General features: G+C 38.4%; 1 long non-coding RNA gene across 1 annotated transcript; it reads left to right on the top strand.

The window, feature by feature from the left end:
- The first annotated feature begins 24,505 nt into the window (after nt 1-24,505).
- On the top strand, nt 24,506-63,875 carry LOC148051557 (uncharacterized). The gene is made up of 3 exons (XR_015699871.1): nt 24,506-24,631; nt 31,080-31,159; nt 63,501-63,875. It is a non-coding gene; the product is annotated as an uncharacterized LOC148051557 (long non-coding RNA).
- The last annotated feature ends 8,214 nt before the right edge of the window (nt 63,876-72,089 follow it).

Here is a 72,089-nt window from a genome sequence, read left to right as displayed (position 1 = left end):
ACTGCTACAGACAGTTTGCACCTAGGAATATATACAAACATACATGTATATTTATTTCTGTATTCTCAGAAGAAAAAGAAAGGTCAATTGTTAGAGAACTCGGGTGGGGAGGACAGTTGGCATACTCTGTAAGCATTGGGGACTTTTCAAATCTAAAAGAAAGCAAGGCTTCAAGAAAAGCTACAGAAAAAGCATGTCTATAAATTAGCATACTGGTTTTGGTTTAGTATTTTAAACTGATTTTCTTTTGATGCTGATGCTTACTTTCAAGAATGCTGTTTCTTTTCTACTCGCTGCTGTCATTGTTTCAAGAAGGGAGGGAAAGGAAGTCTTAGATTAATTTATGCTTAGTGTTAGTACTGTAATCCTGCAATCTAGAGGCATATAGGGAAAGGTGAATCTGGTGTAAGGTTATTAATGCATGAGTATCTGGAAAAATGCGTGAAGATCTACAGGGAGCCACGCCTATTTCCAAATTTAGGGTAAATGTGGCAGACCCTGACTTAAATCATCTAAACGAATGTGAAGTGCTGATTTTTAGTGTTTGATACTGCCATGCTTTAGCTGGCTAACAGTTATTTCCTATCCAAAGATAGCATGTCTCAAAAAAGATATTTTTTTTTTTATCTTACTAAAGTCGGACATGGTATAATTTTGTTTCAGTACAGTCTTATCTACATTCAGGCAGAGCTCTGAGAATTTCTTCGTGCTGTGTTAGTGTGTTTCAGTACATTTTAATACCATCTTAATAAATGTACACCCCAGAATGACTTTTCAAGAACCATAACATTAATAATTTGTAAGCTTAAATCCTAAAAAAGAGTATGCGAAGTAGGGTGTATTTGATTTCTCAACGCAGACCTCTGAAAGTATGCTGGTGTCTTGTGTCACCAGGACATTAAAGCAGAAAAGCACAGGGATTTCTTTCCTCAAAAAAAGTCAGAAAGCAACTGATAAGGTTTTCTAAGCTGTGCACTCCGAGAATGTTGTAGGTACGTATACACAGTCAGGACCGACACAGCTGAGCGAGTACCCAGCATCAGTTCAGTGGTGTGTGTCAATTCTCAGGAGGTGCAAATGTCAACCTAGCGAAGTAGTTTGTGAGGAGGCTGAGGTCAACTGCAATGATCTGCGCTCAGGACAGCTGACGCCGGGGGCGGTTACTTCCTAGGCAGATTGCTGCTGTGAGAGTTTGAGGCTGAATCTTGTATTTTTTTTTTTCACGCTTCTGACTGGACATCAGAGTATTCTATATTCCCAGCTGCGTGGACCATTCAAGACTTAAAGAATTATGACTGAAATTCGTGGGACTTGGTACGCAAATGAATTGTTGTATCTTTATGGCCTTCTCTTCCACTCTGAAACCAGTTCAGGGATGACAATGTTAAATCAGTGTTTGGACGTGGTCTGTTGTTTCTTAAGCAATTTCTTTCGCATGGTTTTTGTCAAATAATGCAACAGTAAATACAGATTTTTTCCATTCCTATTTGATTTGAACAATTGTCATGCAAATGGATGAAAGTGTTCTTTCACCCATTAAGAGACAGTGGATGATGAAAAGGCCGAGCCTTTTGTGTCCCAGGTGATGCAGGCATTGACTTAGCTGGATATTGACATCTGAGATGCTGTTACACCAGGTTACATGACACGTAACAGCACAGGCTCAATCCACCAAACTCTCATAACATATCCAGGGTCAAGTGACAGCAATAATGGGCCAGGTAATAACAGAAGAAGGAGCTGCCTAGGAGGAGCCTAAGTTTGTAGAAGGTTCCTACTCAGAAATTGGATCAGGGCTTTTCCTTACCATTGTGATTTTACAGCCAGGTGCAGACCAAAATATTGAGAGTCAACCATAATTTAATACAGTTGGTGCTGTGAATGCATCACGTCAGAGACTGCGAGACAGGGCATAAATTGCATGCTGATGGAACACAACCGTAAACATCACTTATATGTAACCATGGCTTCATATAAATTATGTTTATGGATGTCTTCTTTAGTGACCTCTCTGTTTGAAGAAGCTCAGCTCCAGACTGGACTAGTGTCCTGTTGCTTGACACTGGGAGGCAGCTCTGCAGGGAAGTTATCTTCTGGTAAAGCATCACAGAGGTTGTCAACAGTCCTATAAATGACTATGTTTATTTTTGTAGACAGTTCTGTAACATCCACCTTCTTTTGAGTGTGACGGTGGTTCCTGCCTCTTTTCTCGTATTCTGCAACTTTTGGTTAATTATATTTGTTCTCAGGCTCATAGAATCAACAGGTGTAGTTCAACAGGCTGCTGAATTAAAAATTTAAAATAAAAAAGATGTTGACTGTGACCTTTGGAAAGATCACACACCTGTATTTAAAAGAGGAGAAAAGATACTATAGCAAGTAAACTCCCATTAAAAGTGGTTATTCTTTGAAACTCCATCCGTGAAAGTCCCACCTTTATTGCAGTGTACACTGTACTGATACAAAATTAAAGGTGCCCAGATAGCACTTGTTGGGAGTTTTGTGTCGTGAGTCCATCAGGCAGGAGTAACTGGCTGAGCAGCTGTGGGAATAAGTATTTTGTAGCACTGTACAATAAGCTATTTTTTTCCAGTCGGAGGTTTGAGTTTAGTATAGGTGTATACATCTATTACCAGTGTATATACACAGTAACAGAGTAAGTTGTGTATCAATATTTATTTTAAAAGTGAAAATCAGAGAAGAGAAAGTCTGCATTGTTGATCCGTGCCTTTGAGTTACGTTGATGAACTGTTGGCACTAGAAACACACTTTAGAGTTAGCTGGCTTTCCAGACAAAGCTTCATCTTTTTCTTTCCTGTGAGTTATTAGCAAAGCAGCGTCTGTGTGGAACTTGAGCACTGTGTGGATAAGGTAGATGCTTTACCCTGTGCTGATTTTTTTTACGGCCATCCACCTCCTTCCCTTTTTTCTTTTGGGAGATGATGTTTCCATAGCCAGCAGATGATTATTCTAAGATTATAAGACATGACATGCTATTGTTGGCAATTGCCTAATGCTGTTTTCAATGCTATTTTAAAAAGCGTAGGTGGTCAGAGGCAAAGGGCAAACTGCCTATTTCATGGTTAGGCAGGTACTGCTGTTTAGGATGAGGTCTAAAATGCTGGCCTTATCCCAGTTATTTTAATATACTTCTACAGGGGATGAAGCTGGTCCTGCATTTATTTTGTAACTGTTTCCCTGGAGACAATCTGTGTGAGCTGGCTAAATTCTCAAGAACACATGCTAATAAATAAATAAATAAATTCATAATTAATGGGGCTGAGTGATGTTGGCCTGGCTGCCACATGTGCCGTTCCCTGAAGTGATGATTTACAGTTCTTACAGACTGTGTTTGTTTTGGGGGCTCTTCAAGTGAGACTATATACTGTAAATGATTTATAATGCTGTAGCCGTGATTATTTACTGAGAATCCAAATGCACTGAGTAGGGATTACAACGTGGTTGGTATTACACAGACAACAATAAATTTTAAAATGAGAGATTGTTTTGGGATAAATACTGCAAAGTTTGTTGTTATTCATATGTGCCTGGTAGCTGATGCTACTGTAGTAGCATTACAGCTATTATTGTGTTGCAATACAAATAAAATAATGGTTTAGGACTGTCGTGGTTTAACCCCAGCCAGCAACTAAGCCCCACACAGCCACTCGCTCACTCCCCCCCGGTGGGATGGGGGAGAGAATCGGAAGGGTAGAAGTGATAAAACTCATGGGTTGAGATAAAGACAGTTGAATAGGTAAAGCAAAAGCCGCGCGCACAAGCAAAGCAAAACAAGGAACATACTTCTGGAAAATAGAAAATGTTATAATGAGAGAGGTTTCTATTAGGTTGTCTTTTCATGTGACTAACTATGTGCACGTTTATGCATACAGAAGCTCAGGTAGATGTAGGGGATTTATAGTGGGTGGTGTTCTTGGCGATTAAGACACTTACAGCGCCTAACTTCCATTACAATAGCCTGATCGCCCTAGGGTGTCTTCATAATCAACTGGGGGGGGGGACGGACACGGCACCACAACTATTCAGATCTGAACTTAACATCAAGCATTTGAAATCACTCTGAGGAAAAAGACCCTTATTCTTTTTTCACTGACTATAAAGAGTAAAAATGGGATTCTGTCTTCATCAGTAACTCTCCTGCGTGCCACTGTTCCACACATGCAGAATGGAGGTACTGCATCCACATCAGAAATTAAAACAGACTTACGGCTGTTCTGTGTTTTGCCTGTGATGAAACGAATGAACAACAAGTGATACCCACAATATAAATTTTAACTATGTTGTTAGGAAAGCAAGGAAGACTGTTGGTACTGGTATCTTTGACGGTTTTGTTTGTACTGAAGACTGTGCCTTAGGACGTGATTACAGATTTCCATTCCACTCCAGTTTTATGAATTAAACAAAACAGAGCAGAAACAAAACAAAGAGAAAACCTTGATAGACTGACACAGCAAGTGGGTAGAGCTGTAAATCACTGAGGACAGGATGGTAACTCTTTAAACTTACTGTGCACAATCTATTATATTTACATTTAAAGTGATTTTTTTAACTCCCCACTTCTTTCCTATAATGCACATTTATCACAAGGTAGAAGAAAAAGCAATCAAGCTTTATTTCATAGCGTTTGTTAGAAACATATTAATTTATATTGAAAGCAGAGATTCTATTCCATCTAGAATGGCTGCCTATTCATTAATTCTGTATCACTAGGCAGACACCTCAAACAACTTTATTCTTCAATTAGAAGTGGATCAATTTTTTTACAACATGATAGCAGGCAGGAAGGTTTCTATGATGGAGCACTTGCTGAGGTAGGAAGCCAGATCTACTGCAAATAATATTGTCATTGTAGCTAGAAAACTGTTTTAAATGCATCTTTTACAATACCTTCAATATATAAATCAATCAATGAATAAGGCATAATACATTATATATATATTTTTGATATTGCCTAATATAGCACGTCCATTAACCATAATCAAAATCTTTGTGACTGTCATATCATTTAACTATAAGTGCAATAAGAAATCATATATGCAGTGCTGTGTTTTTCATAGTAGAGGTATAGCTGCTAGCAATGTCTTTGGAACCTGTTTCTTGAGGTTATCAAGGTAATACACTTCAGTTTTGTTGTTTCGGTTGTTATTGTGATTTTAAACAACTTGAATTCTACAAATGTTGAAAATATTTTTAAAATCTTTTTCCATGCAGTTTATCTTGTGTCTCTGGTGATGTACTACTTCTCTGTCAATAGTGAAAGTTGTAATTATCTGATTAGCTTGTTATTGCAGGGCTGTTCTGCAAATAAGCTCAAGTAATTTTTTTACGATTAAAAAAAAGCCCAACTTTTGCTAAGTGCATATTATCTTTACTGATTATTCAAAAAATGTTAGTCTTAATTTTTATTGTCTGAAAAATTTATTATGCAGGAATTTATCTACAGGTATGTGACATCTGGTATTTTTAAGTGGTAGGCTTGCTTTCAAATCTAGGGCGTGTAAAATCTTAGCATTTACCGAGGCTTTATGTTTGAACCACGGTAAAAACAAAATGCTGAGCTGAACAAGATTGTTTTTCTTTTTTTTTTTTTTTTTTTCTGTACCAAGCTGTAGAAAACCTTGATACCTTGTTCTTTAAACAGAAAATAATAAATCAGTCAAACAAAATTTACAGATCGGTCCGGGTTTACTCATAAAAGTTCACAATATAACTTCACTGGATAGTAAAAATTATGGACCCGATAGAGATATCCATTTTATGACACGTGATAATTCCCCCCTCTCCCTCCCAAACTATCGTGTTATGTGCTACCAGCAATAAATCTTCTCTCACCCTTTACTGTAAGAGAAAACTATCTTATCACCTTTTCCCATTATAAATATTTCCTGAGTTCCAATAGTCCTAACCACCTTTTCTCTTAGGTATTTCCCAATTAACATTTCTGTTTAATCTCAGAGCTAGTGTTCTCTGCTTGCGTTACCTTTGAAAATTGTTCTTTTTTTTTCCAGACCAGGAGAATAATGCATATTGCTGAAAGACTGGCTATATGAGTTTGTCTAATATAACGTGTCTTTTTGAGGCACTGTGATGCCTGTAACATCCCTGTTAATAATAACATTACATTCTTACCTAGTACGTCAGTACTGCAAAAATTTCAGAGGGAAGTAATGTTTTGTTTAGGTCAGGGTTTCCTAGTGGAAACAAGTTTTTTAATGGATAATTCACTCATAGCGTCAAAATTGTTACATATTCTGAGATTAATGGGGAAAAGGATATTGTCGAGAAGATGATCTAAACTAGGGTCCAGCCTCTGGACGTTCCTGTAAACTGATTTGATACTGCTTCCAATTCTCGCCTTCATTTCTGGCTGTTAGATTGCATTCATCTAAAAATTTAATTCTAGTTGTCCAGGTAAGGTATTTTATATTACAGCCATTATATTCAGTTAGAGGGTCATGTTAGAGCAAGTAGAAGAATAAGCTTTTTATTTAATTGCAAGCATGAGAAAGTGTTTCTTGACGCGTTACCTCTCTTACAGTGGGGTCCGGACAATGAAAATTTGGATCATTTCAGATTAATTTCAAGCTTAGAAGCACGGTTAAGTTTATTCATATATTACGGCTAAGAATATATAGGAAAATAGTAGGGTTCTACAAGTTCCTAGAAACCCATGAGAAGGCTGTGGTGTGATACTGCCTGGGTAGGTGAGCACACTATGGTTGTTACAATCTATTTCTACTTTCAAAACCTGTTTGGCAATGTTCGTCCTCAAATGGTCTTTAAAACAATCCCCTAAACTTTCAAAGAACTAAAGATAAAGATGGTTACTTTGATGATGGCATGCCACCGCGTGTGATAAGAAAAAAAGGTGGTCGAAAATCATGCGTTACCATGACAGAGAGGGGTTGCTACTGGAGGCCTACAGTAGCTGAGCTGTACAGCCTGTCTGGAGAGGGAGTTACCAGCAACGCTACAGATGAAGCTCTGCAGATTGTGCTTAGGATTCTAAACACAAGATGTTGTTTTATTGTGAAGAGTCCCATTACTGAGTGATAGGGCAATAAAATGGCAGATGAAATTCAAAATTGATAAATGCAAAGCAATATTCTTGTGGAAAAGTAGTTTTAAGTTTATAAACAGTGGTGAGCTCTAAATTATCTATTCCTATCCAAGATGAAATGGCAGTATGTTTGGCAGCTCTGTGAAACCATCAGCTGAGAAGCAAACAGAATTTTAAGAACGTTAGCTGAGGAATAGGTATTGAAACAGAAACCATCAAACAGTTCCCCGATATACGCCCATGAGATAACAACACGTGAATATTGGGCATCTCTCTGGAGCCTCTATGTTGAAAAGTGAAAGTTAAAAGCGTACAGAAAGAATTATAAGGGTTATAAGTGTGGAGTCGCTTTCACACAAGGAGAGCTTATTTGGACTAAGGCTCTTCATCCTGGAAAAAAAAAAGTCAATCAAGGTAGGGCATGATATATGTTTCTGAAACATGAGTGTTAAAAAAAGAGTGACAATAAGGTGATCACTATCCAAGTACTAAGCACATCAAATTAAACAACAGATTTAAAGCAAACAACATGCTTATAAAATAACCAATTTGTTTAAAACAAATGAAGTATTTCTTCACACCAGAGTGGCGTGAAATTACACAATATATTTTGAATGCCAAAACTTTACATGGGTTCAAAAAAAACCCTGAACAAATTCACAAAAGAAAGCATTATCACCATCTATGGCATACAAAAGAAGTGCTGCCACAAAGGTTTTTGAAAGGTGGGCAGGCTTGTTGAAATATCATAATGTCATTGGTGTTTCTCCTTCTTTTTTTACACCTTGTTTAGGCATCGACTCTGGCCAGTCAGAGGTAGGACACAAGGCCACACGAACCTTTGCTCTAACCCTGTTTTATTGTTTACATCTGATGCAGTGCAAATAAATATTTTTTGCCATTGTACTTTGAAAGCCTCTCACAAAAAATAAAGATAAATGGTGATCCTGGACATCAAATATGAATAATGGCTAAGAAAATATGTGAAAATATTTGGCAATTTTCTGGTAAATACATCATATGAATCCTAATGTTTTCTCAGTTTCTAAACTTCCTCAAAGTACTTCCCAGTGTTCTGCCCCCTTTTTTTAGGATATGAGTATTCTGTGTCATGTTTCTGAATATAAATATATTTTGCCATTATTGCTGTCTGAAGTAAGCTTGGCTTATAGGCTTTTAGCATTAACTTCCAGAACAAAGGAATTTATAGGTAATTAGAACAGAGAATACTGTCGTCCCTGATACCTCTGACTTTTCATGTGCGCGTCATTCCATCTTCCTACCACAGCTGTCCATAATGTGATTTCAGAAGAGACGCAAAACTGAGACCCATTTTCCGCTGATAAAAATGAGCAATGCTACTTTCAGGATGGGAGAACAGCTAACTGGAGAACAGATCTGAAATAGTTTCATTGACCATCTCTTACCCAATTTTGGCAGATGATTGATTTTTTTCTTCTTCTATTTCACTTTAACTTTCACTGACTTTTATTATTTTTTTCTAAAGATTACTGACTTGTGTCTTAATACTCCATTACACTGTAGTCTCCGGAGTCAAAGAAGTCAATGACTGCTGGAGGTGTCCAGAGCTGCTTAAAAGTTAGTCAAAAAATGGCAAGATTAAATCCGTAAGGAGAAATAAAGATCATTTTTGCCATAAGACATTTTCTAAGCTTTCCCTACTTCAGTACATAACTCATTTGATTATCTTACGTGTTGAAATCTGTGAACTATGAATTTTTGAATCTTGCATGACAAAATAAGTTCTTGTTCAGACGCGTTTCTTTGAACTGAGCGTCTGAATTAGAACTTAAACATCTTTTTCATTAGGTGAAAATGTCACTTCTCAGTTCTTAGCTAGGAAGCACATTTGGGAGCAAATGTTAATGGGCAGGAAGCAGGTCCTGGGTTTTGTAGTTACGCTGCGTTTCTTCATATCAAAAGGTTATGGAGTTAGAGATGTTGCCTGCCAAAGCTCCTGGAGTAAGTATTCTTCAGTTGTCCTTTACTTTGATTGACATATGTTGGAAAGTCTATAAATAAATAATTGAGGTTCTTTGCAAGGTTCATTTACTGTTAAGACCAATATGTGCCTTGCCAGAATGTTTGAGTGGTGGGTTGCTTTCACTCTGAGTTATTCTGAGCGATTTAAATATATTGATAGGCACTTTCTCCCCACTGCTGTCCTCAAGCATAGCGCTTCTGTTCTGCATCTCAAAGAACAATAAACGATGGGAAAGGTGTCTTTTGCGCAAAATACTTAAACTATTCTTGATGCATTATTTATATAGGTTAATCTTTCTAAATCAAAATATTGAAGCATTTAGTGGCGCACTCTAAAATTTGTATCAACCGTTACCTTTATGGTAAGTTTCATGTTTTTAGCTTAAGACAGTTATGAACACAGAGACTGCTGATGAGGCAAAATTTGAGGTGTTTATTCTTCAAGATGCATGAATTGCTTACAAATCATATTTTTGATTATGCTACTAAGGGTCACACTTAGAAAGTTGTAAACGTGATTTAGACAGAAATGAGCAATCATGTTAATTCACTCCTTTAAAACTTGTTCAGCAAAAGACATGGTTTTCAGCAGGAAGATGAAACAGGAGAACTGTATACAGTGAGGCTAATTGCCATCTGCTTCTTAACCCTTTCAGTGCAATAACTAATGGAAGTCCACTCTTGGTTTTAGTGAATTTTATTATCCAGGTTTTCTGGTAGAATGAATTCAAATGATTAGTCGAGGAGGTCAGTCTTTTTGATTGACAGGAGCTGGAACTTGTCTCTTCATCTCCTATTATTAGTGGGTTGTGTGTCCCCTTTTGCCATTGATTGTCTGTCAGGTCTTTTTACAGTGTAGAAGCCTACATATCACTTAATAGATCTACAGATCTAAGAGGAATATATAAATATATGTTCAATGTCTTGTTTTTACTTTCTATTTCGTTATTTTACCTTTAATCTTTTGAGGACACAGTGAGCAGTGCCACACATACACAAGCTACATGTATAAAATAACTCTCATTTTCTCATAAAATTTTTCACAGGAGCCACACATTTTTCATTTGTTCTTAAAACAGTTTGCATCAGTGTATCTATACCCTGTCTGTTACTGAAGCAAAAGCTGAAATGAGTTTTGGATTGGGAGTTATTCTTTTAGGGCTATAAAAGGATATATATTTAATTAAGGGGAAAGAATGTGAAAGAGCACTTTGCAGGCATATGTTGACTTCACCGGGCAGATACCTACTGCAGCTGCTGCAGGTACATGGTGCAGGGTTTCCTCGGTCTCCCTTCACCACTCTTCATATCCATAGCCAGTTATGCTGGCTGATGCAACGGAGTAGGAGGAGAGCAGGAGCACGGCTCCATGCACTCCTCAACCATTATCCCTTTGCCTGGAGGGGACGGGGAATAGGAAAGACTCAGAAAACCCCACAATAATAAGCGTGCGTTTCGGGGCAACCATGAAAACAAGATACAGTTCTCTCTTCTCTTGACGCGGTAATCCTGTCAGCTTTCATTCGCTCTTTTCGAGTTGTAGCTCTAGGTACATATGTGCCAACATGTATTTAAATAAGCCATTCGTTTCCTGTCTTGTAGAACTTCTTCCCAGGTACAATTCTTACTGTCTTTTTACATTGTAAAATTTACACTTTAATTAAAACTGCTAAGAGAAATGCTACAGTGTCTCATAGATGAAGAAAGAATTATTCATAGGAACAAATTCATTTCTCAGCTACTAAAGCTGAATAGCCCCTATCTGTGTGTTCTGTCATCGTTTAAATATTGCTCCTTTCAGATGAACTCATTGATTGCAAGTGGTTTAGAATGTGCCAAAGTTGTTAAAATACATTTTCACTTGAGTATGAACTTTCCAAGAATAATCACTTTTGAAGAAAGAAAACATGAGAAGTGGAAACCACAAAAGAGTGAAAAATGACAGTAAATATATCTATCCCATCTTTTCTTCATTTATGCCTTCAGTTAGTCAGCTTTATTTTATGGTAGAAAACGATTTGCTGTCATGTAATCTTGTCACCATAACCTTGCTGAGCAAGCATCTGAACAGAGCAGAAAACAAGGTAGTCCTTATGCAGCCCGTGTTCAACATCTCACACGCAGGCGTTCCTGTTCCCAGAGCACACTTAAAACCAGGCAAGTGCTATGGCTGGACTGTGCTCTCCTCCAGCTTTTCTTTCTTCTGGGGACTCTGTGTATTTTCTTTTTATTGGTAAAACATTTTTTACATTAAATTTTAAGATTAAATAATGTAGGATTCAGAAGTGACCTGCATTTGTGACATTTTTGCCAACATTTTAAGACTGTGAGCTATTCCTGTAAAGTATAAAAAATATTCTTCCCTGACATCGCCTGTTTTGTTAAGTGCACAATGTTGTCCTGTAACTTAGCGTGTTGAATGAGTTTATCAGTAAACTCTGAACCATCGTTGTTAACATTCTCCATGAACAAAAGAGCAGCCTTGATAAGTGTCTGTGCTCCTCTGAATTTGCACACCAGTGTTCTTCAAACTGAAAACTCATTTGAGTAGGCTGTGTGTTCCTGATAAACACAGCACATTCTAACAATGTAATATGTCACGAGCAAATATTCTGTAGCTGGAAACAAATGAACAAACAAAAACCATCCAAGCAGCTCTCGCCACCACTCCTTCACCCAAAAGCTTATCTATGACAGGAACAAATGCTTTGAAAAAGGCGAGTCAGTAAGTTCTCCAGCTTTCTCCTCAGAAGTAAGTATAAAATGATAAATCTGGATGTTTAGTGATGGTCTAAAGATTATTTTATATTGGTATAAATACCAAGGTTAGTATAAAAATGGGAAATTTTTTATGACTGGTGTACTACTGTGGAGTTGTCTGCTCCTGTTGACACATCTAAACATGGTGAAGAAAGGAACACCATGTGCTCACCAGGAAGGGACAGTGAAACCTGTAATTCCTCTTCATCCTTCAGACACTCAGCCTGCTGACCTGGGAAGTCTTTAATGAATATTACAAGTGGCTCTGCCTTCTCCCCAGAGCAGACAGATTTATCTCATGGTGCTTCCCAGTGTTTCTACTTGGGCACTGTGTAATTGGGTATTGCTCTTTCTTTGGGTTTTGACCCAAAGGCAAAGGCACTACATTAAATCTATGTTCAGCATTAAGAATCCTTTAAATTTTGGCATAAATTACATATTTATTAGTGACATAAACATGAAACCGTAACAATTAGTACCTATTCTATCACTTTATTATCTGCTCAAGGCATGGAGTTACATTTGATGCTGTTGTTAGAGCTTTGTGTAATACAGTATGAGAAAAAAGATATATAATCAAGTGTTAGCTAAAGTGTATATGCTAGTAAATAGATAAACTGGCTGTTGAAATTTTGGAAATACTAGAAAACCTGAAGTTATTGTTCTCCTTCCATTAAAAATATATCAATTTACCTCTATCTTGCATAAGGTCTTCAATTTAAAGAAGAAAAAAAAAACCAACAAACTCTTAACACTTTTGGGTTTTTTTTCCTACTATATATGTGACTAAATATGAAAATAAAGTGATTAATAAAAACCTAGTTATTATTTAACACTTATAAAAAGCTCTGAACACCTGTATAAATCTCTAAAGGTATTTTAATCATTATTTTAAGGCGAACTATGATGAAATGAAAGTGAGTGAGTATTCAGTTTGATCTGCCCCTGCAGATCCAAGAAATACTATTACCAATCCCCATTCATTGTAAGAAGAAAGGAAAAAAAGCTGATTTAGGACTCTCAGATTTGATCTACAGGGAAAAAAAAAAATCAATGTACAGTAGATTAGTTTTTTTTAATACCAAATACTTTATTGCGGAAGGGTGTAAATAAATTAATAAATACACCATTTTGTCAGAGTTCTGATTACAAATAAGTGAAAAGTAGATGTCAGAGACACCTGTAAGAATTATTCTATTTAAGTCACTATAGAGGAGCACAATAAAATGGTTTCGTACACATACCTCCTGTGAAACTCAGAGCAGACATTTGTGCAAACAGATTTTCTCACATGGTAAGAAAGTCGCCTTCATTCCACAGTCCTGGGTCGGGGGGGAAGTCCCTTAAAAAGCCCAGAAAAGTTCTAATACATCAAAGCTGTTCATTTCTCAGCTCAGTTTTTCAGATAATTTAATGCCTTTGGAAATCACACAGAAGTTTTGACTGACGATGTGGCATTAAACTGCATTTTAAGTGCCAACAGAAGATGCAGCAACATCGTTACCTTGAATTAAAGAGCAAGAGGAGCATTCTACTGGGAGCATTATGGTACCTATAGGAAGGAAATAATTCACGAGTGCTCTTCATGAAATTAGCTTTTTACCTCGGTTCTAGAATAAATGATAGAATTGTCTACAGAATCTGTCCTAAATCAGTAAAAAGCTGCCCCCCCTAAATCTCAATAACTGTCTAGGGTAATTGTCAACAGCTGGGTGCCGTTAGAGTTTGTACTAATGGTTATAATGTGGAATTCTCTAACCCAGAGCTTATTGCTGCTTATCTAACATGGGCTTGAAATGAGGTGACATAGTAATGAGTTGATACAAATTACTTTTATAACTTTCACACCGCTTCTAGGCAGAGGCAAGCAACCTAAGGAAAGCTATTGTCTGCTTTTTTGAGATAATCTTAATGTGTTCCATTTGATTGAATACAGCTCTTTGTTAAAATATTAGAAGAAAATGTGTCGGTGGTTTCCATTCTCTACCTCCCTTTACTTGCTCTGGTTAGACAAAATTACTTACCTGGCTTCACCAAAATAATGATACTTATTTTGCTGATGACAGCAAAACAGACTTCTGGATGATGCATGAGCACTTCCTATTATAACACAGCCTAACTGTTAGAATAATTTGCAGCTCTGTGTGTTAGCTAATGCCAATTGGTGTGACTTTACTTATGGCACATCAATTCATAATTAAAGAGTATACCTGTGGACACAGGGATATGCTTCCTGACACAGCAAAGCGCTGTCATGAGCACAGTGATGACTGTGCGCTTGATTCCTCCCCGATTTAAATCGGTGGGAAAGAAGATTGGAATGGTGCAGTTGGATTATCTGAAAGCAGATGCTGTACATGACAAGCCCTTTAAACCGTCATTTTTGCAGAAAGAATTTGACAGACAAGCAAGTTTTACATATGCAAGGAGTCGCTGTGAAAGAAGCACCAGATACTCCTTCAATTTTGCGGACTTGTAAAAATTACTATTTGTGCGAGACTTCTGAATAATTTTCACAGAATGATTTATTCAGTGTATTTAGCTGCTTTCTCAGACGTCCACAGACGGTGGTTTCCCACTAAATTATTATTATTTGATGATTCTTTTTTTCTCTGAATGTGGTTTTAATTTGTATGAGTTGATCTCAAGAATGTTTCTTCTGCTATTTGATACTTTTCAGACTGTGTGAAGTATTGCATCAGATAAAATATGAGAAGAGACTGTGTTGAAGATGGAACTGACTGCGTGTGCAAGCACTTCCAGTGTGGATCTCCTGACCATCGGGTAATAATTTCACATCTGTGAAGAATCGTTCTTGTATAGAGTTGTGATCATGCAGTCTTTTTACTGTTTCCATACAGCGCCATAGAGCGCCCTGTGGATGAGCAATAACATCACTCTACATAAAAATGTATCACTGAAAGGTAGTTAGAACCTTAATTGATTGAGAACTTCTGAAAACACAGAAAGGATGGTTATTTGTTTGCTTTTTTCATAATGTAAGTGTCTTTAAGTGTTTTAGATATTCATCTCCGTATTGTTATCTTGTTATGAATTATGGACCGACCCAAGAACAAATTCATTGCTAAGTTGGAAGAGGCAGCACACAAAGTATAAGAGGCTGCAGTTTGTAATGTGTTTGATCAGCGTTTAAAGAATTGGCTCAGTCAAGTTTTATCCACACCATATGGGCTTTCATGGGGCTCTGAAGGATACTGGATCACTTTGGTGACTGTTCGTTTCAGGTTAATTTCCCAATTTCACGTGCTTGTGTCTGGCATCCAACCAGACAAGTTGAGGATGAGCACATATAGGATAGCAGTGGATTGGGCCCCTCTTCGCAGAGCACACAGAGCAACGCAAAGGCTCATACAGTTGCAGCCCTCCTCCTGTCACTCTTTCTGGACACTTTATAAAAGTCAATTTGCACTTTCTACGTGTGCCTGAAGTTGGGAAATGTGATTTGGAGGCAGAGCTTTGTGGCATGGAAGGATAGCAGATTTGGCAGTAGGCCTTGGGCTCTGTCAGGATGTCGTAAAATTAACAACGAAAATGTGTCTTCCAGTGCCCAAGATACACTTTTCTCAGTAATTTCAGAGTTGTGGGTGAACACATGCAAATTCCAGATCCTTTTTTACTTCTTACCAGGTTATATATTCCAACCTTGAATTCATTGGTCAGCATTTCTGGATATTCATTCAACACTGCTGTCTTAGCTTTAGCTGTGTTGTTTATTAAATCTATTAGTTTACATATTTAATCATTTTCCTAACCTTTTCCATCCTTGGCAATAAGATAGCCTTTCAGAGGAGGCAGGTATCTATCAGCTTCTCTGGACTGGTATTCCTATTAATAGCATTAACATCTCAGTATGATACTGTGGTAACCTACATGATCAGTATCTATGATGTTGAATTACAGATTTGGCTGTTGAAGATGATTGATTGCACGTTTAACTTTCTCATCCTCCAGAATGTGGCATCTTCCTGCCTGGTGCAGAAACTACACCCTCTCAATACTTTTCCCATTGTGTTGGGGGGCAGGAAGGAGGGGTTGTCATATATGAGTTCCGAACTACAAGGTTCCCGTATAGTTTGAAGCCACTTCTTCTCAAACAAAGTTAAGGAATTGTAATCATGTTGCTCAAACTCTACATATAAAAGGAAATTACTAAACCCCTATATATATAAAATTTTTCACGATGAGGGTGGTGAAACACTGGAATGGGTTGCCCAGAAAGGTGGTAAATGCCCCATCCTTGCAAACATTCAAGGACAGGCTAGATGGGGCTCTGAGCAAGCTGATCTCATTGAAGATGTCCCTGCCAATTTCAGGGGGAGTGATGACCTTTAAAGGTCCCTTCCATCCCAAAGCATTCTATTATTCTATGATATCTATAGAGTTTTTCAGTGATCTACGTGAGCCAAGGTAACACAAAGTATTGTTGCCATTATTTGGGAAACCAATTTTGTGAGAACTTTGAATTTATTAGAATTATTATCTTTAAGTTTGATTTCTTTTCCTTCAAGAACAGGCTTTCTAATGGAGTCCTATCTGCAGAGTGACAGACAAGTCAAGGCTAAGCTAATGTAATTTGGTATTATTTGTATGGAAAAGCAAACTAAACATGAGGGGGTTTATGCTATACCCTACTTAAAATCTGTGGTAGCAATTCCATTTTGTTGGGATTCCACAAATTTCTGAACTATGTCTTCTCAGAAAAATAGGGTTGTCATGTATCATCTGTAAGAATGTATTTCAGAGACTTCAGTTAAAACAAGTCTGACAGCTAACATTTGCTTTACAGTTATGATCAAATTGTCAAGTGTTGATGAGATTCACTGCTAATGCTCAGCAATGGGAGCCTGAAATGGAAAGTTATGTCAAGAGTAATCCACAAATGGTCAGGACACTCAAATTTCCTGACACCATGCTGGCCATCCTGCTTGGTGCTCCAGAAGTTTGGGAAATCATATTGCTTAGTTGGCCATCTGACAGGAAAACTAGGTGGGAACTCAGAAATCCCAGGCAATTTGTTCCATACTCAAGCCTCTGGAATGAAAAAGCTTCTTATGAAATTAGGAGGGGATTAGGACTGAGAAAAATCAATGTGATACATGCAGAAAAGATAAAGGATCTGTTCAAACATCACTGAAACTGAAATGTTTTTGTGAAACATTTTTTATGTTTCAGAATATTACAAGTAGTAACAAAAAAGCCACAGAATATTTTTTTTCTTAAATTCGATACTTGCTTTCCTTTCAGAAGGAATATTTTATTGAGGATTTTTTTCATTTCTAAGGTCCTAATTTAGTAGTTGCAGAATAAGGCCCTCTTTTGAAAATGGAATTTCTAGAATCCTTTATACAAAACCTCCATTCTGCCACATAAAGGAGGTGGTTTTTGCTGTTTGATATCTATTGCTAGTTGTTTGGAAATCTTATTTCCAAAGTGTCTTTCCTAAAGCTTGACTTGAAATACAATCCTAAATGCTAGGACTATCCAAGTTTGGACCTAATTACCTGAGTAAAAGTATATTATGTACCTAGAAGTGAGCCTGATGTGTTACCTGTTGAATCTGTCAATTACTTAGAATCATAGAATCGTTTAGGTTGTAAAATACCTTTAAGGTCATTGAGTCCAACCATAAACCTAACGTTGCCACGTCCGCCACTAAACCGTGTCCCTAAGCACGACATCTACCCGTCTTTTAAATACCTCCAGGGATGGGGACTCAACCACTTCTCTGGGCAGCCTGGTCCAGTGCTTGATAACCCTTCGGTAAATAAATTTTTCCTAATATCCAATTTAAACCTGAGGCCATTTCCTCTCATCCTATTGTTTGTTACTAGGGAGAAGAGGCTGACCCTCACCTCGCTACAGCCTCCTTTCAGGTAGTTGTAGAGAGCGAGAAGGTCTCCCCTCAGCCTCCTTTTCTCCAGGCTAAACAGCCCCATCTCCCTCAGCCGCTCCTTGTAAGACTTGTGCTCTAGACTCTTCACCAGCTTCGTTGCTCTTCTTTGAAGAGTGCGATTGTGTAGGCTGAAGCCTACCCAAAAGGACCTCTCAGATAACTGAGTCCTTGATCACATCTGCTCAGCTCTAAGTTACTAGATAATCTGGTAGGAGCCGGAAAAACAAAGAGGCAATAGGTAAATTAAGTTATAATGAGCTGTAGCCCTCCCTGGAAACAGTGGAGGAGGTGGAGCTGCTATGCGTAGAGGCCAAATTGCCATCCAGGACCTGAGGTCTTGACTGGTTCCTGGTGCCAGTAGCCTTGATTTGTGCGAGTGTCAAGTGTCCTAGAGCAGAAGTCTTGGAACAGAGGTTGCTATCCATACACTGTACCCACCCAGCCTGGCAAATAATTTCTAGATTTTAACCACTGCTGGTGCGAGCAGGACGAGCATGTATCGACACAGCTTTACAGCAGCTGGTAACCTCTACTGATTTATGCCAGCTTTATATTTACAGCTAATCTTAAGAACTAATAAGTGATACTAGGTTTATACTGACTCATTTCTTTGATGGTACAGAATATTGCAACTTAATAATAATAGTTTGAAATACCGTAGTTAATTTTAGTTCAAAGACTTTTTTTTTTTTTTTTTAATCTAGTATTTGATAGTTTTTTTACTCTTCAAAGGAGGAGGAAATAAGCTACTCCTTCTTTGAGAATAAAATAATGAAACAAGAAAATGGCTTACAGGAAGAGTTTTGAAGACACTTTTATCTAAACGGATACTGACTCTCATAAAACCATTAGCAAAACTGTCCTTTAGAAAGCAAAGGAAAAAAATCCCCGAAACAAAATAAAAAAGAAATCTCAAAACATTTTTCACTCTTTCTGCCTTTAATAGTTCACAGAGAGATACAAAAGTATTTTCCCCAGTTTGGTTTTTTTTTTGCTTTACATGGCATATGCGCCTTTTAGCTCTTTAATTTTCTTCTACAACATCTTTTTCCCTCTCTGCAATTTAATGACTCCCAATTTCCTTTGTCGTGCCATCTGGTTCACTCCATGTCTGTGAGACATTATTCCTTTCAGACACATGGTAAGTAACAACACCATGCCTAATTTTTTAACTGTATGTAGCATTTTACAGAACCAATTGTTCAACAGTTTTATCAGTAGAAAACAGGATGATTCTCCTGCAATGAGGACAATGGCTAATGAAATAGAGAAATAGTGTAACTCAGTTATTTTTACTACTTGAAAAGTTTTCCAAAATTTGGTCTTTGTGTATTGGTGTTAACAGTAAAAAATTTTAGGATCCGGTATCACTGATCAAATTCTTACAATTTATGTGTAAGAAACTTCCCAGATCCTATATTCCTGTCCTAAAGAATATTCAGAAAAGAGAATATTCCTTGTTTATGGCCTCCTATGACCATCACTCACCCAAGAAGCAAGAACTTTCCTTTAATGTTTTTTTGGAGACATGCTACTATACCTGTTGAGACAGTTTTGTGCTTGCTTACTATGTTTCATATTTCTCCTTTGTCCTTTAAAATAATTTACTAATTCTCCTCAAACAGTAGTTGAACTCATCCACATCCTTGGGCCTACCTAGCTCCCAAAGTTATGGTGTTGGGGGACGGGAAGAAGGACAGTATCTTGTGTCAAAGTTGTCCAGTAGTTATTGCTTCAGCTGCCTAATTGCATAAAGGAGCTTAATGGTTCTTTACATCTGTCCTAAATGACAAGTGACTGTTAACACCCACTGCTGTCAGCAATTCATAACAATTTCCATAACCTATCCATAGCATTAAATATTTAATCAGGGTTATAATAAATAAGTTATGCATGCAAGTCAAAGTGCAGTCACTCACACCTGCACTGAGAAATAAAGAGAGCAAATAGACTTTTAGAGTATCTCTATGTTAAAGGGAAACCAGTAAAATTAGGAATTCAGAAGCAATTCAAAAAGACCTGAAATGCAGTCATAATGACTCATAAGAAGAGACTTCTTAATTGAAAACTGATGATTTTTTTTTCACATTTTCTTTACACCTAAAAACTTTGCATTGCTTTTAGACCGATATTTTTCTGCTTCAATTACTAGGCATTAGACAACTCATTTACTTACAGTTTCCAGACAGCATATTAATGATCACTTGAGACCATTTATTCATACTCATCATACTAGATTTTATTTTTACCATTATTCACCTCTGTTTTCGTTTGCCAAATCAGAAAAATGTATTTCATTCCTTCCAACCTGCAGACCTGAAAAAGTTTCAAATTAAGTATGACATCCTCAGATGTAGGATTTCTGTATATTACAGCAGGAAGTCATCAGGATGACTCGTCAGCTTTGCTCTGCATGAGGCATTAAGTTGCATCTGCCTCTGGGAAGGGAAGAAAGCTGGGGAGGAGGTAAGCATTACAGGTCCTACTGACCTGGAAGAGAACAAGTCAGGCTTTGAACTGGAAACATTGGCCAGAAATGCATTCAAAAGGGCTCTGTTTGAGTCAGCTTGTGCCTGAAATCAGTGTAGTGTTAAGAATACAGAATCATGTCTGACATTATAAAACCCACAGATTTTGAACTGGACTTTCAGTCCAAAGCTGGTAGTCTCCATGATGCAGCAGCAGCCTATTCAGATTTATCAGCCAGCCTTGCTTTCACATCTACCTCCTGTATTTAATCTTAAGTTTCCTTAGCACTGCTGCCTACCTAAAGACGATTGTCAGTAAAGGGCTGAGGGTAATACAGATGGCCTCAAAGAAGAAAGTTACATTTATTTATAGGCAGTCTAGTCAATATGATATACCGGGCCTTTCTTGCAACCTGCAATGGACACTGATCATTATTTCCATGACATGTCTCATCTGTCAACTAATCTGACAAATCATTTTTATTGATTTAGGACCAAACGTTCCTGAGCACTAGTTCATCATAGCACGTAACCACTTGTTTAACTCTGAACTATGTAATGTAGAGCTACTGAGACAGCTGCCTAAGTGCAGCTTTAGCTTTGAGACTTTAAAAAAACCTTCCATATAACCTTAAAAGATATTGTGGCCCTGGGAGTCTTCCTTTAGTATGTTTTTAAGTGATTTCAGTACTGGATAATACAAACACCAACTCTGCAAGACGAGGGAATGAGCAGATTTCCAGTCCCTGGCTTTCGCTGAGCAAATGTAGTCAGAAAACATTTAAACTTCCTGGATTTCATGCCTAACTTACCTAACTTGGGACACAGATAACATTTCTGTAAACAGGGCCCATGTGCTCTGCCATTCATCGGCGCTGAATAGAAGATGCACCTAATAAGCTCACTGTTCAAATTCAGTATGTATCCTGTGAATATTATTTCCTGTTACTGATGCTGGTTACTGAAATCAAACAACAACAATTTCAGAAAAGTCATACAGAAGAAGAAATAATCAAGGGGATTTTGTATCTGCATGTAGTTAAATATATGTGAGTCATATATGGTAATGAATTAGAAGATTAATAATCATATTAGTCTTTCTAAATGACAGAGAAAGAAATTTCAGTATGTCATGTATTTACCAAAAAAACCCATTTAGTAATAAGTTAGCATATATATGTGGATATATGTATATTCCTAAAGTTTCAAGTTTTACATAACAAATAATGTGGCAGTTATGTTTTATGGGAAATATTGACCACTACTTTTTCAAGCATAGCTTGAGATTCTGACTTGAAAATGGGATTGACATCTGTTTCATCTATTGCTGAGTAACTGTAGCATTCACACTTGGTATAATCCTCTCTGCCATTTGTAGAAGATTGTTTTCTGTTGCTTCTGAAACAAACATTAGCAAAAGGTCAGTTGTGAAATTTTGTCATTTCCCTGTTCCTTTAACTACCGCCCACACATTCTGCAAACCCCATACTTAACTCTGCACGGATCCGTTCTGGCAACTAGTCCTAGGTGGTTATTAAAATTTAAAACAACATAGGAAAGCAGGCAGTTATTTTGAAACTGTCTCCTTGATTCACTGGGCTAGCTTTGGGCAAGTTTGCATCCAAGGGAGTAAACGTGGGTAAAATAACTGGTGTTACAGGTTGCAGAGAGCACTGTAGACCAGCCATTCGGTTTAGTGACTGAGTGTACTGAGCATCTTGCAGCTGCAAGTGAGGGAAGCCAAGGAGCCAGGAACAGACCTTTTTTTCCCCCCTCTCTCTTTTTTTTTATTCTGTGAGCTGTAAGTAATTTGTCAAAGCAGACACTCTTGGCCTGTGTTTTGCTCTCCCACCTCTTACAGTGCTGGGCTCCTGACAGACCTCTTGGGGCTACCAGTCAGTAGTAAGGGGTCCTCAAAAGACATTGCTGGTGAAAGGACTGGAAGGAATGTCCTATGAGGAGCAGGTAAGTACTCTGGGTTTGTCTAGTTTGGAGAAAAGGAGGCTGAGGGGCAACCTCATTGCTCTCTACAGCTTCCTGAGGAGCGGAAGTGGAAAGGGGGTGCTGATCTCTTCTCCATGGTATCCAGTGATAGGATCATAGAATTGTTAAGGTTGGAAAAGACCCTTAAGATCATCGAGTCCAACCATCAACCTATCACTGCCAAGTCCACCACTAAACCATGGCCTCAAGCACCACGTCTACCCATCCTTTAAATACCTCCAGGGATGGGGACTCAACCACTTCCCTGGGCAGCCTGGTCCAGGGCCTGGCTACCCTTTCAGTGAAGAAGTTTTTCCTAATATCCAACCTAAACCTCCCCTGGTGCAGCTTGAGGCCGTTTCCTCTCATCCTATCGCTTGTTACTAGGGAGAAGAGACTGACCCCTACCTCGCTACAACCTCCTTTCACACACTCCAGGAACCTCCAAGACTGCTTTCTCTCTGCTGTGTTGTATTTCCAGCAGATATCTGGTAAGTTGAAGTCTCCCATGAGAACAAGGGCTAGAGATTGTGAGACTTCAGCCAACCGCTTGTAGAATACTTCCTCTGTTTCCTCATCCTGGTTGGGTGGTCTGTAACAGACTCCCACCAGGATATCTGCCTTATTAGCCTTCCCTCTGATCTTTACCCATAAGCACTCAACCTTATCATTACCTTCGTTGAGCTCTAGACAATCAAAACTCTAATGTACAAGGCTACCCCGCCACCTCTCCTTTCTTGCCTGTCCCTTCTAAAGAGCTTGTAGCCATCCATTGCAGCACTCCAGTTGTGCGAGTCATCCCACCATGTTTCCATGATGGCGACCACATCAGTTTCCCTGTCACGCAATGGCTTCCAGCTCCTCCTGCTTATTGCCCATGCGGCGTGCATTGGTGTAAATGCACTTCAATTAGGCTATTGATCTCGTCTCCAACACAGGCGTGCCACCCCTAGGCTCATCCCTAGCAAGCCTGGTTTTATCCCCTTCACATCTAGTTTAAAGCTCTCTCAATGAGGCCTGCTAGCTCCTGAGCCAGGGTCCTTTTCCCCCTTTGCGACAGGTGAACCCCATCTGTCTCCAGCCGGCCTGGTGCCATGTAAACCGCTCCATGACTGAAAAACCCAAAATTGCACTGCTGGCACCAGCCTCTGAGCCACGCGTTAATGAGATGGGTCTTCCTGCTCCTTTCCGTATGCCTCCCGCCTACTGACGGGATGGAGGAAAACACTACCTGCGCTCCTGATCCTTCAAGTAATCGCCCCAGTTCTCTAAAGTCCCTTTTGATCGTCTTTGTGCCTCTATCGGCTACCTCATCACTGCCAACCTGAAGAACCAGTAGTGGATAATAATCGGACGATTTTACCAGCCTAGGGAGCTTCCTGGTAATGTCTCTTGTCCTTGCCCCAGGGAGGCAGCAGACTTCCCTATGGGATGGGTCCGGTCGGCATATCGGGCCCTCTGTTCCCCTCAAAAGGGAGTCACCTATGACAATTACCCTTCTTTTTTTCTTACCAGTGGCCGTTGTAATGCATGGAGCTGACTGGTTCCCCCTAGTCAACCCCCTGGATGGATCACTGTCCGTATCTTCTTCATCCTCCTGGCCCTCAAGTTCCAGAGCCTCGTACCTATTGTGCAAGGGCACCTGGGGGGGCGAGGTTGGCCAGGAGAGGTTTCGCCTGCTGCGCCGAGCAGGGATCTGTTTCCATCCTCCTTCTCTTAGGTCCCCTCTTTCTGCCTGGTGGCACGAGGGCAGGGAAGCCTCTCCTTCTCTTGATGCTTCCATCTCGCGTGCCCGTCTCAAGGATGGTGGGGAGTGGCTCCACCAGTCCATCTCCCTCTCGCACTCCCTGATACTCCTCAGTCTTGCTACGTCTTCTTTCAGCTCTGCCACCATGCTGAGCAGATCCTCCACCTGCTCACACCTCACGCGAGCGTTGTATCGGCAGCCCCCCGTCACCAGAGCGAGGCTCTGGCACTCCCTGCAGCCGGAGACCTGGCTGGCTGCCTGTTTGAGTGAGAGCTCCGTCTGCGTGGCCACATCCCTTCTGGCGACGGCTCTTGCCCGAGGGGAAACCGTGGCTAAGTCTCTTCCGGGAGGGCGCAGACCACAAGGAGAGCTCGCCGGCTGCCCGCTCGCCCTACCGTGCAAACTGCCGCGCCGCGCCGCGCCCTCCTGAGGCGCCACGCCCTGGTCGCCCGCGCTCCCTAGGGGCCCGTTTAAATCTCCCGCCGTTGCCCCGGCAACGCCCCAGCCCCGCCTGCCTCGCTCGCGAGAGCAACCGTTTTCCCTCGGCGCGAGGGCCCCGCCAGGCTCGTGACCGGGTTCCCGGGCGCAGGAAAGCCCCTGTTCCGCCCCAATCCAGCGCCCCGTCGCAGGACTTAGCGCTGCTGCCGCCGCCTGCCTCGCCGACCGAGCCGTAGGTGCGTGGGGATGGTTCAAAGGTGCGCCAGGGGCGGCTTAGACTGGGCATTAGGAAGCATTGCTTTACTGGGAGGGTGGTCAAACAGTGGAACGGGCTTCCCAGAGAGGGGGTCGATGCCCCAAGCCTGGCAGTGTTTAAGCAGCAGTTGGGCAATGCCCTTAATAACGTGGTTTAACTTTTGGTCGGCCCTGAAGTGGTCAGGCAGTTGGACTAGATGATCATTGTGGGTCCCTTCCGACTGAAATATTTATTCTCGTCTAGTCTATTCGAGAGTTGAAATGAGAGAAATTAATAGAATAAGTTCTTTATTTAACAGGTTTGAAAGAAAGATGGCTAAGTAAGTTCAAAACTCCTGTTATCAAAAGCTGGTGAGTGGAAACTGCCATTCCTCTTTGCCTGCAATGTATATTTAAGAGGAACTTGAAAGGCCGCTATCAAAATACTACCAGCTTTTAATTGTTTTTATTATTCCATCCGTGAGTTTCTTATGTCAGCTCCCTGGTGTTTGAACAAATTTGTAAATTGAGCTTTATCTTTACGGTTGTATCAGACTCTTTTCTAAGGGACCTAATGAGAGACCTATTTTGACCTTCTTTTGGGAGAGCTAGAAGATGACGCTTCCTCAAAGGACCTTTTGGCATTAAATATTTAGAAGACAAAGAGATGATCTAAATCTCTAACAAACTAATGTCACAGCTTTACTTTCAGTCAGATTTCTACCATCAATATCATTAAAGGGTATTTGCAGATCCTTAGAGTTGTAGGTCTAATTAGCCAAGTTAAATTAAAATATGAATCTCTGTGGGATAATAGATTATTAGATTATCTTTTCAATATTGACAACTAGACTTACTCCTAGAAGGATTTTTCCCTAAGCAACTCACTTAGCTCTTGTTATCCTGTACCCTCTGGTACAGGAGCCGATGAATCCCAATAATGAAAGAATACCAGAGGCTGTGAGGTTTTCATTAAGTAAAAGATTTGTCTTAGCTCAACTGCTTTTGGTTGTCCACATTATAAGCAGGAAAAGGAGAGGAAAAAAAGCCTACCTATGTTTTAACTTGGGTGGAAAACTGTGGTCATTGCAAATGCATGATGTTTTTTTAAAGAATAAAAGCAAGGAGATCTAGATGGATAAGCATCAGAAAAAATGAGGTAAAACCAGAAGAAAGAGAAGCCAATTTCCATGATCAAATAAAACTCCTTGCTCAATAGCAGGAAGAAGCAATTTCTGGGGTTTCTGTACCATTGTATTTGTTGGATTTCTTCCGTCTCTGCCTAATGTTAAGAAACAAACAAACAAGCAAAAAAGACACTTTGAAAGGGGTAGTATATCTCACACAGAGGACTGGAGATTCAAGATAATTTCCTTTATATAACTGGCAATATTTCATCCCTCTGTTGTGAAAATTATATTCAAGATAAAGGAAACTTAGAATTTAGACACTCTTCTTTATGTGACCACAAACTTTTGTTTCATATACTGTCTAATAGCATGACTCTACACATACTCAAAAACGTGTATACCTTTCTTTGGTTTTCACATTGCTGGACCTTATGATCAAGTTCCAGCTTCCTTGAATTGCCTATAGAAATACTGTTTTGACATCATAATTTCTACATTGTCTTAATTCCTTTACATTGTGTTCAGCTTCCGAGAAAAACTCTGATGTGTGAGTTAAAACTTGTTTATATTTGGATTTTGTAAAAGGATTAGAGATACTTCAGCCACAATTAGGGCTCCAAAAGAAAAAGTCATTATGTTATTGCTGTATGATTAATATTTGTATTTCTGGTAATAAAAATCAACTGGATGGATAGAAAAAAATCAGTCTTCATGAGAAAGAACAATGCATCCGTTAACTTTAAACATATTAAAGCAGCTCTGAAGCCATTGTTGTTTGATAGCTGCATCCACCACAGTGTACTTTCAAGAATGTGGCTAAAATTTTTTCAATCTGTTTGTTTTTCTGAGTACCAACTCTTATAGTAAAATTCCCAAAGGACTACTTGTGCTGGATGTATGCTTTTCACAGGAATAACATTGTTTCGTGAATTTTTATTGGGTATTGTAGAAAAAAGAAATTCTCAACATAAAAAGGGCCTTTCATCTTACATGAAAATATTTTGAAAATTTGTTTTTCTTGTTTAAACAACTCAAAAGGAAGAAAATTAAATACTACAGTCTCTCTGTTAGTATTTGCCAAGCCTCAAAATCGTATTTCACTTTTACAGAGATTCATGAGCAGGAAACTAAGAGTGACCCAAAGCTGAGAATAATTATGTTCCATGAGTTCCAAAATGAGACAGAAAAATCTCGTCTCCACCTATAAAAGATGTACCCTTAAAATATGAATAGGCGTTTACAGATGACTCTAGACTTGATATAAAGTATTAATGGTCTTTATTTAAACTTTTCCAGTGTTGAAATTAGCGTGATGATTTCATTCATCCGTTTGCCATAATAGGTGAAATAACTCTTTTTTAATATACACAAATGCCTTATCTGTGAACCTAAGAGAAATATGACTGTACTGCAATTACCTGGAAAAGTTATAATTTCGTGTTAGAAACATAAACCCATGCAGTGCCTTGTGTCAGCATAGTACTGAATTGCAACTGTAACATTTATGGTAGAATAGTAGCAAATGTCATTCTTTAGTTCACACAATACCCTGTGTGTTTTGAGGCAGCTGCACAACTGCCACTATTCTCCTGTTCTTTACCTTGAAGCCATTATCATGTCCTATTTGGTGTATTATATTTAGCATATATCAAGCAGCAAGTATTTTAATTTGATCTGCTTCCTTCTGTGTGTTAAAAATGCTGTGAAGTTGAAAAAAATTAAATGAGCAAGATTTCAAAACATTAAAAGTGAGATTTTTTTAATGCTTCACCAAAACTCTTTGCAAATTCTTTCATTGCCTGAGGGAGATACTTAAAAGAGTGCTTTAAAAATAGGGCTAAAATGAGTCAAACTTAGTTCTTTTGCTGTGACTTAATGGGGAGAATATTGCTTTTTCTGTGGGGCATTTACATTTGAAAAATTGATTATTGCAATGCACAGCATTGCTAGTAGAGACTGCTGTTCAGGGGCCTCGTGCTATGATGACCGCTCATGCTTAAGTTAATGTTCTTCTTGAAATCTGTAGATGTAATGAGAGAATTTAAAATTATGTACATGTGCTCAAACTTTGAAGAGTTACATATCTGTTCAACTTCTGAACACTGTCCTTTTTCTCAGTAGAAATACCTTTAGAAATGGAAAATTGACTGAACCTCAGTATTTAAGGAATAAAAAAGAACAGTTTCTTTTGACCACAGAAACATTATTCATATCACAGGTGTTCTAAAACAGATTCAAATTTACGTGGAATAGAGCCCAGTGTGCTTCTGCTGGTAAGAGAGAGAGCAAGATGTTTTTAAAGAAAATCTTGTTTATCCTCAAATATTTTAACATTAGGCTAACTAAGACCTGATGGCCCAAGAGAACGTTTGAAGTTGTAGGAGGACGCACTGATCTTAAACAAGATCTGCTCATGTCTGTTTTCTGTTCATGCACACATCTTTCAATGCGTGTACGTTTAGCTTTTAGTACCCTGGAATTAATTCATTGGCATCCTGTGCTCAAGACCAAATGCATTTTGATGTCTGAATAATAAAATCTGAGGCTCCATGTTCATTATGTTGATCTATGTGGCTGACTTGAAAATATAATTCTTCCATAGGAACTGTTAGGACTTTATGCTTATAAAGGGGAAGCAGTGGGAAAAGTAAGAAATGAAAATCAAATAAAATAAACTCAATGAAATGTAAGAATGAGGGTGACGAGGAGTCATTCATTATGAGGACATGCAACAGGACAGCTTCTCTTACCAGGTGTATGATTTCATGATTTGCATGATTATCATGATTTCCATGCTGACATTTGGGATCGAGGAATTAACTAAAGAGAACAGGATGCTGTTGTGCCTAGAAAGTCTCGCTACCAGCTGCCCTCCCGGGATGGGGTTTAAGTACACCCTAGCACCTGGATAGACCATAAAGACAGCTAACTGGATGTGTAAAGCAAGCAGCGTCTTTAGCATAGGCTAAGTAACGTCTGCAAGTTGTTGCAGTGTAGGATTCCCTGTCTCTTTCTCAGCTGCTGTAAGCCCCCTTCACACAGTTTCCTGCACCAAATCTGTTCCTTTGTCGGGGCGATGACATGGCTTTCTTCCCGTCCTCTGTGTGCCCGCCCGTGTTTGTGCGTGCCTGCCTTTCCTTGTATCAGAAACTCTCTCTTTTCCTTCAGCATTGGGTCCATGCATCGTAAAATCCTCCTCTGGGGTTGTTGTGAACTTACTTTTTTACGCTGGAGGCATCCTGGGAACGACTGCCTTCTCTCAGTCAGGTGCATTCTCAGAAGCCTGGCTTTACCCTCTGGTCAGAGTTAACATGTACACCGGAGAGTGTTCGTATTCTGGGGGGGTGTTAAAAAACCCCACCTGCTGTAGTCCTGTCATGTTGTTTAGTATCAGTGGTAGTAAATTAGAGGGTTTTATTCCCCTTTGTTTCTTCTTTTTCTTGGTGTGAGGGCATGAAGGGAGTTTGTTGTTGTGTTTTTGGAGTGCTTTTTTGTTTGTTTCCATGACAGGGGTTTATGTATTGCTGTTTTTAGAGTGTCTTCCCTGAAGACAGAAAATCCTTTTTTCACTTTTCATCCTGTTTGCCCACAGAGCTGATAGATGTGGTCTTTATGCTGTTTTGCTGCTGCACTGCATTACGTTTATCATTAAGGAGGCTGCATGAGGCCAGATATCTAATTAATGACATTAGAAGGGCACAGGTTGAGGGAGAAAGGGAATACAGTTTCTGCTGAGGTCAGGTTGGTGATTACATCTAATGTTCTTCAGGCAGCCTTGCACTAATCCAAATCCCATATACCTATAGGAGAAGGGCAAGTAGAGTCCCGTAAGGTACATATTCATGATATTCACTAAAATAACAGGTTTTTTTCTTACTTGTCTAGAAAACCATAACTGCCTACTCAAGAAACAGCAAAATGATACCATGGCTAGTACACTTTCTGTCTCTGAAATTCCACTTCATGTTGCCAGCAACATGTTTAGACATCATTGTGTCATATTGTGTTGTGCAGAACGTTTCAGGCTTTTAAGGGGAAAAGGGTGATGGTTTCCTGGTAATTTTCATTTGCAGCTTGCTGCCTGTTTATGCTTTGGAAATTACTATCGTACGGCTTGGTCTAAATGAGAAATGATGTTGATAAAAGCTTTACTGCAGAAAGGGAAAAATAAAAAAAAACTTGTAAAAGTTATGCTTACATTAAAAAAGCTTTTTAAATATATGTATTGGTCCTAAACAAACAAAAAAAACCCAAACAATTTTCTAGGATTTGTTTTACAAAAGAATTTCACAGTTTTACTTTTATAAAATTGAAGACGTTTTAACAATGTCATTGTACATGCCGGAAATGTTTGCTGATTTTTGTCTTTAATTCCCTACCTTATCCTAGTTTTGCTTGTCTTTTTTTATCATATTACCAAGTGCTCAAAACCCACGTTCTGTATAATGTTTTCTGTCTTCTGTGTGTGTGTGTGTCTGCGTGCTGTTTGTAAGAAGTAGGGGATGTGGCAAGGCAGATAATGAAGGCAACATTGAGGGTAGCAAAAGTGGCCTGACTTTGCCATATGAACAGTCACTGGAGCAAGATTCCTACATTGGTCATGCAAAGTGTGTGTGTGTGGTCCTGCTGGCAGAGGTGGGGGGGCACAGGGGGCTTCATTTTAACCAGGCAAATGGTAGAGGGAAGGAGGCGTCTTTATTCAAAGCACTGGTTACAATTTTGGGCACTTGGAAAGCAGCATGTGGAAATTGAAGTCAGAACAGAGTCTAGTTCGTACCCCACCCCTTAGGAAAACCGGCAGAGCTGGTCTGCAGCTGCACGTGTATGGTTTGACTTGCACCAGGAAAACAAGGTAGCAGTTATTTAGCATTCTCTGCCCTTGTGGCGCTGGGAAACTTCCTGCTCTCTAGCAGTCAGTGGCGGTGGAAGAGGGTTAAAGGAGTCTGAATGATTTATGTACTGCCTGAACAGATTTCCAGCAAACGGAAGAGTTTCTCATGCCAGGTCCATACTTCAAAAAGAATCATTAGTCCCAGTATTGATATTTTTATGACTGTTGCCCATGTTGACATGAAATTAAGTTGTATTCTGGCATGCTGTCCAGCTCTTTGTGGTTTGGGAGCTGGAGTCTGGTTAGACATGTGTTTTCTGTCTTAAAAGTATGGTCCTCCTTCTTGCACTCCTGCTTCAAATTCCTTCATCCCAATTGCAGCTCTACAGCACTTGCATTTTGGCCCAGCTCAGACAGTACCGTAGTCACTATGTTCTTTTCTGTGCTTTATCTTGCAAAATTTGTAAACTTTTTTTTTTTTCCCCATAGACTAAGAATGTCTGAGCTGTGCCTGTGTTTTGGAAGCAGTGCAGCAGGCAAGCGGGAAGGAGGAGTTCGCTTCCCTTCAGGTAAGATATTCAAGGTACTACCAAAGTGTTGTGGATTGTTGCAGTGGAAAGCAAACCAGACATACAAACAAGGGATAATGCCCAGCAGGCAGTAGAGACTATGGGAGTGACTTACTGAAATAGGATGAGGTGCTGTAAAAAATGTCAGATGGACCACCAAAGTGCTTTGGTGTGAAAAGGCAGGCACAAGAACACAGCTGCAGTTTAATTTTCTCAAGCAGAAAATGATTTATAGGTAAGACAGGAGTAAAACATCTGGATTTCTTCCCATTAACCAGGTTGTGTGGTATTCACACAGATGTTTTTAGATTTATGCAGCTGACTTTCTCCAGAATGAATTGTATGTGTAGACCTGTCTTTGGTGACTTACACAGCCAAAATATGATTTGGAAAATGGTGTGAGTACCTGTGACAGCTTAAAGTGCCTAAACAGACAGCTTATACAGTTTGCTGTTTGGAACTGTTTGTACAGCACAGGAACCAAAGGCCATTCTGAACAGGAAGATTGTTTGTGTCCATTCTTGTTTTCCCTATACTTCAAGTGGAAGCCTGCAGGAGCTGGCAGTTTGCTACTTACCCCTTCATCCTCTCACTGCATTACAGACACAGAAACTCTATAGCAAACCAGTCTTTAGTGCAAAAACCCTACAAAAGCTATGGAGTGGCAGTGAAAAAGATGAAGGGGATCACTGATGTTCTAGGTTGATATAGCAGCAAGAAGGAATTTGTCAGACAAAACTGTCAGGAGAACCTGTGAAGTGAGCAACTAACTCTTCAAACTATGAGAAAAAGCAAAAATATTTTTAAATTCCTGCAGCTTAGCCCCGGAGAAAATTCTTTTGTAGCCACAACCCAGTTAAACCTGAATGCATGAACAATCTTGGACATACTCAGCTCTGCTTCCTACCATACACACTTTGTGTTCTCTACAACTGTATTTAAATAGGAACAAACAAAAAAAACCCTCATGTTTTACAGTAAACAAAGGCTACTGTAATTCTGTTGTGCAGCTGTATGACAGATAAGTTAGCTATTCATGTGTCCTGTTGCTTTGTATTAAGTTAATAGATACTCTATGTATAAAATGAACGATAAAATAGATATTTTATCATGCAAAATAGATATTTTAGGTCTTTTTTATCAACTCATGTCTACTTTTGCAAGTTACAGGATATGCTTCTGAAACAAAAATTAACTGTAAGCATTGTCATGGCCAACAATACTATTATAACTTTCCTGTATTAAAAGTTGTTGAGATGAAAACTTCTAGGTTTTTCGCTGTATATTTTTATATGTTGTTCAGATTATGTAAAGTCAAGAGGAGACTTAATTTAGTACAGAAGCCAAGAGGTACTGATAAGATGATTAGCTAAACAAAATGACAAGGCTTGAACAATGGACAAGGGAAAAAATATTAGCTGTTTATTCTGAGTTTAACTGAGGACGATACGGAGAAAACAGGGATGATGAAAAGGAAGAGTTTGCAGATACAAAGTATGAACAAAAGATACTCTCTTCTAGCAGCAGAAGGGTAGAAAGCTAGGCTAGGAAGTAGGGAAGGTCTAGGTACTTCTTTTGCATTAGGAGAAAAGGAGTTTTTAATGAGTTCTGTTTGACAAGCTTTACTGATCCAAGCTAGGACAATTTAAGAGGTTATACCTCCAGCTGTCCATCACATCCATTGAGTGGTGCTTACAAGTCCCAAAACCATCTGAAGAGCAGTGGGTCTGGTCCTAAGGTGCTGCAATTCAAAATCTAGCACATTAATGCAAACTGTCATTGATTTTAGTCTGTGTTAATATATTGATCTATGAACTACTGTGGCTAAGAGCTCTGATTCATGATCGCTGTGGGATTTAGCAGCATTTAGGGGCAGAAGCCAATTCAGCCATCTTAGCTGAGAGCAAGGAGAGGCCATGAGACTAGAGAATGCCACTAAGAGGTAAAATTGGTTTATCTGACCAGCCAGAGTCATGGCAGTGATAGGCCCTGGGTGCGTATAGAAGTGCTTTGCTTATACTCCTGGGAGGTTTTGCAATGACAGTTCATATAACAAATTTGGAGTGGTGGGGAAAGTTATTGGCTTAGCTCTGCACAGCACACGGGTGTAAGGCCAGCGCGGTATCAGCTTTCAGTAGCTCACTCGCTGTATTGGTCCTGTATATGTGAATTCATTGAACACCTCCTTTTCCTTTTCCATTCTATCCAATTATGTTGAATTATCTTCTGGACAGATTAGTGGCACGTTGGTGAGTGTTGCGGTGGCTGGCTCGCATGTTTTGCTGGGTGCCAACAAAGTAAAAAACTATGTTTGGTTTGGACGTTCCTTACGTTGCCAGTTGATGAGCTGCTGGTTTTCAGGCTCAGGCTGGCACAGCATTCTTGGGGATAAGCTATACTATATAACAGGCAGAGCAAGGTCTCAAAATCATAACTTAGCCACTTTGTTCCAGACTTAGGTGTCCTGAACATGTTTCATACAGTATATGCAGCTAGCACTTCTGTACTTACAGGCTTTTGGGGTTTCTGTGTGTTTGTGGGCTTTAATAAAACCCAATGTTATGAAAGGTAATACATTTCACTGGAACATTCCCAAAGTCAAGAAATGCAAAAGTTTACATTCCAACAGAAATGACAATATACTGCCTCCTCCCTATAATAACTTTAAATGGATGGCATATGTCTTTTTGTAAGGAATAATTTTAAGTAAAAAAGAGATCAGATTCAAATTGCTGAAATCTTAGCAAATGATTCACATTTTACATTTAGTTCGTTTTTTGAAGATTGAAATTAAGTAGATAACTGTGAATTGAAAATAGTAAATGCTTACCTTACTGTAATACTGACATTGGTAGATTTTTTTCTATTATTTTGATAGAAAGGTGCATCACAGGTAACCTGAAAGTGCGGGGAGGAATATCGCTTTTTAAATTTTGTTACGTTTAAAGATGGACTAAAAATACTGTTAGTATATCACTATCTGTTTACAATACAAAGCTAAATATATTTGTCTCACCCACCTGAAGTATTCCAGAGAATATGAGGGGTTTTATTGCTGACAGCTTCAGAAATATTTGGGAAGTGGACATGAGAACAGGCGAACATTCAGGTTGAAGTAAATGAAATAACTCAGTAAGGATGTTCTCATTACCCTCTGTGTGGTGGTGCATTCCCCCCTGCTTCTCTTCTTGTGCACCTGGCAGAGCATGGGAAGAGAAGCTGCTTTACAATCTCAGTAACTCCCATCAAAACTTGTCCTTTGTGTAACGAGTTTGGCGGTTAAGCATCCCTTGACTATATCAAAACTCTTACATGGCTGAGGTGGGAGCAGCCCTGTCTGTCCCAGGGAGGCAGCCCTCACAAACAGGGAACATATTTTTTGTCTGTACCAGTAGCCAGCTGGCAGCCTTGGGGCCTGTCTTATCTAGGCTGTAACTCAGGAGGATCTGTACCAGCATCACTGGAATTTTTGAGAACTTTAGTAATTTTCAACGCGGGCTGTGAAAGTGGAATGGAAATTTACTGATGCCTAAAGTCAATCATCTCATGGCTCTATAAACAGCGGTACCAAGTGAGACCCTTTGAGCTCTCCTGGACCACAGCGGGCTGCACCAGAATCTCCCTGAGTGGGACGCCTCTCAGAGCTGCGAACTCTTAAGTTTGCATGAGCTGATCTCTGGTGTTCCTAGGATTCGATCCAGCCACACCTAGGCTCCTCTCTGTGGAAGGAGTTTAGAAAGCAAGGGGGTCCATTCTGAACTTCGTGACTCAACAGGAGGGCTCCCCTTTTCCTCCTTGTATTTTCTTTGGGCTCGATTTCCTCTTTCTTTCTCTTTATATATATATATATATATATATATATTCCATTCATTTAATAAGTAATAGAGTGAACCTTGCCATCGAACTCTGTTAAATCACACTTTCATAGATTTCTATTAAAATTACTATTTGCAAATATCTTTAACGGTGATTTCTTAAGCGGCCTAACTACTCATCCATGACACTCTGTAGGCCATGAGGCTTCTTCGTGAGGCTTGAACTCCCACCGTGCATCATCATCATGAAGCTATCATAATCTTCAAAGGGAAATGGTGAGAACACCACTTACAATCTTAACAATGAACGCTGGCACATAGAAGGGGGTGGAAGTACTCGGAATTATAATTGCAACGTACATGATGCAGCACTCTATTAATTGAGTACCATAACAGTCTATTTTTTATCCAAAGGTCAAAGGGAATTGTCGTTGTTCTTGTTTTTTGTTTATTCCCCAGAAAACTCTTAACTTTGTAGAGAAATTATTCCTTGAAATGACTTGCCTTTCATTTTCTGATCAGCTTTTGGTATATCATTATTCTCTAAGTTTTTTGTTCATCTCAGCAACCAAACCATAGTGACAAAGGACAAGCTGTTTCACACCTTTGCTCTTACTATTGATTTTTCCAAATACTCTTTCCTGTTGCTATCTATCACAGCAATTCTACTCTACATTTCATAATGTGGAAAAAACTGAAGAAACACGGGACTAATAGGATCGTATTCAGTGAAAAAGGCACTCTCAGGTCGCTGAGATTTCTTCTTGAGGGCATTCTTTGCACGTACTGAAACATTTACAGTTTTTGCCCTGCATGGCATGTGACTTTTAATCAGAATTATCACTACACTTGCAATTAAATTGGAGCTATATGAGCACATACTTATTTCAGAATTCATATAGTGAAAATCTCCTGTCTTTCTTGATTATGAAAGATGATCATGAAAAGCCCTGCAAGGCTCAGAACTCAGAGACAAATAATAAAAAGAAACTTTTAAATATTAGCTTTTAATTTTTGGTAGTGGGATGTTAGTGAAGGCTTTTTAAAGGGATTGTTTTTTCCTAATGAGAAGTTTTTCCTACAGATTTTGAAATTAATGGTCTGCACTTTTTTCTTTTCTAATATAAAAAAGAACATATTAATAATACCACAAGTCGGGCGTCATTATTTGTTGCATAATACTTTACATATACTTTTTCCAAATCAGGCATAAAGCCAAGAAAATCCAGATTCTGACAATGCGGTGTAAATGTGAATGTATCTTTGTGAATATAAGGTAAAATAACTTCAATTACCTCTGAGAAAGAGCATATATATAGAGAGGCTTTTAACAGAATGCCCAAAAATACAGTAAATCTACCTCTCAATCATTCATTTGTGTAATTACACCCTTAGGCTTCTTAATTTATGGCAGAGACTCATTCAGGAATTGTTATGAGCTTAGAATGAAGAGGCATGCGTTTTTTTGTTCCCCGGAGAAATTCTGATTCATAGTCCAGAGAACAGGGTAAAGAAATTTCTTGGGGAATTTTGAAGAGAAAGAGGGAATTCACTAAACCTGGGAAACGTGACGTATGCTGCATATTTGCTTTAATAAGAATTCTTGGGGTTCTGGAAATAAAGGTGATTTCAATGTATTAAGAAACATACGTCTTCCACCTTCTGATGTAAAATTTGCTGTTGCTTCTTCTTTTTTAATTCAACTGAAGTATTTGTATACTAAATAAAAAATTGTATACCATTTTTGAATATGAAAATATGTTTTTCTGCTGGGGTATAGAAACAGAACATAGGGATTTTGAGAGAAAGTAGAGATTTTAACAGATCTGCTGTGGAACGTGCTGAAGCACAGCTACAATATTTTCTGTTTTCGGCAGCGGGTGTAAAATAATTCAGTATAGAAGCTGCATGTTTAGCTCCTCAGATGCAGTGCGAATGTTCTGTTTTTAGCTTTTATTCACTGTTTTGCTTTCTAACTTTTGTGGTTATCATTTAATACAACAATTCGATTTATGTAAGAACTCAGAAGAGCTAAGCAAGATTTTAAAAGTTACTGAAGGAATAATGCATTTCAGCAGGTCAGATATTTGGTTTTGGGATTTCCTTCTAATTCAGTTTTTGAATGTTTGTCTGTACCAAAACCTGGGCATTTTTTTGTTTACATATAGGTAATATGAACATGATAGAATACATTACTCTGGCTTCAATGTATGCAACTTCTGTGGGACTGAATGAAATGTGAGCCAGTCTGCCCTGCGGCTAAATTTGGCTGGATGTCTCCAGATAGCCACTGCTGGTCTGTGAAAGAGTTGAACATTTATGCATATATTCATATTCTTCTTTCACAATCACACTTTTCTACCCCAACTATAAAGGAAATAGGCTATTTTGCTATTCTGTTTCCTTTCTAATTCATCCAGCAGAACAGTTTACTTTATTAATTATTCATTACAGGGAAATCAACCATGATTTTGAAGCTTAAAAAGAAGGAGTAGGAAAAATGTAATGTTAACTAACTCATGAGCAGAAGGTTCAGGGCCTGTCAAATCAAACTTTATACAGTAAATTAACTCTCAAAACATAAAACTTTTTCAAACGGAAAGGGCAATGATGAATTGTTTTAAGCAAGAACATAAGACCAGGGTCTTCTAATAAAAAGTCCTGACCCATGAATGTTCAACAATCTGCTGATCTCAATTGAGCAGAAAGATTGCCAAATTTAAAATGCACTGGCCAGATGATTGAGTCTTATTTCCAGCATATACACAAGGTGGAAATAACTCTATTAGCATTCATATGCATCAAAACTTCTGTGTTTTACAAGACTCTTCTTCAAGGATCTGGAGCAAAACAGTTACCATGAGATGCTGTTAAGAAGCACATTAACACAATTGCAAAATGGGTGCAGCAAAAGTATTGAGACTCAGTAAGGAGGAAAGGAGATATTTAATTATGGTACAGCAAATGCATATTACAGCACTTTGGCTGGAAAGATGATGTATAGTTGACTTGTTTTGCTAAAATACAGTAACACTATTGTAAACAAATGGAATAGATTACAGCATTTTTAAAAGGAGGGAACTTATGGAAAAGTAATAGAAACTTCAGCTGGCAGTTGATAATATAAAGATATTTTTTACATGTGAAAGTTAAATTTATATTTTTAGTTGCTTTGAGTGAAGTCTGATGAAATGAAATGTAATGTAATGAAATGAGCCCAGACTCAGTGGGTTTTTTCATAGCCTGAAGGTATTCTTAGCATTTATGTTGACATTTGGAATAGGTTTAGACTTTTGCAAGCCGTGTAACAATAACCTGTAAAGATGCTGTACTAGCATATTTTCAGTTAACCATGAAGTTATGCCGGTTAGTGTTTATGAAGAGCTTTCTTCCAAAATCAAAATCTGCTGAACCTCTAATGGTCTTATCTTTTTTAAAACAAATAGTAGCCATCTGCGTTCCTTTATCTATGTGGGCAAAATGGAGAATATTGCAGGAGATGGTATGATTGAGGCCAATCAGCATACAGAAGTAGTGTCATACATGTCCTGTTCTGGCTCCTCCAAATAACATTAAAGCTTATTTTCTTTCTCCTTACTTTCTTAATAATTAAAAGTAACTGAACCAATATAGTATTTCATAGAAACTAACTGTTGTTGGACTAGAACAGTGCAAATTGTCCATGGAGAAAGACAGCTGCAGTGATATCTAGGTTATTGCATGTAAAATAGCAAGTCGAGAAGAGAAAATTTGAAACAACATGAAGAGTAGAGTATTCTGAACCGCACTTCATGGGGAAATCCACGAAAGAATTCCTCATTAGATGTGGAAAACAAAATGGAAAATAAATGCTGAGTGCTGCTTAAACATCTATAAAGGATCAACAGCATACCAGCATGTAATTTTCCCTGGTGACCTAGAAAATCTTTGAATATTTAATTTTAAATATGAGGGTGTGCACATTGTCTAAACGAAAACCTCCAACACCATATCTGAAATAGAATAAGAGTAGAAAAAAGAATGCTTTTTTGAAATCCTGAAAATTACGGAGGTAGCAGACCATAAAATTAGATATTTTTCATTGACCTTGTGGCTTTTATCATGGTATCTCCTAACATTCATATGATGGGGTGGAGAAAATGTCATCTTCTTACTTTTAATGGAGATGAAGTCTATTAGTCCACAGCAACAAGTGTCACGTTCTCATGGTCCAAAGAAGAGCGGGACTCCATCCATCATTCAGCTCCTTCTTACTGAGGAAAAACAACAACATAAGTAGTGCACAGCATACTTAGCTTTAATCGTTACCTTGCTCAGATCACTCTTTGGCTAGTTACGGCTAATTTAATCTTGTTTTATTTTTATGCCTTTTATTCCCCCCGCCATTGCTTCGCACTGATCTTTTGGCTCCTAGCTCCTAACTTTACATTTCCTTCAATGAACTTTTTGCAGAAGTCTGTGCATTTTCAACTAGATAAGAAAACCTAGTGATGCTGAACTAAAACTGTGTCTTCTGCAATGTTCTTAGGTGCCTAACGAATAAGAACTTCTGCCTCGAGCAGAACAGTGTGTAACAGGAAAACTAAACAGTACTGGTGGGAAGGATTTGTTAACACAATACCAGGTAAATGAACAGTCACGTGCGGGAGGAGGATGTCACCATGGGAGTTACCAATGTGCTCACCAGTGATCCGTGGCTGTTTCAGATCCCTTGAAAAGCCAGTTCCCTTTACAAGTTTTTGGACACTTTACACTGTTTAAATCCTGAGGATGGAAAGAGAGTGTTTAGATCCATGCTGCTAAATTTGGATGCATGAGCCGTAACGTTACCTGGTTAGATTCTGGGACCCAAAAATATGCATTTCAGCTTTCAGCTTGACCCGTTCACCTACCACTTCGTTTTCTAGGGCCTGAATCTGCTGACCTGCATGACCAACAGGACATGCTGCAAAATGAACTTGATATTTTTTAGGTTTTTCAGCTTTGGAGGATTAGTGGGATTAAGTCCTGGAGTTTGTTCTAGGTTTGAGAAGGCTTTTACAAAACCTATTCTTTATCAGTGACGAGCAAATGAATTGTCAGTCAAATATTTGTACCGTTCAGCAAATTTAATGTTTTGATTTTATCTAATTCAAACAGCCACTGTATTTGATCATTCTGCAGAAGCTAATAAGTTGTGTTTGTATTGGAAACTGAATTAGGGGTAGCAATGTCTCTATAAAAGCCTGAATAAACCAGCCATGATACCTGAAAGCACTTTTTACCAGAAGCGTAAAGTTCACATACTCAAAACTGACTGAACAATCAAACCAAAAAGTATTGTGTGAGTGTGTGTGTAGAAAAGCTGTGTGCTGCAATTTTCCCATATGCAAAACGAATAAGCAAATGTTCACATAGGTCCATGGTTTGAATACTTATCCTGAAATACGATGTGCACTGGCGAAGTTTAGAGGAACAGTGTAGCTCAGTTAAGAGGAAGATGACTGAACAAAATGGAAGTTGGTTTTATTTTTCCCCCTGAAATAAGATAATCTCAAGTGTTCTTCCAGTTAAAAATCAACAGGCACCTTGGAAAAAGTTGAAGGACACAGCTGTAAGTTTTTCATTTCCAGTTACGCAACTTTTATTTGGTAGAGCAAGTGTGTTTCACTGATAAGAATGACTTCTAAAATATAATTGAATATTTAACTTTTAGTATATGCATAAGTTGGTTTATTATTCCTCCTCAGCCATAATATATAACATTTTACATCAGGATTATATTTTTTCAGACCAGGTCTTTTATAATCAAACCTGTTTCACAGTTTAATCTTATCATTATATTACAGTCCAATATTCTTAACATTTTTATTGTTAATTGGAAGTTGCCAAGATTCCGTATCATGTAGATCTTCCTTGCTTTAAAAATACAATATCCTGAACCAAAAAAATGAAAAAAACCCCAAAACAACCAAACCTTTCTGAGATTAACAATAATTCTAATAAAAAAATAAGACCAGGTGAAAAATAACACTCTGGTAATCTGACTCAAAGTTATGAAATTCAGTGATTTTTGAGAAATACTATTTGTAGTTCGTTATTTTATTGGATAACTAAGTTTATGTATTAGATTCGCCTGAAATTATAATCTTTCTTTCGTATATGCTTTTTGCTGCATTTGATTTTATGACTCACTATTAGAAGTGGTAATACTGAAAACTAAACTAACAAACACTTTTGCAAAAATTTTCCTGTTGTGTGAATTTTCTTTTGACATTCTTCATGCTTACTTTCTCTGTTGCTGTTTGTACTGGTTTTCAAGTTTACAGGCAAATTTGCAGGCAGGAGTTTGTAATGGGCTTCTGGGCTGACTTCTTCCTTAAATAAGTTCTTTCCCACACATTACTTATTTAGTTCTGATGGCTAACAACTTTTTCAATGTATTAGAGCCTCCTTAATACAGTTAAGCAGTTTTGTTAATACTTGGGAATACTTAGGGATAAGAGTTAATAGCTTTTTTCTTAGTCTGTCCCAAATTGCTTTAAAAAGGTCAAAATAAAATCAATGTGGATGACAGTATCTTTTTGGCCCTAAATGGTTATGACATTTGAGGTTACAGATGGATGATGCAATGCTGATATCAGCTATAAGTACAGATGTTTCTAGCATGCTTCTGAACTTTTTAGGTGCAAGATTAAAACTCTCAGATCACAATTAAAGCTGTTCTGCAACTGAAATGGTGGCACTGCTTCAGACACATAAAGAATCAGTGCTATTGCAATAAATAAAAACCAGATCATTGCTGCAACCATTCTGAGACTCCTAAAACTATAGATCTCCCATGGGTATCACCTCCTCAATTGATTATATGTGGTGCTTAAAATCAATATCAAAACCATATAAATCTACTGTTATTGTCTACCTTAAGGCTATAAAAAGAAGTCTCTGATGTAGCCTTGATAATTTGAGACTCGATAACCTTCTTTTAACTCCACATTATCAGATATAGCAAAGGTTAGTAGGTAAGATACTGTCTTAATTAACTGTTAGAGAAGTTATTCCATGCTTTATGTTTAAGTGAAAATACAGATATATTTACTATTATAATGCCATAGCTGTTACAGATTGTACACTTGATACCTAGGACAACCTCCATAATCAGTTGTAGCCTTCTGGTGCATTAAATCATGAACGTTTTGGAACAGCCTAAAATGTAATTTCTGATTTATCTATGACATTATAAAGGTAAATGCAGTCTAAACCTTTCATTATAAGTGTATACTTTCTTCCTTGGAAAAGCAGTATGTCGCTTTCAGTATTACTGCTCTATAGGTTTCTGTACCATAAGTTTCAGTATAAGATTTTAAAAGATTCAAAGTGACTGAGAAAACACAGTTGTTTTTTGGTTGACTAAAAGGATGATTTTGGCAAAAAAGGGTAACTTTTGACAACTGTAAGTTTGCCCAAACTAAATGCTGTAAAAGTTTTATAGACTATTAAAGAAACATTTGCTGCTGCAAGAAACCTCACGTCTGGAATATAATTGGTAGTCATAATCTGACTACCCACTGCATCTTCTGATATGAGAATATACATTTGCATTTTTTTTCAAGTGTAAAATTGAAAGCTGTAAGTTAAAAGAGAATTTAATATGTCATGCTACAGCTGTGCCATCTAATTGTCGTCTTTGTTTCATTTGCCCAGAGACGCGGTGTTTGTGAAACACCCTGGTGTGTCACATGTCAAAGTTTTGTACAGGAAACAAGAAAGCAAAGTTGGGGGTAAACACAGATACACACACCCACACACATATATATTTATTAATGTCTGAGAAAAACAACACTTACCAATGACAAACAGATCAGACTTTTTTTTCATTTTTAATGATGGTTTGAAGAGGCGCTCTCTTGATATCAGTGACTCTGTAGAACTCTTCAAACTAGACATCTGCAGCAGCCTTACTGTCTTAAAGCTAAAAGAAGTTTATTTCTATCCAGCCTTCTCAAATTACAGTAGCTCTGATAATACTTTTGCTTCTTATATACTATTTATTAGTTACCGGAGATTAATTACCAAAAATATCACACAGAGATTATATTGGCCTAGAGAAAGCTGACTTCAGGCTTTTAAACATGAATTTACCTGCAGCCTTGATTTTCTGTTCAGGACCCGTAACGGGGAACACCCTGGACACCCTTATTTAGGCTGACCGGGATGAAACAGAGCGGGGCTTTTTCTCCCTTCTCATAACAGGATGGACTGTTTCTGTATCTGTTTATGTATGACTGTAATTAATGTATGTGACATATGCATATAGAATTGTCAAATACAGTAGTAATTTTGTATTCAGTAAAAAATGTGAACAATAAAATATTTTAATCAAAATCTGTATTTAGATATAGGAAGTATTTATGTATATTATGACCGTACCATTTTAAGTGAACTGGTAAAATTAGATGTATTTACACTATAAAGATAATAGGCTGACGTGTCTGAACGGAGTACTTTTACTTATTAAAGGTGAGTGATACTACTGAGTGATCTCATCACTTACAAATATTAATAAGAAAGATCAAATTTCTTCCATTTAACAACTCAGAATTCCAATGACTTCTGTTGTGTTGAATAAACATGGAGCTCGCTGATACTTTGTGAGTGATGAGAATGTTCTAGTGGACCTCATTATTCACCAAATATCAATAAACCAAACATTGATTCAGTTCAGCAAACCAGAAGGAAAACTCAACTGTGAATTTAAATGATATGAAAATAAAAGGATATAAAATAATTTGTAAGTAACTGCACATAATCAAGAAGAATAATCTCAGCTTTATTCCTTTAAACATGAGATTAGCTAATGTTATATTGAATTCCCATTGATTTAAATATTACTCAAGTATGTAAAGTTAACCATGCTCCAGGTTCAGCAGGGGTTCTTAGCTCCTATTTACATTCCTAACCTCCTGCTGAAATCATGTGATTAGACATTTGCAGTATCAGACTCTTTCACATGGTTTTCTATACACATCATTTATTTACCATTTTGATTTCAGACATAAAATTGGCTTATTATCAACTCCAGGTTTTCAGAAACAATGAAGTGTTTAGAAGCACAAGTCCTCTGCTGAAATATTCTTCTCAGTTCTTCATATTTTTGTAGTTCCTTTTTGTTACAATCGCACATACAGCAAGAGAGCCCTTAAGAAAACAGGTTTGTCTCAAAGGAACTGAAATAATCCTATATCTCTTTTCTTACCAACCACTATGCAGTTCAAAATGTATTACATACTAACCTGCATACAGAAATGCTGGAAGAGATTAACTTGAAAAAAAGTTCTGATGGAAAGATAATTATTTACCCTGAAATAGCTAATTTCCTACTTACTATTGCAATATATTTTGGGAAAGAGCTCAGGATGTCTACTTATACTTTAAAAAAATCTTTGCACAGAACACTGATGCTTATCAATTTCTCCTTCCACCCTCTTGATTTGTATTTTCAATACTTAAAAAGGGAAGAACTGCAAGGCTTAAGGGTTGAGTCTGACCGCTGAGTCTGGTGGGACTTTTGATCTTCCCTTCTCTCGGTGCTCCTGACCTGTTTGCATTTCAATGGCAGGTAATAATACTTTTTGTTTCCCACAATTGCTGGTTATGCCCACTTCACCATCTCTGTCCAAGTCCTACCTTCTTTAATAATAACACTAATAAAGCTCTCCATCTTGGATGCTGTTGTTGCTGTTACATGGCTACAAACACAATCTTCAAATGCATTTCTGTCTGATGAGAAGTGGCTTGCTTGCTGGTTTCAAAATAAAAGGTCCTTTAACTAGCAATAAGGAGAGAAATGAAAAACTATTTGGAGAAATGGGGTTTTTTTGCAACCCACAGGGTAAAGCTGCCTCAATTACATTTTGCTCTTCTTGTCTTTTACCAATATTGCAAACCCCTATATCATTTATGGTTTAGATATTTCTAAAGTATTGATGCTTCTACCTAAGTATAACAAGCTTTTTTTTTGATTTTGCAATTTTAGCTTGACCTAGTCTAACCATAGCTTAGGAGGAGGAGATGACCTCACATCTCTTAAGTCCTTAAGACTGTTTTTTTCTAATTGTCTTTATACTTACGCTGCAGATTGAATCTCTTCTGTGTACTTAAGTTGTGTCTTCAGCTGTTTACACATAATTCAGTCTTATAGCTCTATTCACATATTTCCATAAAGCTATCCTTTAATGTATTAAGGATATGAATCATCCTGTTTAAGAAAACTCAAAAGAAGAAAAAATCATTTAATAATAAAACAACAATAACATCAACAAAATAACATAAAATGACTTTGTAATGCTTCAGCAGCCCCATCTCTGCGCTATCAATATAACAAGATAAAGGAAAATTAGAGTCATGAATTATTCTCTTTTTCAAATACATCCTACAAAAAACTAACCCTGGAACCTGATTATAAGCTTTAAAAAAAAATAAATTAGTTTGTAACACATTAATGTGTATTACATTTTGCTGTTAGGTCAAGAGCAAGAAAGAGCGAACTGGTTTTTATTTTTTTTTTCTATATCTCAAACATTCCTCTTAGATTTTTCTCTGTATGCTTATTGGATAAATCTTTTCATCCACAGTTTTGCAGATGTAAGAATAACTACAGATCTGGAAAATAAGGACTATATGGAAAAAATAAATACATTTTGGTTTTTAGCTTACATTTAGATGAATGAGCACACAGAAAATATAAAGTTTGCAACCTAAGTTTAAATAAGAAAAACAAAGGCATACGTGAAACACAATTCACAAGAGATGCCAGGATTAACAACAAGCATCATATATTGTTATTAGAAGAAAGTAAAAGACAATCTTGGTCCGGTACTTGAAAAAATTATCAGCAAGCAATGCCAATGAAAGGTGATTATTTAATTTTCATCTCCCACTAAAAAAGGATCTAGTTAGTGCAGTTACTATTGATTATAAGAAGAAAGGTCTCAAGCCTGTAATTACAAAGAAACAAGTTACAGAAAATTTGTTAGATGCTGTCAAACTCACTGGGCCTCATCAGCTTCATCCTAGAGTGCTTGGAGGTTTTCAGGGCCTGAGTGGACACAGCCCTGGGTTATTCAGCCTTGATTTGGTGCAGGTGGGACTGGAGACCTCCCAAGGTCCCTCCTAGCCCAGGGTATCCAAGATCCTGTCCAGCGCCTGTGATTTTACCGTGCTGCCTTTGGAGAACTGGAATGATACAGGTTAACTGAACAGAGCCTATAGACTAGCTGAAAAGAAAGAAATGGCTAAAAGAAGGATCTAGAAGGTAAGATTCAATAAATGGTTTGCTGCTTTTTTCCACTCATTGGCAGATTCTGTAGATACTCCAAACTTTGACAAACGTGCCTCCCCGTTTCTTAGTAATTTGTGTATTAATTAATTTCTCATCTGAATGTTTATTGCATGTGCGTTCTAAACCAAGGAATTATAATATTGCTTGGAATAAAATGTACACTGTCTTGATTAGCCACAAAACTAGTTTTCATTTGTTTCAGTGAGAGACGGTATGTTAAAGGTCTCCTTGGGTTTTGAGGAGCAAGGGATGAAGTTCTTGTAGAGGAAAGTCAAGTGATTCGAGTAGCAATGTTTGATGGCCATAAATACTCCTGAGCAGACAGCTCCGCGGTCAGCCTGTGAGGAAACAAGCCAGTGATGGATTTGCAGAGAACAGGCAGGGAAAGGAGCAACAGATGGGCAGCAGCATCTGTGGGTTCACTGGAGACCATTGCTTTCCTTTTCTTCATTGTCTGATGATCACGCAATCATAAGGATGCTAAGATGGAGATGTTATTATATTCTTTTAAGCTAAAGGTCTGCAATCGTTGCTAGCTGTCCTGTGGCCACTAAAAGAGTCTCTGTGGCTCTTCCTATTTCAGTGCACGGCTGATGGTGTCACTCAAGTTCTACTCACAAGTTAAAACTGAAATATTGTGAGCCATCACTCAAATCAATTTGCCTTCATAAGATAATCCTCTTGAACACAAGATGTTTGAGTCTCAACGGTCACCACTGAAGCTGGGTGAAAATTATAATTCTCTGAGAAATGCTGTGTATTATCAGTTTGGTGTAGAATTAGGCTCTTTACTCAGCCTGTAAAATTATGCTGCTGGAAAGTAACCATAAGTGTTTCTGATGGAAAGCTAGAATTAAAAAGTGACAGGCACGTAGCTGCAAATGTGCTAGCATGACAAAGTTAAAGTGATGTTTGACATCTTGAGTTTACCAATACCTAAGAGAATGACTAAAAAAAGGGGGAGGTAAACCAGCTGAAAGAAATGGGGTGACAAGGAGAATAGGTGCTCCTTCCATGAAGGAACAAAATGTGAAGAAAATGTTTTTTCTTTTTTTTTTTTTTTTTCTTCTTTTCCATAGGTGTCTAGCATAAGTTCATAAGTTATAGAAAATAGTGCAAGGGGATTTTATATTCCCCCATACAGTGATGGTCTAGACCCTGGCAAGCTCTCAGTGGAAGGCAAAGATTAAGTTAAATTTTTGCAAGACTCTCAGGATTTGACCGAGACCCCTTAATATGCTCAGTTTGCTGTTAGAATTAATTGCTGGCAACCTTGAATCTCTTATGTACTGATTAGTCTTTTCTACTAGACTGTCAGCTTTACTACAGCCGCAGAGTGGAAACTTTACATTCTATTTTCTGTTCCTTCTTCCTTAATATTGTCTTCTATTAAATAATAGCCAGTGACTGCTGTTCGTGTAAATCACTGCCTCAACATTAAAAAAACAGTCTCTTAAAATGAGAAATGTTACCATGTAAAAGGTTTTGCTAGTTAAAGAGGACAACTAGACTATATGTGAATTACATCTTTAAAGAGTGGGATTCAGTGTCTGACTCTTAGGAAATAAGAGAAACGAAGAGCTACTTACTTAGGGCTAGTGCGGTGAAACATACTCACTCCGCTGCCTTACAGCATTACATATATAAGTGCTCGTGAATAAGTGGTATCTCTGCGTGCAAGGCTTGTGCTCCGCTTTAATCTTTGGTTAAAGTTCCTATCGTCTTCTGAGTCTCCACAGAGAGGCATTTAAATTCCAGAGACTGGTCACTTAAAACAGCAACGGTGCTGAAACACGCGTACAGAGACTGGTTTTCTAGATGTATGTGTCGGCATATTGCACAGATTGCATATGTATATATGTATGATGCATGTACACACATACTTAAAGCCCCCTCTCTACGTTGCTGTGTATGAATTTCTATACATAGGCAATAACCAATCCCAATAAGCAGTAAATTTTGATATTTCTGGGAAATGTCTGCTGAGGCTTTTCTGGTTCTGCCTGAGTACAAGCAGAATGCTGAGAGCTCATATGGATTATACATACAAATGGCTTTGAGCACATTGTGTTATTTTTGCTTATATTCATATACAATTTATTTAATCCTGTAGATTATGGGAAAAATGCATAATTGTATTCAGCTATATAAAGTGATTATCATTTGACAGTTTCTAGAGATCACTGCAGAATTATGTGGCAGTGGGTGTAAATTTAAATCTTAAGATTTTTTTAAATAGGCTTGCCCTGCTCCTTGAGAATCGTGGGTACTGAATGCAATACAGTATATACAACTGTAACAGTGTAGGAATATGTGTTACACTGCTTAATGCTCTAAACCCACTCTAAGAAGGAAATCTGAGCATCGGTCATCTGTTACCAGGTTCACACTGTATTTTGATGAAACAGTGACTAGGCCATTGTATGTGATGGTAGAGGAACTATAGGCAGAACAAGAAGTAAAAAAAACCCACATCAGTACTCAAAGATGAAGGAAGATTTGGATAAAAATATAAAATCATTGGAGAAGATGAAGTAGATATCTGTCATTGTCATTGCTATTTCTTTGGCACTCATGATGCAGTAAGTTTCAAACTAATACTGTGCTTATAGAGACGGAGAGGAAACTTCAGGAACTGGCCTCTGTTTCTTCATAATTCCCCTATTCTGTTTAATTTACATGTGTAGGGATTGTTTGTTTGTTTGTTTTATTTTCCATGTTTGCATTGAGATGGATATTTAAATCACTAAAAGGGAATGAAGGCCATATAAAGGCCGCATAAAAGAAATTACCTATGAAAACAAGAAAGAAATACTTGGTTTTTTCCAAGATATTATCACCCAGAATAAAGATACGAAATTAAAGGATGGAAAAATTGGGCGAATGTCAGGAAGTCTTTACCAGTGTGAGAAGACCCAGTGTCTGAATAATTGCTTTTGACCAGTGTGCTACAAGGGCCACACAGGCAAGATCTTCCAAACTGTTTGTAATCTTCTCTTGCCATTTTTTACAACAAGAAGAAAAAAAGACTGAAGTGGGAAATTTATGTGTGTTTTGAGGTTATGAGGAAAGTTACCAAAGGCCCCAATTTAAAGATTTCAGAGCTGTGAACAAGAAATGAAATGTTACAAGATTTATGAGGGGTTGGAGTTCAGTGAACGTGTGTCGAAAGAAATGACTTGCATTTTAATGAAGTGTATTACACTTGAGAGGCAATAGCTTGGTTATCCTTTCTGAACAGTGACTTTGACTGTGTGTGGCTGTCAAAGAGAGCTCATTATACCAAAGAAGTTATAATTCAGCTCTATAGATTGATATGATGGCCTCCAATTCATGGTATGCTTCTAAAGGCAATGGAACCAGCAGTGAGGGGCATCCAAAATGGTAATTACTTGTGGGAAATAGCTTCGTGGTTTCAACTTAAAATTCAAAGGGCTTTTTTCAAGAGAGAGAACTTTTAACTCAGTCTGTGACCTAAACCTCAAGGCTACTCTACAACCTTGCACAGCAGCTAAAAAATTCTGAGTCTGTCGTAGTGTACAGATTGAGAGAAAGCATTTAACATATATTGCCTCTGAAGCAGCAGTCAGTAATTTACATTATCTTTGTAAATATTGTGGGTTTGTTTCTTTGCATGTTTTCCCCGGCTTGTAAAATTTATGACTACTTTCTTTGCTTGCTAGTTTCACCAGTAAATGTTGATTTGCTAAACCTTAGTCTTAAAATGAAGTTCACAGTTTTGTTTGGTTTTGTTTTTTTTAAAGAAGGTTCCTATAAAAAATCTTTTTCCCTCTGTTGATGCTGTTGTCAGCCAGGAGACTTTGCTTGCTTGATATTTTTTTTTTTTATTTGTGCTCTGATTGAACACCAACTATTTCTGCTTTCCGAGAAGACACCTACAGCTGCGTAGTGTATGAAAATAGGAACATGGGTGAGAAGATCTCCCCATTGATACCTCTATTTCATGTGCATATATGTTTCCAAAGAAGAGCTATCCTCCAAGCCTTAGGCTAGCAAACAAATTTGTTACAGCGATATTCCATGTAAAACAAAACTTGTGGCAAAAGTGTATATACAAGCTTAAATGCAACGCTACTTGAAATTCTGATACATATTCATAGTTCTGAGGTTTTGTTTATTCATTCAGATTTATTCTTTTTATAGCAACATCCTGCCAGGATTTTTTTTTACCTCCTACATCAAGGAGTTAAATGAAAATCCTACAACCACAGAACAAACCCAGGCTTAGTTCATATGTTAATGACTCAGGATAATTGCCGCTTTCCCTAGGTAATCTCAGTGTCAATTATTCATGAACCGTTGACAGCAGACATGACATTTCCAACTGACAGCTTTCAGTCGTTTTGTTTACAAGTATGAAATGCTTAAGTATGAAACATAAGATAGGAGTTAAGAATTGTGATTTTTTTTTTTCTGGGAAAGACAGAAAAATAGGAAAAGAAAAAAAAAAATGGAGATACAGTGAATTTTCTTCCTGAAGTACAAAAGAGGAGCCTATTCCTGCCAGTAACTTTTGCAGCATTGTTGGCATGAAGCTATTGCTCAGGTATTAGGATCCGTTGAGCTCCAAAATCTGTGCTGAGCCGAGGTAACAATATTGTGTCCCATCCTGGCACACGGTGCTATGGCATTATAAGGGGAGGAACCATGATTTGCTTCCCATCCCCTCAGTGCTCGTTCCCACCTAACGCCCCAGCGAATATCACATATAACGCATGTCTGGAGAATCCCACCGGGCTCCCTGCTTCAGCTCTGCCCTTCTGCTCTGTATACCCCTTTATACTTCCAAAAAACCTAACGACAATCATAGGCATATTCTTGACTTTCCCTTTTGTGAAACCGGATTCCCCCAACTTAAAAAGCTGCACAGATATGAAATGCAAGCATTGCAACTTGCAATATATAGGTTATCTCACTAAAAGTTAAGTTTTACCCACTAAAAGTTAAATTCCTGTGTATCTTTAAGTGCCTTTGAAACAGTCTTATTTTATGACTGCTGTTCTTATATCTGTGAAGACATTAGAATATTTTCCAATACTAGCACCCTAATTGAAATTAATTGACAGTCAGACAATAGGGAACAAGTTTTTAAAGGCATTTAAGTGCCTAAAGATGCAGATAGGTACTTAGTGAGGTTTTTCAAAAGATTTTACACACCTGACTCCCATTATGAAAAAGTTTAAGGAGTCTCAGTCCATTAATAAGCTATTTTAGTTTTTCAGCCTTCATACTGATTTTGAGATAATGACTATTTAAGAAAATGCTCACCCAGGCTGAGCATTTACATTTTTTTCTAACCAAGTTATTTTTCATTTGAATACATGTATTTCTTAGCATAGCATTACGGATACTTTTTAATTCTTTTTTTGAAATAAAAGGACTGGCAAGGCATAGTGGAAGAAGTGGGTTTTAATAATGATTAGGGTTCCTTGAGTAATTAAAGTGGTTGATTTTTAGGGTGCATCAAAACTCAATGTACAGTACCGTATTTCCAGAAATCCAGTCTCGACTAAAGGGCAGCACCCAAGACATGGACCCCGTTCTCCATACTCTTTTAGCCCATCTCCCCATATTACCTCTCACCTTGCAGCTTGCATTCGTCATTCACTCAGCTGTTCCTTCATGGCTGACAGACTCTGGTAGCCCACCTTAACGCTGGTCCGTCTGGACTCTTGCTGCTTCTACAGTTCCAAGACATATTACTCTTCTACTTCATTATTGAATCGACAATGTTCAGTTGTCAGATTGAAAAGACCTATGTGGAATTTACCAAAAGCAATGCTATTTTAATACTGTTGATTATTATTGTCAACTTGTCCATGTTCATACAGTCTTGTGTAGTATGGTCTTTCATCAGTCCTTTAAAAATGTGTTATTTGTCACATCTTTTTTTGTTTTTAATTCAAAGTAGGAGGTAGATTTGGGGTTCTGTTTTATGGGGGAGTTTTTAGCATAATTACTTCCATGAAAACAACCTTTTTTTTACTAGACAATAAGTTGCAGACAGCAACAAATTTTTAAAATTGTTTAAATTAATGCCTTTAAATTCAAATAATTCATACGGACTATACAGTAAAATAATGTGAAAACGTCTGTCTCAAAACCTCAGACGCTTCTTTCTTTTAACCATCTCTGTTTTATATGAAACCGTTTGTGGTGTTTAGCAAACACGGATGCACTGGAGGACTTCTTCTCGCCTTGCAGTGTGCACCCAAAAGTCCCTTTTCTGTTAATGGAACGTGCAGCAAGAAAATCAAAACTGATCATACCTATGGATTAAATAGCTATCCCTCAGCACCCTCTTGCTATTCTTACGTGTATGTGGAGGTGTTCATAGTCTCAGCTTTCGTGCTGATTCGCCTTTTGAAGGTAGAAGGGGCGAGAGGAGGGGAAGGGGCCTCTTGTGGGTTTTGCAGGTTTTTAAATCCTTTGTGTCTCTAGCTGTTGTTGCAGTAGAGTGCAACTTAAAATGCCATTGCCAATACACTAAAACAGCAATTTTATGAAATCTCAATTAAAATGCCAAGGGAAATAACGTTCCATCTTAGAAATCTCAAAATATATTAATGTTGATAAAACGAACTGTTTTCCTTGACTTCTGGTATTGATTGATTGACTTCTAAACCACTTGATAGTCTAGAAGTATTTCAAATAAAAGGCAAACATGACCTTTTGCCATGATTATGTTCCCCAGATAGTTATTCCTGTTTGCATGCACAGACAAGCAGATACTGTACTGACTTCTAAAGATCTTCCATAGATGTTGCCAAAACGGTACAATTTCCTATTCTAAAATAGGTAATAACATTAAAAGCATCCCAAAAGACAAGTGAGCAACAAAATTTTTACTTGGAAAAGTTTCATCTCTCAAGTATTAAAGCAAAACAGAGTAGTATGAAAAATAGTCCAAAGGAAACTGTTTATTTTGCTTCATATTCTGAGCAAACCATCTGTGATTAATTCTGCCATATAAATATCTATCATCACCTTCCCAAAACTGGGACAAAAGTTGGCCTTTTTTTACAAGATTCCCTGTTTTTTAAATAAACTGTGCAGTGGAAATGCTAGTATCCAATAGCAACTGCTGTCAACTCTTCAAGACGCACGTGTTTAAAAGTTTTTCCCGTTTCTCTTTAACTATTATGAAGTACTGCTGCGTAATAGGTAACTCCCTTTTGTTAGATTACTGTCCAGGCACGCATCTATGTTATATTTCTGATGACGACCTATTGCTAAATTTCCTCAGAATGTCAGTTCAAGGCTAAGGTACCACAGAAGATTTCTACAGCTGACTTACTTTCTGTGTCGATCCTTACCTTTCACTTTACAGAGTGTCAGTAAGGCGACTGAGCTTTGCACCAGAGGCTGTGTTCACCTCCACGGATAAAACCCTTACGTATGCACACAGTACTCCTCCAACTTGTCCACAGTTCAAACAAAGGTATTGAAAAAGATATATGGGACTTCTGAGATTTTCTTCGCTAGCACATTTTCTCATGCCCTCCAAAATGAGGTCAGATTATTGTTATTGACCGAGTAAATTATTATACAGACACTGCTAGTGTCCAGAAGAAAAGGTGAAATTTATCTCCCAGCCTCTTAAATAAAAAGGAAAAAATAAATCTAACGTTAATTTTGAAAAGCAAAAATGCGTTTTGCAAATCAAACTGATTGATTTGTCATTCTCTTGGAAAAAGCTCTAATCGGTCAGAGTAAGGGACTCAAAATGCATGCTAAATAAAGCCGAGAATGCCACAAAATAGCTTAAGCTAAAATAACCTTTCAAAATATCCCTTTTGGATTATTTTTTATAACAACAATAAATGACTGGCTTGATCTTAAAAAGAAGCATTATTATTTAACAGCAAATATTGATAGTGTAGAAAATTGCAAATCAGTTTGAAAAACCTTGACACTGCTCCATTGACATTTTCTGTTTCCTAATATGAGCTGAAAAGTAGCTTTTCCATTCTAGATGTCTGACGGCAGTTTTATCCTGGTAGGTTTCATCTTTGCGTCTAAGTATAATGGTGTTGAGCACTTCGCAAAATCAAAACACCTTTCCTCAGGTGGGCTGTGACAGGTTTTCTATGAGCTGTCGTTTGGAAATCGGGGCCTTGTGGGGCAGTCCTAGTCTCGCCAGGCACCGGTGCATAAAGCTGAAGAACTTTTTCAGGTGTTGTGTGCTTCAGTGGAGATGAGTAGCAGATACATTGCTTTTATAGGGTGGTAGCTGTTCAGGAACAAACGTTAAGGATCCCTCTAAGCAGAGCGATTAACATTACAAACGTTCTTTGAGCCCTAAGGAACAGACTTGAGACGGAGAAGGAGAGTGGGAGAGGGATCCCCGCGCAGGCTGGGCACTGAGCACCAGCAGTACCTGGGAGCTGTTTCTTGGCATTTACACAGCCCTGAATCTGTACGTGCAGCCAGCCCCAGAATCACTTTCCTTTCCATCCCTTTTGAGGAAACATACGCTCATTTCAACTGGGTGTTCACTTTTTGTATTAGAAGAATGAATCCGTGCTATCAGTTATGAATATCACATTTAGCCTCTACTCGTATTGAGTCTGTAGCAGATGCCAGATCTGATACTGAAAATATATGTACCTATGTTAATTTTACAACGTTAGTATCAACATTTAATATTGTGGTTGAGACCAACGCAGAAATTCCTTATTAGACAAAGGGGATGATGGCTGGAAGAGTGGGATCAGGCAACCCAGAAAACAAAGAGTGTGTTAGCAGTGTTATTGGTTTTACCCACAGGTAGGGGGTGATACGGAGACTTGGCATGGACTTGGCAAGGCAGGCTACAATCCATTATATATATATACACGTATATATGTATATATACACACATATACACACACACACATCTGTATTATAATATAATACATATATATATATATGCATTGTAAACACGAAGAAGATACATATATATATATACACACACATATATATTTATACGCGCATTGTAAACACAAAGACGACACATGCCAGAAGCCAGCATCCTTCAACTCTGAATACAAGTCTGACAGCCAGCGAGGCCGTGCAGCAAAGCGCTTTTCTTTGGAAGAGGAGGCTGTAGGGATGGCCCCCATCCATCTTCTACACGGGTCAGGTAGAACACACCCTGAGGCTGTCAGTGCGTTCAGATTCATGAATCAATCAGATTTTTATCTGTCTTTTCTGCTAAAGCTCCTATTTCAGCAAAACACTTAACCACTCTAAGTCTCTTGTTCTAGTCCATTCCTGTTCAGCAAATCGTATGTTCACGGTTAACATATACCTTTGTGACACTTCACCTTCAGTAGGAAGTTCGGCTATAGTGAAGGTATATTTATCTGCTTAGCCTTAGGGCTTATCTCTGAAGTGACAATGAAGCAAGTGAGGAAGTGCAACACGTTAGTTATTCCATATCCATTCCCTACGTGAACGTCTAAGCGTGCAATAACCCTCTCTGAGTAAGCATTCGTGTTGTGTACCTGTTCTGCCGCAGGGGCAGCTAACCCTGCAGGTCACCTCGCATGGGCGGTGGTAAAGAAATCGCCCTCTACCTTGTGTCTGCAGAGCACATCTCTCATCATGACCGAAGATTTTGAGTCAATTCTATAAATATAGCGTTTATATTATAGCATGCAGCAATTACATATTTTATTGTATATTAATTTTATGTTATGCTATGCTCTTACAGATTTGAAATATGTCAGAATCATAAAAATTTAAAATAAACAAGAAGATAGCTTTTAAAATTCAAACTGGATTATAATTTTGTGGGTTTAGTGCAAATATATTCTTACCTACTATTTCTCTTCGCAATTTCAGGGGTTTGTACGGTGTTAGAAAAACAAGACCCAACAAAATTATAATACTTGTGCCCAATATAAGTGATAACAAACTAAGGCTTAGTTTTCCCAAACTAACCAGGTTTTTTTTTTTTTTTATGATTCACAAACTAGCAGATCTGTACTAATTAATGTATGGCTCAGTTATTTAATGAATGTTGTGTGCATGTGCTCACCCTCACGGCTAAGTTGGAACCAGCTGCCGTTGTGCGTTGGCTGTTTGAAGTGACTGAGAAGCGCTTGCTCCCTTGGTTGGAAGGGGAAATGCAGAAGGTGCTTTCTGCTAGTACCTGCGTCTGAGGGAGTTCGAGGTTTTCTGATTCACTGTCTTTCACGGAATTCACCCATGTGTTTATACTGGGCAAAAGACATGGAGAAACCTCAGTCATCGACTAGATTGCTGTCATCCGTATGAAGACAGGGCTTCTAGGTACAGAAGTAGCAGCTCGCAGTGTAAGCGTACCCGTTTCTTAGTTTTACTGTTCCAGAGCTAGATTTCCAATAAGATTGAGATTTCTGTGAATACAATGTGCTGTTCAGAAGAACTATTAAAAACATGAAAAAGCAAAATGTACTTTACTGATCCTGTTAAATCAATGACAAAACTCCCATTCATTTCAGGAATAAATTGTTAACCCACAGCGATCCCACAATAGCTCTAATTGTCTGCATGCTGAAAGGGTTTCTAATATGCTACTTTAAGCCTACCACATCAGGTCCTAATGCCCCACTATAAATAAAAAACACATTTTAAAGCCCATAATTATATGTTTACTCAGATGCCAGCAATAGGTCAAGGAAATTTATCTGCATTCTATAAAGTCTCTGCATTACGTGCACTGTAAAATGTCAGAAAATTTAAGGAGTTGTTAGTTATTATCTCTTTTGGTTGCGTTTAGATACACATGAATACTTAAATAATATTTAAATACTGTTACAGAAATCCAAAATAATTTTAAAAAAAAGAAGTCAACAAAATTACAAAGGAAATTGGATTTTGCATAACAACATCTACTAGAAAACTAGGCTTAAGCAATCGTTTGCATCTCAGATAAAAAGTAAATTTATGGATTGGTTTTAATTTCAGGCTTTAAAATTCCTTTTTCTTTCCATTTTTTTCCATTACATGACACCACAGAGTTGCAACCCGTCACTTTTTTTTTCCTGCTTCTCACTTTGCCGTTTCACTTCCTTCTCGTCCTTTAGTGTGTTGACTTTCTTTCATATTATTGCATCTTCCTCCATCTTGTTGTTCCTTCTTTCCTCACTGTTATTTTCTGTCTTTGTTTCAGCACATAAATTATTCCCACCTGCAAAGTAGGCCTTCTCTGGTAAATCTCGCTCGTCTTACAGTGTTACAAGCTCTTTCCAGTAGTTTTCCAGGTTATGCTTCTTCTCACTTACGGGTAGGTTTCTTTCCAGCTCACCTTCATGATCACCTAAGTCCACACTACGCGTTATGCCAGGGAAATCGGTTAGCCTGATGACAACGCCGTGTATCAGTTCCCCTGTACTTTGGGTGTCAGGAGCTCACATTAAGGAACCATTATTTTTTTTAGAGTAGCAATTACTGAGTGGTGACTACAGAAAAACAAAACGGTTGTTGTGAATTGCTTAGTTAATTATACTTTGAAATGAAATTCGAAGCTTTTTGCACTATAAACATTTTATTTCTTTGCCAGTGAAAAGCAGATCATTTTAGAGATAGCAGAGAGAGTAACTTTACCATTGGTGTCTGGGCTTCTGGGCTGCAGTACAACGATCATCGAAAGGCAGGCCGATGTACAGCAGGGCATTCCCATCCACTGTCTCTACTCCTGCCCCTTGCTTCTTCATCCTTCTGTGTACCCACAGCCACACTAGTGGAGTTACATGGGGAGACAGATAGATCATGGGCCTGATTTGCATGTGCGGGGAAAAAAATATATTTTCAGTCTGAGCGTGTTCCTGATCGAGCTTAAGATGAAGAAACGTGACTACTGGTGCTGGCAAAGCAGAGGGATGGGCACGTGTACCTGAGGACAGGGGCGAGGAGAAGGCAGGACTCTAAGCAGATGCCCACCGTTATGTCAGGTTAGGATGATCATAAAACCTCAGCATTAGGAATGACGACGTGTTAGGAAGCCATAAAAATGCAGTCTCACAATGGTATAGTTTGTGTCCGCATATAGCTTATCTTAAAGAGTGCTTAATATAGCCAGCAGTATTCAGAAAGTGACAAAATTGAGCAGGATTCTCATCGTGCAACTACGTATGAATCCTCTTGCTGCATTGCTACGAAGGAGTAAACCGTCCTCACGCAATCAGTCACAGCAACTGAGCTGAGAGACACTATTTCCTAAAACATCTATCATCTGTTGTAATTGACTTGGGAAGTGTTCCTGCTTTATTTCACTGGATGGTCAAAGGGAGTAGTTGAAGCTGGTACTGTAGGGGAAGCAAGCTGCTCCTTGCACCCCTTCGAAGTTTGGCATGGAATATAAATATTGGTTTTAATATCAAGCTGAGTCAATACCTTGTTTAGAAGATCCTCAAAAAAAATGAAAAGTATTATTTCATCATATTAGTATTTCAAAAATATTTGTAAAGCTTTCACTTAAATTGAATAACGGCTTGCCTTCATATGGCATTCAGTGAAGTACTTCCTTCATTGTAAAGCATCTGGAAGAGATGGCCGTATTTGACTTCTGTGGTTACTAAGCGACTTTGCACTCCATCAGTAAAATAGATTATGTACTCCACAGTTTCCTGGCTTTGGAAATGGAATAATTGTGTCTTTTGACTAGAACCGTGCTCATGCTTTAGACTGTATCAGTACCGAAGGATGCTGATACTTAGAATGCTTTTCTCTGCACTATGCATGCAAGTCCTTCTGCTCTAATACCAGCTCTCTGGGGACATCAGCCAAATTAAGGCAGAATAATTTTCCAAATGAATAGAATTCACAAATGCTGAACTGTCAGCGGTGCTAAAGTTTAAATCAAAGTCATTGTTGATGCCTAAGTTTTAATTTACTGTTCCACAGAGCATAATCGTGGTTTATTCAACTGAACTCTTATAATGCAACAAACTTGAGTAGCTGAAGCACATACGAAAGAGGCCTTGGCAAATACAGTAAACCCACAAGCTCTGCTTTAGCATCACTCATACTTCTCTGCCATTACTTGACAGGTGTTTTGATGAAGCAGCGCGATAGTTCATAAGACATTTGACCATACTAAAGCATCTGTCTTTCTTTTGTGTCTATGTGAGCTGCAGTGCCCATAGAAAGTGCTGGCGTGCCATTTCAGGTTGTAATGCTTTACAGAGGTGCAAATGGCAGCATGAGAGAAAGCAAACTTGAACGAGCTGTGAAATTACAGAAACTGTTAGATTCACATCTTGTGAAATGATTTTAAAATTCCTCTCGGATCAGATACCAAATATGCTAAACAATTTCGGGGATTTCTACATTAGAGGGTTGCAAAAAAATAAAATATCTGTTAAGATGCTAACAATATAATGCTATTATCATATTTATTGAGGCTATGTGACAAATAAGCATAGTTCCAGAAAAGAGGATTGAAAAGTCATGTGGGCTTTTTTTCAGCTAAAACCTCACCTTCTTTTCTAATAAATTTTAAATTAACCTGCAGTGAAATTGTATTTTATGTCAGCTAGTCGTCAGTACAAAATTTGAAAAGGAAGGGGGGGGGTCTGTCTATGTGTGACTTGCCTGTGAGGAGGGCTAATTCTGAACTGTGAAGTGAATACTCAGCAAGATCGATTCTGCCAATTACGATGACAAGCATAGTATCCCAACTTGCAAATATTTACTATCTCTGAGTATTTCTGGCTGGATTATTCTATTCTAATAAGAAACTTATGCATAATAAAATGTTTTGTTTTCTGACTTTGCTTTGCTCTATCAGTAATGGATTAGGTTGTAAGCTGAAGTAAATTAGCACTAGAGTTTTTTTACAGTGACTGACACAAGAACAGGTACAGGTCCAATATTTGATTCCATTTATTGTCACATTGAGGCCTGTATGCACAGCCAAAGTTTTATACACAACTGGACAAGAGTTTTAATTCTCCATTGCTGCTTTTACGAGTGATCTAACAGCTGAAAACATCAATGCTATAAAGGATTTCTTTGGTGATTAGAACTCTTTTACCTAAACTTCATCACAGTTTAAAGGAAGCTTAAGATCTAGGGAGAGCAAGACACCTCCACATCTTCAAAGGGTGGTTGTGCAAGCCTGCATACCAAACAGAAAGCTTACCCCTGGAACGGATAACCTTGGAGGAACAAAGCTGTACCTGATTTACGGGTCAGCTGGGTCAGGACAGCAGCTGGGAAGTTACAGTCCTCTCACGGTGCCGGAGAATTTTTGTTTCAAATTAAGCTCAAGTCAAGCATGAGTTGCAGTTTCATTCATATTAAAATAAATTGCTGCATTATTCAGCTTGGAAGCATGAAGGTTCAATATGTGTTTGTGTGTGTGCGTGTGTCTGTGTGTGTATTTTTTTAATATGTATGTATATTAACTCATGATGAAAATGAGAAAGTTCTTACTCGAGGTACTGGTGCAGACGGAGAGGCACGAACATTAACTTCTAAAGGTTTCTTTTCCTCCATGTTCACGATAAACGTTTGTCTCGGAGGCTATAGAGTTTTCTTCATAAACTTTCTGAGTATTTCATTTGATGTACGTATAAAGCAATTGCTTTCCCAGAATAAGCAGACCACTTATATACTGTGCTAAATGAACCTGAGTTTTTCTGACCCTTTGTGCATAATTCAAGACTATTGACCTCTTTTTCTTGTTCTTTCTCTCAAGAAAACTTTTACTTTTATTCTATCATCTCTTTCTATTTTTTTTGATTCTATGTTTCCTTTGTTTTTTCTGTCCAGCACTACATCTGGCTGGAGTATGAGGATAGAAGAGAACGTGCTCCGAGGCTAGCAGCAAATAAATTAATATTTTTGTAATGTAAACTGGCATGGACAAGACTAAGGAGAGATACTAAAATCAGAAATACAGTGAAGGATCCGCTATAGACAGAAAATTGTTTGGAATATTTTTCTATATGAAGTTATGTAGAACAGGAATTGAAAACAGGTTTATATCCATACAAAGTAATAGTACTTTTTAAGCAACATTCCATATTAATTATTATGTATTGACCAAATCTGTGCTTTAGATTATGGTTTAATTCTTCACTGTGATGCTCAGCCTTGCCTTTGTAGAGCTGCTTGTTACACATACCCAAGATGGATATTGGGCTATTTTGCACATCCCTCTCAGTTACACTAAAGCCATTGCTACTCGGTTGGTTCTTAAAGTGGGCTTTCATATAACATGTTTGGACATGGCAAAGGCTTTGTGCTCTGGCTCTCTAAGCACACTGAGCGGTGCTACCAGCCCGCGCAGTGCTGTGCTGGCAACAGCAAGTGGCCACGGCTCGGGTCCTGTGGATGGTGTAATCCCGCAGGCATTAAAAGAGCCTGTGGGAATCATTGCTGATACCAAACGCGTTGTAAGCAAAGTCCCCTACCTGCTTTCCCAACCGTCACTCAAGTGGCCCTAATTCCAGAGGGCTAACGCTTCATCTCGGTTTGTTTAATTCTCCATAGAGTAGCACTAACTGGGGGAAAAAAGATGTTACAATCAAAAAAAAGAGGGAAAAAGAATAAACAAGCAAGAAGCAGATAGACAGCGCTGCTGGGGAAGAAAAAGGGCTTTGGTTCTGGGTAATGCAACATGCTGGAGAAGGACTTTTTACCCTCTGCTTGTGAGAAAGACAGGCAGACCAGCCTTAATGGCAGTGGCTGGAAGCAGCACCCCTCCCTTCCCTTGCGCCTCCCTCAGCCCAGCTCGTGACGGACAAGGGTGAGCAAAGTCCTCCCGAAAGAGCCCCCGTCTCGATGCCGGGGGTCCCGCTCCCTCCCCGTGGCAGGCGGCCTCTGAACTGGGTTTTCACAGTGACTGACAACTCTTTCCAGCAGTACAACTGAATTCATGTTCTGCAACATTTTTTTTCCCCTAAGGACATTCTTTCTTTTTGTTAATACTCCGTATGTATTTGATCTTCTCGCCTTCACAAGACAATCAAACATGGCTTGTCAGCAGTTTATTATCGAAAGGGAAACAGGAAGGGCAGAGAGGGGTTACATGCGCTAGGAAAATGTCGGGTTTAGATAAAAAATTATGAGGTCTGATCCTTTGGCAGAGATAAGCTCAATATTTTAAAATCATGGCTTTCTGTAATCAAACAAAACATGAAGCTGAATTGATAATCATGCAAACCATTATTTTTCTTGAACCAGAAGTAAATTGTCATTTTGATGCTTTTCTGAATGCTGCAAGAATTGAACCAAAACAGATTTTTGGTTGCAAGCTAAACACTGCAAATAAAAATAGACAGCTGCCTAGCAGGGACTCACTTAGTGTGAGCCTTATTTGCACTTGATAGGACCTTCAAAGCGATGTCATGTCACAGCCTATTCCCCTCTCTCTCCTCCTTCCCCTCTCGACTCGCAGGCACATATAGCACAAACTTTCACTCCAGCTAGGTGGCACTGGGCATCTTCACTCTGCACTACTCCGGCTGGGAGTGGTTGCATGGAGAGGTGGTGGAGCCTCTGTCCTTGGAGATGTTCAGAAGCCATCTGGACATGGGGACCATGCTTTGGCGGAGAGAGGGGTGGTCTTCAGACGTTCCTTCCAGCCTGACCCAGTCTGGGATTCCATCTCCTGGGGCTTATTGCTCCTGGACATCAGTTAAAAGCTTTGCCTGTACAGGAATATTGGTCTGCATAGGGAACTCTATGTGGGGAGTAAAGCAGAAAAAGTGGGCAACGCAGGCTCTACTTTACAATTGCAAAATTGCTAATCGCCTCTCGCATATATTTCAATGTATGTAATAGAAAGGACTCACCTGTCATTGCAACAGGAGGTTTGATTTTAGAATGATTTAAAAGTCTGGTCTTGATATATAACTCTAATAAAATCAGTGGAGATATGCAGCTCTGACAGTAATATGTAAAAAGCGGCTGACTGTCTCATTTTGAAATACTGATTCATATTAGTTTTACTTCATCAGTTTGATGGAGCTATTCTAGATTTCTATCGATGCAAGCAAGATTAGAAACAAACTCAACATCTGCAACTTTTATATTTAAGAAAACTGTGATTCTCAGACTGATCCATTACTGTTCCAAGCCTCCCAGGCCCGTAATATACCTTTTCTGCCAAACGGCAGTGAATATATTTTTATGACTTTTAATGCTATAGCATTTCATAGAAATCTGACCGTCTTGCTTAGCCTTACAAGTTGTCTTCTCCCTGCAGAATGAACATGCCATCACCTGTCATTTGTGTAAGTCCAGATCCCAGGAGTCCACCATGAAAGACTTCCAGCTATGAGGTGCCTTTAACCATCGCTGGACTTCAGCTGCTTTCTCACACAGAGGCAAGGAGTCCTTCGCTAATCACTGTGACCTAAAACTACGGTCAGAGATAGCCATAAGATAGGAACAGATAGTGCATTAATTCTTTCACCATGCTCTATTTGTATATGGGTGAGCAGAAGTTTGGCTCTAGACAACTGAAGAGCAGCATGCCAAGGTTCGAGGCTTCAAAGGCAAAAGAATTTTTCTTAATTATTTGGAGTGGTATAAGTAACTTCTTCACTTCCACAAATTATATAGTAGTAAATCTAGAGGTGCTAATTTTCCTGAGCTCTGCCTGTGCTTAGTGTGTAGCTGTAGTCCTCCGTCAGTGCCACAGTTAGTTCATTAAAGCTGCTCAAACGTACAAGTGGGCTGCTCTTTCAGTTAGGTTACCAACTGTTGAAACAAAAGCAAGTGAAATGTTTTCTTTTTGTAACTACGACTAATTTTATCTGCAAGGAAATAACCATAATAATTCATAAATACTGAAGCTTCTTCAAGACAAATATTTTCTAGCTAATTTCCTTTTACGCAAAGGAGTAGAAAAGCAAACTTCCGTCACGCATGTAATCCTTAGACACTTGAGTGGCCTTTGTATTTCTCTTCATGGCAAAAATCAGATCGAGAGTAGCAAAATAGTATTTTAGAACTAAGCAAATCAGTTTAAAATAATGATTCATGGAATACTGAAGCCTGTGGAATGTCTTTTTTCAAAGAAATTGAAACGGCTTGAAACAATTTCAAAAGAAATTGTTTATTATGTTGACTTAGCATACCTACTCTGCCTTCTTGCCACAAGCGATTGCTACAATCTATTGTATAGGGAAATGGGGGGGGGGGGGAGAACAGGAGGACTTAGAGAATTCTCAGTATTATAATTATATTAATAATTATTTGAGAAATACTAACTACTGTGCAGGCATGGGGATGGGTTTTGGCGCATGTGTTGACCCAGTGCTATGGGTTCAGCACAGTGTAAGCAGCTGAAGAGAATCACTGTGGCTCTGGAGGGGACAACATTCCCTCTCTCCTCGTGTAAAGAGAAATGGTATACCCATCCATACGGATAACTTACAAGTGACTGGCTTACAAGCAATGCACGTATATGAAACCCAACAAAGTAATATATTGTATTAAGAAAAATTACATTTGTTTTGCAATATAAATGAATAACAAATCAAAATGTTCAAGATGACTAAGCATTAAAATCAACAAATAAAACATGCATAATTCGTGTGAGACAATGTTCAGATGAAAATGATAATCAACTAAACACAGATAATTCACTGAATTATTTTATTATTTGATTTTATATAATAAGAACCCAGACTACAGCCACGGATCCAAATTACCGATAACTAGCTTGAGTTGTTTCAGCTCACGCATGGACTGTCAATGTGTCTCTCAACGCATTTCACACTTGACCTCCTGGAGGGCAGCGGAGCTATATACAAACGTACGCTATTCTTTCTGCTCCCTGGCTTTGTTAAAAAGGAAAAAATGCATCAGAAAATCTATATTGAATTAATACCCGAACAGAAAAACCTTATCTCTGAAAGTCTTAAAAAAAAAGAAAGAAAGGAAATAAATTCATGAATCGAAAGCTCTGCCTACCTAAAGAGTTATAGTGCCTCTTAAGAGTAGCACTCCGATGCATTAATAGTGGAGGCAGGAGCTCAGTTTAACTATCGCTGCAGCTTAAGGTACACAATTACATTCTTCAGCGTCGACATTTTCACCTTGATAAGCATAATAATGCCATGCAGATGCAGACTAAAACCCATAATTTCAGCACTCTGCTTCTACTCACGTTGATTATAATAAGGTATGGCACTGAAGCATGCACAATCCTACATTTAATTGTCAGCATAGCCCTTCATTTAAACAAGAAGTTAGTTAACGGCAGGCCTTCTACGGTGAATGTGGGAGGCATCTGAAATAGCTGTGGCTAAACAGAGAAAGTTAAATGCGCCAGTAAAAACATGTGCAAAACGCTGGCGATGACTTAAATTCACCTCCGGTTTCTCTGTGGGTGTCAATGCAAATTGAAAACAAAATATGATATGTTTATATTTGCAAGAAAGGGCCTGCTTTTTTTCTTTCCTCTTTTTTTTAAACTAGGAGAAGTTTCCCTGCAGTTAACTTTACAGCAACATAAAGCCGTAAGCCAGAGGATGACAGTAGACAGGTTCTGGTATGTATAGCAAGAAGTGAAAAATACCTGAACATAATAAATGTACGTAAGTTTGAAAAGTAAATATATAATATTAAAACTAAACATAGGAAAAATCACACAAGACAAGAACATTGGACATTGCCTTTTGTTTACCAAGTCAATTCTGGAAGGAAGAGAAAAACAACATATAGCAAATAGAAAACTTGATTTAAACTAGGACAATAGTCAGATGGGTGTGCGTGTCTATATGCCATTCATACATATATGTATGTATACATGTATGTATATATGTTCCTTAAGCTGCAGTGATAGGTATTCATACATATATGTATACATAGCCATATATGTATGTATGTCTATGAAACAATTGGTTGAAAAATATTCAGCTGGTTAAAAAAGGGGTATCAACAACACAAAAAATCCTGTCTGAAACATATAGTCTCTTGGCTCTTTTAACCTGTGCTATATTGTTGCTTGATTCTTGAAGTGGTAGCACTTTGAAAAAAAAACAACCCACAACAATCAGAATAGCATCGCTTACAACCGCACCATAATCCCCTCCCAAGTTGCCATAATGCCGTGGTAATATATTTTAATTCCTTCTGATCACATGGAAAGGAGAGAAGACTCTCAAAAATGCATCATTTTGAAAAGAAAGTTTCTTTGCCCAAGCTTACTAAATGCCACGTTATGCTTTCTAGGCATAATTAACGATCGGGCACAACTTGTTACATGCATTTTGGCAGACGACATACCCAGACAGTTGCAGAAGTTCAGTGGCTCATAGTTTTCTCACTCCAAATCGAGGAGTTGCCTCGCGATTGCCAGTGGAAAGACAGCAGGTGTCAACCGCGGAGCCGAGAAGCTGGTGGGAGGCCTGGCGAGGCGTCGGGTAGGTTCTGTGGCTGGCTCAGAGTCAGCCCGCATCTTCTGTTAACTGAAGTTAATGGCAGCCCCAAACTCAGCTCATCGGCATCTGGCACTAGACGGACTGCTTTATTGCGTTGGAAATTTCATGATGTTGCTGTTCTGTTCTCTATCAGAAAGTAAAAAAAATGTAGACTCTCTGGGCTATCCAGGTAGTCTGACAAGATACCTCTTCGTTGGTTTAGCAGCAAAGCTATAAATTACTGTGCTGGGTTATATATAATACAAGCCTATGCAAAAGTAACTGTACTAACTTAATTAGCCTATGAGCTTGTAGTAAATACAGACGTCAGAGCAACTACCGTAGCAGATTTATGCACACTTTTTGCCTACTTATTTCCAACTCGGTCTCAAACCTAACTGGGTGTAATACTTCCAGGGCAAATCTCTGCCTTGGATTATGACAGATGCAATTCATACACTTGTGATCAGTTGAGGTTTTGTTAAAATGACTCTTTTTATCCTTTTATATAAATGAAACAGGAACTCACCAGCTTCAGTTAAGTTTTGCAGACTAGCAAGCCAATAGGTAGACTTGGGAGGAAACGCCTTTGTAACAGCTGATGAAGTTCAAAGCTGAGAGGCGCTTTCTTCTCCCGTGTCCCTTCTGTTCCTTGTTCGCGTTCTGTCAGAGGAACCCAAGAGTTTCCAGCAGTCACGTCAGTTGTTAGTGGCACTGGAACTGGAAGGGGTGACACAGGCCACCACCCTTTTTCTTCAGCTACAAGCCCTACTGCTGTTGCAGGAATGCTGCGCTGCTGGCCACAGGGAACGGAGCGTACTTAATGAGCTTTTACGGAGATGCTACACTATGTAGCGCTAGTTGTCAATAAAAGACATTTGCCATAGCAAGTGACTTGCAAGGTCTTTCCGCTGATGAATAAGCTGCTTTGTAGGCCAGAGTGCAGAGGTGGCAGCAGCACAAAGCAGCTGGAGAGCAAACTCTTCTCCTAATGGAGAATAATACTACGTTGATGGTAGGGCTTGCAATTAATGTAAAAAGTGCACTATAAATTAAGTGCTCGGAGTTTTGAAGTGCAGTGCAATTCAAATGTTGGGTGCTGTAAACTTCTTGAGCTTTAATTAACCACGACATTCATTTAAAAAAAAGAAAGAAAAGGAAAATAATATTCCTTTCATGGGAGAAAACAGTTGAATGTGTTTAGATGAATCAGTAAATATCCGTCAACAAATGATTACCAGATCTCAGCGGCAAAAAATCATCTAATTGGCCCTTATATTTAGAAGCAGTTGAGTGATCGGGAGGATGCTGTGTGGTGGTTTAACCCCAGTCGGCAACCAAGCACCACCCAGCCGCTCACTCACCCTCCCTGCCCTGGTGGGACGGGGGAGCAAATCAGAAGGGCAAAAGTAAGAAAACCCATGGGTTGAGAGAAGAACAATTTAATGATTGAAATAAATAAAATAAAATAAATAAATTGCAATGAAAACAACAAAAAAGAGAAACAAAACCCAGGAAAAACAAGTGATTCAACCACTCACTGACTGATGCCCAGCCCGTCCCCAAGCAGCGATCGCTGTCCCCCCCGTGGCCAACTCCCCCCCAGTTCATATACTGGGCATGACGCCGTACGGGATGGCAGAGCCCTTTGGCCAGTCTGGGTCAGCTGTCCTGGCTGTGCCCCCTCCCAGCTTCTTGTGCACCGGGCAGGGCAGGGGAAGCTGAAAAGTCCTTGACCAGTGTAAGCACTACTTAGCAACAACTAAAACATCAGTGTGTTATCAACATTATTCTCATCCTAAATCCAAAACACAGCATTACCCCAGCTACTAGGAGGAAAATTAATTCTATAGCAGCTGAAACCAGGACATGCTGTCACATAAATATTATCACATATTATCTTATCTTAATAACTAAATTATATAGAATTTATATGACAAATTATATTGAAGACAACATGCATAACCATTTGTTATTCAGAATGAGAGGTGACATGAGACAACAACTAATCCCCACAACAAACAGTGCTCTTTATACATTAATACTGATAAACTGAAGTCGTCAGGCTAAATTGTGCCTAGCCTTGCCTATATAAGCCAATTGGCACGCCTGAAGTTGTCTTGATACACCACAAGAGAGAGTTTCTTCAGTGATTTCATTACATCTACATTAATTTTGCAGCACGTTTTGTATTTCCATTATACTCAGAATTATACAACGATGATGTTTACTACTTCATGTGAAGTTACCTTTCAAAACTAATGATAAAATGGATGTTGGAGGGGGAACACATACGACAAGCTTCTCCTCAAAAACTTGCTAAGGTTCCTTTGCAGGATGCTGTAAAATCAATATAACACCATTATCGTAATGCAACCAGTTTCTGTGCATTCTTCCTGTGGCTGGTCGTCTCGCTTTCCTGTTAGGATTGTATCCTCCTCCTCTGCTTCGCTGCTGCTGTGACCACATTTGGCTGTGCTCTAATGTGGGCGAGGTGAAACTGCCTTCCCCAAGTGCGTATCTTCCTCTGTTGACTATAATGGAGCCTAAATAACTTGTCTGGGTTACATCATCTAATGCAGAGGTTAACTCTGAGGTGACAGGAGCCTTACAAATCATTATATGAAAAAAGGTCATTTAGCACCTGACTAGTGTTGTGTTGTCGTTTCTCACACCTGCCAGAGTTTTTATTCAAGATCCTAAGGCTGCATTAGGTAGTAAAATTCTAGTTTCTTTGATACCGTTCTTGGTTTTGCTTCCTTTCTTCCCCTTCTACGTACAGATACAGATCTTCAACTATAAATATACAAGCCCCATACAGAAAAATTTTGTTCCTACAACACTTGGCGGGGGGGGCGGGAGGTGTTTTGGAAATACCGCACTCAGAAAACCGGTTCAAACTCTTGTTGTTTCAGGGTTTGCCCTCATAAGCCTGAAGTGACTTTTTTTTTTCTTTTTTCAACTCTAGAATTAGTAGGTCAGATCCTGATGTCATTTAGACATACAGCTTATATGAGATCAGTCTGAATTGCAGAGCCATATGTGGCATAGATTTATTAAAATTAGATGTGGTATTCCCAAATGGTTCCTTCTTTGCTGTCTGTGTGCGGAAACTGGCCTAATTTTCTTCTCGCGGGTTCCACAGTAACAGAAGAGTATCTTCATTGACGCGGGCGTAATGCTAACATAAATGAGTACTAGACTAACTGCCTCTTCTATGGTGTGAAGAAAACCAGATTGCATTTCTACATGATTTTTAGTGAAAAAAATCGTCCAATTCAGAATCTACCATTTCTTCTTTTTGTCCAAAGATTAATTCCATACATTATTAATTGTAAAGGCAGTGTCTCTGGTTAACAGTTGATATTAGAGCTCATACGGGTTCTTGGAAGAAAGGGACCTGTTTAGAACTGAGTCTTAATACTGAATCAGAAAATGGAAATCATACATGTAACCTTTTGAACACAAAGTTATAAATTAATATTTAAGATCAAATATAATTTGATTTGGATTTCCTTATATTATCCATAATCATCTTCAAGTGAACTAGGAAAGTTAATATTTTTATATAAATTTGTGTGAATATATAAATACACATTTGTTTGTTTCTAGGTCTTTAGTTTTCCTCAGAGTATATAACTTGTTTTTAAATGGCTCTTGGCTTTTTCACGTTATTATTTTCACGTCCTGCAAAAAATTACTTAACTATGATCCGTTACATTCTAATATAAATATAAATATACACAGAACATACCGTACAATCTGAAATTCATATTTGTGGGGTAAAAAAAATCTACTACGTGTTCAAAACAAAGTTAACATTCATTATGGAAAAAAAAAAAAAAAATTACCTGCTAATTTTGTTTCCCCAAAAGTATTTGATGAAAGGTACAATTGCATACAAGCAATAGCATCTGTCTGTAAAATCTAGAAAACTTGACCTTATAACGTATTTTGGTTTTGGTAGAGAAAGTGAGAGAACATACTGTTTTTGAAAATCTGCGAGATTGCTGAGAGTCCCACAAAATTAAGGGATTGCAAATGAAATACAATACGCTGCCTTCCTTTCCCGCTGGTTCAGGGCTGTATCCTGCTGTTTAGAACTGGGAACAAAGCAGCAATATCAGTAGTAAGCGGCACCAGTTACAAGTCACAGTCTTGTATTATCTGTTTTCCTTAATACGTGTAATTTGCAAGTTCCATCCCTGATACGGGTAACGCTATCTGGAATGAAACTGTCTGGTTTTGAGGATATATGGTTAATGGCCATTTGCATACTATAGGCTGACTTGAGCTACTACTGGGGTAAGTCCTGGTCCAAGCGTCAGGTTGGGGCTCCTTCCAACCAACATCTTTATGATTCTTCCTTAGTTTCTCATGAGCTCAGCTGATCGTGAGAGAAGGTGCCACAACAGCAACAGAAATACCGTACCTGCTAATATGATAGGAATAGATATAGCTGCATATTTCACTCTGCCACTGCTGAACAGCTTGTGTAGATGTCCGATACAGATGTTCAACAGTTCTGGGTTTTCTACTACAGCTAACACTAGAAAACACAGTACAATGGGGAAGTTAGAAACATGCTACTCCTGGTTTCAAAATAAATATTTTACTCAGAATGTATCGTAAACCTAAAATCCCTCAACATCCAGTTCCTGAAAGATAATCAATAACATTTCCTTCTCAAATGCTGTAAAACAAATCACAAACATCAAAACATTCTACACTGAAGAAAAACAGGTCAACTGCAACAGTGTTGCAATATGTAAGAAACTCAGCGAGGTATCTTAATCTCTTTTTTCATAGAGCCAGTACTGTCTTAATACAAAAGAAATGTCTTGAAATGAATGTTCGTCATTGCCTCCCAAACCCCACTGGGCCCTTGATATGCAGTTCATAATTTTCTAGAGGAGAAGGGATAAAATCAAAACTGAAGTGAGTCACAAATCTTAATTGAATTTTTTTAATAGCGTAATTTTCAACAGCGATTATTTCACACTTTCAAATTAATTTGAATATAGCTGAGTTTATGTTTCTACTTTAACCCTCTTTACATTCATTTTTTGAGCACGTTTGTGATGTTGGTACAAGTATACCAGAGAGATGTGAGCATGGGTTTGGTGGTTTTTTTTCCTTATTAGCTGTTTAATTGCTTGATTTCTGCATCTATCAATAAATGTGCCAAAGCTGCTATTATGCTAATTCAGAACACTGCTTTATTCTCTGGGTTATTTTGATAAGGAGGAAAATGTTAACCAACTGTTGTTGGAGGAGGAGGGAAAATGAAACAAAACAGCCTCATATGAATATGAAATAATTTTTCTACTGACTGAATTCCGAGTATTGTTTAACTGAGTCATAGATGTTCGTATCTGCTTTCAGATGTGAGCGTAATGCAGAATATTGCTGAGAGAATGAAC

Source organism: Nipponia nippon, unplaced genomic scaffold (genome assembly GCF_047370975.1).
Source record: "Nipponia nippon isolate SJK-2023a ecotype South Korea unplaced genomic scaffold, ASM4737097v1 scaffold_6, whole genome shotgun sequence".
Classification (NCBI taxonomy): Eukaryota; Metazoa; Chordata; class Aves; order Pelecaniformes; family Threskiornithidae; genus Nipponia; species Nipponia nippon.
This window is presented reverse-complemented; position numbering and strand designations above follow the sequence as displayed.